The 72089-nt window shown below is 38.1% G+C and overlaps 5 protein-coding genes and 1 long non-coding RNA gene across 7 annotated transcripts in view; 3 read left to right on the top strand and 3 right to left on the bottom strand.

Moving 5' to 3' along the window:
- The window catches only part of LOC149906195 (ubiquitin-conjugating enzyme E2 S), an 8151-nt gene extending 1226 nt beyond the window's left edge, over positions 1–6925 (top strand). Inside the window, exons 2-3 of the mRNA XM_090105179.1 lie at positions 1436–1791; positions 6691–6925. Of these exons, the coding sequence (XP_089961305.1) occupies positions 1436–1791; positions 6691–6807 (473 nt within the window). The 3' untranslated portion in view covers positions 6808–6925. The remainder of the gene's footprint in view (positions 1–1435; positions 1792–6690) is intronic.
- Positions 6926–7309: 384 nt separating this feature from the next.
- On the bottom strand, positions 7310–10787 carry LOC149906194 (lens fiber major intrinsic protein-like). The gene is made up of 4 exons (XM_090105856.1): positions 10662–10787; positions 9085–9620; positions 8644–8724; positions 7310–7807 (listed from the first exon to the last, which is right to left on the bottom strand). Exons 1-4 carry the CDS (start codon positions 10672–10674, stop codon positions 7676–7678), a joined length of 762 nt encoding a protein of 253 aa, XP_089961982.1. The 5' UTR covers positions 10675–10787; the 3' UTR covers positions 7310–7675.
- Positions 10788–23555: 12768 nt separating this feature from the next.
- On the bottom strand, positions 23556–29838 carry LOC149906193 (aquaporin-like). The gene is made up of 6 exons (XM_090105390.1): positions 29518–29838; positions 28915–29114; positions 25926–26132; positions 25038–25394; positions 24608–24688; positions 23556–23884 (listed from the first exon to the last, which is right to left on the bottom strand). Exons 1-6 carry the CDS (start codon positions 29555–29557, stop codon positions 23717–23719), a joined length of 1053 nt encoding a protein of 350 aa, XP_089961516.1. The 5' UTR covers positions 29558–29838; the 3' UTR covers positions 23556–23716.
- A 701-nt stretch (positions 29839–30539) lies between these two features.
- Bap60 (Brahma-associated protein 60) lies at positions 30540–38126 on the bottom strand. The gene is made up of 7 exons (XM_090105154.1): positions 37748–38126; positions 36598–36833; positions 35959–36209; positions 35303–35385; positions 33918–34517; positions 32827–32937; positions 30540–30956 (listed from the first exon to the last, which is right to left on the bottom strand). The coding sequence occupies exons 1-7, from the start codon at positions 37886–37888 to the stop codon at positions 30801–30803; spliced, it is 1578 nt and encodes a 525-aa protein (XP_089961280.1). The 5' UTR covers positions 37889–38126; the 3' UTR covers positions 30540–30800.
- A 10644-nt stretch (positions 38127–48770) lies between these two features.
- Positions 48771–49933, top strand: LOC149906191 (uncharacterized). Its single transcript, XR_016457082.1, has 2 exons — positions 48771–49078; positions 49649–49933. It is a non-coding gene; the product is annotated as an uncharacterized LOC149906191 (long non-coding RNA).
- A 1225-nt stretch (positions 49934–51158) lies between these two features.
- Positions 51159–66895, top strand: LOC149906190 (uncharacterized). Of its 2 annotated transcripts, XR_016457053.1 has the most exons (3): positions 51159–52416; positions 62373–62616; positions 63306–66895. XR_016457053.1 is itself a non-coding variant. In XM_090105155.1 (2 exons), the coding sequence occupies exons 1-2, from the start codon at positions 51934–51936 to the stop codon at positions 62415–62417; spliced, it is 528 nt and encodes a 175-aa protein (XP_089961281.1). In that variant the 5' UTR covers positions 51159–51933; the 3' UTR covers positions 62418–66895. The 2 variants fall into 2 exon arrangements, 1 of the variants encoding a protein (XP_089961281.1); XM_090105155.1 differs by having other exon boundaries at positions 62373–66895.
- Positions 66896–72089: the final 5194 nt, after the last annotated feature.

Below are 72089 nucleotides of genomic sequence, written 5' to 3'. Positions count from 1 at the left end.
GGGCATTGAATCAACTAATTTTGTACAAGTTTCATTAGTAATTTGGTTCCTTTATTCGGTAAATGCTTCCCAAAATTGGTTAACATTTTGTCCACTTTGCCGCCCCTTTTTTATTCACCTGATACCATAAGTGTTTTGTGGGATTTAGATCTGGACTATAGGGGCCAATCCAAAACAGATTGGTTCCTTAACGAGCCTTTTATTACTTTTGCTGTGAGCTTCGGATCATTATTCTGTTGAAAAGTCCAAACAATAGGTAAATTTTCCTCCCCAGCATGGATTGGTCTAAAATATTCTGGTACTGCGTGCTATGACTGAGGCCTATGTCCAGCAGTGGACAAACATGGGCTGGTAATGATGATGATGATAATGATTCTGGTACTTGAATTTATCCATGTTCTATCATTTTGACAGGTCCAATGCCAAGTCCAGAAAAACAGCCCCACACTTTGATATTTCCACCCCCACGTTTAGTCAAACGTGAAAGTAGTCACTTTCTTGGTGTATCTTGGATGCATTTCCTTATTGGGAGGGCTCTTAGGGTATCAAGCTGTAAAGTGTGTGTCACTACTATGTTATTATAAGCCCAAATTGGAACATGAACCTCTTTTCCTTGACATACACAATCAGTATAAAAACAATACCCGCCAAAATAAGTCAATGAGAAATATTTTGTTTGTTTTTATATAAAAATGGTGAAATGTGCGGTGCTATGTTGTAAAAATGATTCCCGTTACCAAAGTTGAAAAAAAAAGTAACATTACTTTTTGTTGGTACAGCTACAAGTACTTAAACAAAGTTTGTATTAAATTCCCACAGAGAGCAAGTGTAGAACTTAACAAGGAATATAACTTATTTTTGTCCCTCGTTTTAAAGTACACATTGTTTTGTATGATTTTATAAAAATAATACTAGATTAAATATCTTTTTCAGATAATTTTAGTTCCTAATGGCTAATGTAAATCTTTTGTGGTCAATTAGGAGGTGTCTTTAATTATGTGACTGCTTCTCTATATGTATATAAATCATATTATTATGTTTGTTAGTCAGCTGAAACGCAAGAATGTCTGAGCCGATCTAAATTTTTATTGAACTACACTATGTGAATCAACTTTGAATAGCTTTGTAAAAATGATATTTTGTTCTGCATCACTCTCAAAGTTCAATACCAATGCGCGTAAGGTGTGAAATGTGCATACAATAAATAAATAGGTGCACAATACTTTGTTTAATAATTTTTGTTCATTTTCTTGTTATTTTTTAATTAAACCAAATGAAAACTATTATAGATCAAAAAGTTGTCAGTAGTCACATTTTTGTATAAGTGTGGAAATCTTGCATGTAATACAGTAATCACTGATAATTTGACTCAAATAGAAGAATACGCAAGAAATAACTCAACAAGTGAACCAAAAAGATAACGTGACGGTTTCAGCGGACACCCCGTACGCGGGCGGCGTGTTCCGCGTGCGGCTGTCGCTGGGCCGCGAGTTCCCGCAGGCGCCGCCGCGCGCGCACTTCCTCACGCGCATCTTCCACCCCAACGTGTCGGCGGCGGGCGAGGTGTGCGTCAACACGCTGAAGCGCGACTGGCGGCCCGAGCTGGGGCTGGAGCACGCGCTGCTGGCCGTCAAGTGCCTGCTCATCGCGCCCAACCCCGACTCGGCGCTCAACGCGGACGCGGCGGCGCTGCTGCGCGACCGCTACGCCGACTACTTCGCGCGCGCCAAGCTCTACACCGACATCCACGCGCGCGCGCCGCCCGACCGCCGCGCACAGGTACTCGCTTGTGTTCTCGTTGATAGCCGTTACACTCGGCGCTCAACGCGGACGCGGCGGCGCTGCTGCGCGACCGCTACGCCGACTACTTCGCGCGCGCCAAGCTCTACACCGACATCCACGCGCGCGCGCCGCCCGACCGCCGCGCACAGGTACTCGCTTCTGTGTTCTCGTTGATAGCCGTTACACTCGGCGCTCAACGCGGACGCGGCGGCGCTGCTGCGCGACCGCTACGCCGACTACTTCGCGCGCGCCAAGCTCTACACCGACATCCACGCGCGCGCGCCGCCCGACCGCCGCGCACAGGTACTCGCTTGTGTTCTCGTTGATAGCCGTTACACTCGGCGCTCAACGCGGACGCGGCGGCGCTGCTGCGCGACCGCTACGCCGACTACTTCGCGCGCGCCAAGCTCTACACCGACATCCACGCGCGCGCGCCGCCCGACCGCCGCGCACAGGTACTCACTTGTGTTCTCGTTGATAGCCGTTACACTCGGCGCTCAACGCGGACGCGGCGGCGCTGCTGCGCGACCGCTACGCCGACTACTTCGCGCGCGCCAAGCTCTACACCGACATCCACGCGCGCGCGCCGCCCGACCGCCGCGCACAGGTACTCACTTCTGTATCCTCGTTGATAGCCGTTAAACGAATTTGAATTGAAAGCCGTTTTCTAATTACCGCCCAATATCTGTGCTTTCAGCTATTTCTAAAATCTTCGAAAAAGTGCTAAATAATAGGCTCCTTACTTTTCTGAACTCTAATAATGTACTTTCAAAAAACCAATTCGGTTTTAGACGTGGCCTATCCACAGAAGATGCATTGTTATCTTTGACTAATAGCATTATTAATAATTTTGAACAAAAAATGAAATCTGTTACTCTTTTTTTGGACCTTTCTAAAGCATTTGACACTGTCTCTATCTCTATTCTTTTATCTAAATTGGAACGCTGTGGTATTCGAGGCTCTGTTCTGGATATTTTTACAAGTTATCTTTCTGAACGTACGCAGTGTGTGAGTTATTAATGATATTCTTAGTGAGCTTGCACCAGTTACTTTTGGCGTACCACAGGGTAGCGTTTTAGGACCTACACTGTTTCTCATCTACATAAATGATCTATGTAACATGTCTCTCAACAACTGTCAAATAATTTCGTATGCCGATGATACTGCTTTGATTATCCATGCCCGAACTTGGGAGGAGGTTCGTAGTGTCGCTGAAAATGCCCTAAATATTATTCAAGAGTGGCTCCGACAAAACCTTCTTACTCTAAATATTGTTAAAAGTAAATACATAACTTTTGCCCCCAAACTTTCTTCTTTGCCCCCCTCAAGTTACAACATATCCGCCCACGATTGTCTCAAGACCGACCCTTGTGTTCAATGCAATTGTATGAGTCTTGAAAGGGCCACTAGCTGGAGATATCTGGGTGTCACAATTGACCAAACGTTCTCGTGGAAGCAACAGATTGATACTGTATGCTCTAAAATCAGAAAACTAGCATATGTGTTTAAACGCCTCAGAGGAGTCCTAGATTTGTGTTACTTAAAAAATGTTTACTATGCATTGATTCAGTCGGTTTCCTCTTATTGCATAACATCCTGGGGAGGTTGTGTCAAATCGTTGATGATACGACTGGAACGAGCCCAACGGGCTATCCTCAAAGCTCCCGTTAACAAACCTCTCCGCTATCCAACCACCGAATTATATGCCCTTTGCCAAGTTCTAACCGTAAGAAAATTGTTTATTCTCAAAGTTGTTTTGAGGAAGCACTCAGATACCGTGTATGACTCAGACTTCATAAATTCTAGGCGCAGAAACGACAGGGTTTGTGTTATTAAATTTCGAAGAACAGCAGTAGCTAGTCGCCACTATCCTTTCATTAGTTCTTGTATCTATACTAATATTATAAAGAGGAAAAGTTTGTAATTATGTAAGTATGTATGTATGTATGTATGGTTTTCACGCATAAACTACTGGACCGATTTCAAAAATTCTTTCACCATTAGAAAGCTGCATCTTCACTGAGCAACATAGGCTATATTGCATTTTCAAAAAAAAATAGAGATCCTTAATAATAAAAATTCTTTCACCATTAGAAAGCTGCATCTTCACTGAGCAACATAGGCTATATTGCATTTTCAAAAAAAAACCCCATCGCCCACGGTTGGAATATCTATTGTCTACGTGACAATAGATATTCCACCCGTGCAATCAGTCAACCCGCAGGACACCTTGTGGCGGGGTGTCGGGGAGTAGCGACCCCGCGGGAACCGAGTGCTCCCGGGGGAGGCCCCTGTCTTCATCTCCGGCTCGCCTTCACCGGCCGGTCGGAGTGAAGCCTGACGAGGACAGGACCCCCACCTCTGGCTTGCCTTAACCGGCCGGCCAGAGTGGAGTCGCGAGAGCTTTTAGCTCGAAGGGTGGATGCGAAGCGTAAGTGGCGAGTGGGCGCGTGATGCTGGACCCTCAGGGAGCGCGTGATCGTAGTTTAAAGTCCAGGGACGCCTCTCCACCCTTAGCTGCTCACAATATGTTGCCCCCTTGTCGCACTTTTGCAGCGACTTATTTCGGGGGCCCATACAGTGAGAGGGCGAGTCACCACCTGCCAACATATTTTTACTTTATTTTAGTAGAAAGGCAGGTGCCATAGTTTCCCATAGTCCTCAGTACCAGTCCATTTAGCATCCCAATCCATAGCCCAATCATTAAATTTCCATACCCTGCAATAGTCCTACATCGGCCGCGGACTGCCCAGGGCTGTATCTCTATAGTGCAGTCATGGGCAGGCTGCGGCTGGTGTCCCACAACACATTAAAATTCTCGAAAGGGCCTCTGCGTGTTGGATCCGTGTCCCCACGTAAGCCTTCCAAAGATCCGGGTACTGTCCTTCTGGTGGTACCCGAGTATTATGGAAATGAGAAACATAATAATAATAATTAATTTATTTGCAGGAATTGTGGTTAATACAAGGTTTTACAAATAATAATACCTTTGTATACATTACAATAAAGTCCGCACAACTCGCCAGCAAACTGGCATACAAATATTTATGTGTATTTAACTCACTAAAATACAATATTATTAGATTAATTTTAACATTTTAGATTACAGTTATTATTATTATCTATCTTTAGTGTTTACAAGCAAAGAACTCATTTATATTATAAAAGCAATGAAACACCTTACCAAAAATGCAATAATGTAACCCAAGGTGTAAAAAATTCCTTAATAAAAATGCTGTCATCGCGTGCGCTGTGGAATCTATTGAAGATAGAACAAAAAATGTTCTACGGTATTATAGAATGGATCAATATCTACAAGAAAGTCCGCGATACCATATGTCCATCTTCAGTAGTTATGTTACTACAACAACTTTTTTACGTTTTCAAAGTAAATAGAAGTGCCTTCAGTAAGTAATCAAACCATGTTATCCATACACATATATTAATCCTTATCCCATTAAATGATGTTTTATTATAGACTGTTTCAATACCAGCAAAATACTTTTTAAATTTAAAAAATTGGATATTCCATTCAAAAGATATAACGAATTTTTAAAAGTGTCAATCTACAGAAAATAGTAGGTATACTGTTTAATACAATGAGCAGGCGTAGTGCGGGACGCGACGGGGTGAAGGTGATTTTCATGTGATTAAAAATTAAACCTATAGTCCGACCTATAGTAGACTTTTCACTGTCACGATATCGCTATCTATGCGGGTGAAACCGCAGGGCATTGCTAGTCTACAATAAAATTAATCGGGTCCTTAATATTTACCCACTTTGTCACCATAAGCTAATGGTCTAAGATCCGAATATAAGTCGAAATGCAACGGCGTGATAATAGAATGAGACCAATTTTATAATAAATTTAGTGTATTAAAAAATGTATTAAAAATGGGTTGACTGGGAAAATCCTGGACAGGACATTTTTGAAGAATTAAAAAAAACATTTTTTTTTAATTAATTGCAGAACGGAAGCCGTACTTAGTCAAATGACCCCCTGGAGTGGGGAAAGAGAGGGGATTACAACTCTCGATTTTTTCCCCTTGTCCCCATGATTTTTGTACGGCGTTGCGGAATAATGGATTAAAAGCAGTATAGCAATAGTATGACACAGATGCCGTACATGGTCAAATGACCAAATTTACCCCCGGTAACTCTCGGAAATTAAATAAAAATTCCGACTTGGTGGACCCACATTTTTGTACGGCACTGAGCGGTTTCTTATTATTTTTAATGGATCTATCGATGGTTAAGAATGCCGTACAAAAATATATGACCAAAATTTACCGAGTCTACCTGTACTTTTCAATTCTCATCTGCACTCAGTTGGACAGCTTACAAGTGACGGCATAGTGATGAAGTTTATTATTTTTTGCTCTTCTTTCGTACTAGATATGTCCCGTGGTGGTTCATTTGACCCATATTTTTTTCATATGCGGGCTTGTAGTCTATAAGGAAAAACGGCAATATTTATAAACAAAAATACTTGCCGGTGAAATGTTATTCCTTTATTAGTATAATTACAATTTATGGAAGAATTTCCGCACTGGGAAATGCTGCAACACTCCATGTTTACTCACGCACGTGTCAGGAACAACTGAACAAGCGACGAACAGACTTGTGGCATGGTAACCACCTGAGCGGCGACAATGTCACGCGCGCTTACGACTTCTAATGCCTTGTTATTTAGATTTCTATGACAAGTATACATAAAATCAATATATTAAAATATTAAACCTAAGCGTATAATAGACTTATACAAATAATATTATGTGGTCGGCACACAGGAGGCGGAGAGCGCGGGGCCGGCGACGGGCGGCGCGGGGGAGGCGGAGGGCGCGGGGGAGGCGGGCGGTGCGGGGGGCGAGGGGGGAGCGGCGGGCGAGGGGGGAGCGGCGGGCGAGGGGGGAGCGGCGGGCGAGGGGGGAGCGGCGGGCGAGGGGCCCCGCGCCAAGCGGGAGCGCCGCGCCGCCGCCGCGCCGCTTGCTCGCGACAAGCGCCGCATCCTCAAGAGATTATGAACGCCTTGCGCCGGCCGAGCGACTACACCCTACCTTTTATTTTAACTTTAATGTAATTAGGATTGTAAAAATATTTCATTTAGATTTATTTAATTGATAATAAAATTATTACAAATTATTACAACGTTTCATTTCTCCTGTGATTGTTACCGTCCATTTTTCCTTTTTACTGCTGATGATAATTATAATAATATTGTCCTTTGTGCACAGTCAAAATTATCGGCCTTTGGGAAAAATTAAGGCGTAGTCGAATGATGCACGGTGGGACTTTAGGGTGATGATATAATATATAGCCCATAACCTCGGTAAATGGGCTATCTAACACTGAAAGAATTTTTCAAATCGGACCAGTAGTTCCTGAGATTAGCGCGTTCAAACAAACAAACTCTTCAGCTTTATTATATTAGTATAGATATATATTGAATTGAATTTTAGAATACTACGTACTATGCAGGATATTTACCAAAATGTTTGAAAAATATTATTTATGGAAAGCAAAAAATAAATAAAAACAATATCTTTATTTTAATATATTAGAAGGTTATGTACAAAATTTTACAAAAAGACTTAATTACGCATCGTGAACAATAATTTAAACAAGATCGTATAAAAACATTGAATCTTCAATGTAATTAACTAAGTATTTCACTAACTTTTTATTTTTAATGATATCGAATTAAATGTTAAAGGTCCACATAATATCAAATCGTCTGCAACAATGTTATCAATCGGGACTCGTCTCATATACCAATATTACAATTACAATATATCAAGGTCATATTCGCTCAATCTTGCATATTCAAACCCGATTCACTAGGTCGAGAAGGGTAATGTGAAGTGTAAAGGGAGCGGGCGGTGGTCGCTGCGCTCAGCAGTCGGGCTTGTCGTGCAGCGGCAGGGTCTCGGGCCGCGCGCGCGGCGCGGCGCGCGGCGGCCGCAGCGCGAAGCGGTGCAGCAGCGTGGCCAGCGCCGCGCCGCCCAGCGGGCCCACCCAGTACACCTGGCCGTAGCGAATCATTATTATAGTCATAAAGCTACAAACGAGCTATCGGACGCGGCTGACTTATAGGATCTTGATAATAATATTGTACACTAGCTTCCGCCCGCGACTCCGGTCCGCGCGGAAAAATTAAGATTTATTTTTTTCTACGTATTTTTCCGTGATAAAAAGTATCCTATTTTATGCCCAGGATAATAAGGTATAATCATACCAAGTTTCATCGAAATCGAACCGTTAGTTTTTACGTGATGCCTTCACATACAGACAGACAGACAAAAAATTTTTTAATCACATATTTGGGTTTGATATCGATCCAGTAACACCCACTGCTATTTATTTTTTCAATATTTTCAATGTACAGAATTGACCCTTCTACAGATTTATTATATGTATAGATTGAGGTGTGTAAACTATAAGACGAAAGTCGCGGACGAGTGCATGGGCTGAACTTGAGCGTTCGGATGTCCAATTGTCCAACGCGAATCCGGTGCGCTGGATGTTTGTTTTTTATAAGTCGCGGCTGTACCTAAGCCGCGTCTTATAAAAAAATACTGACGTTTGAGAATACTGACACAAACTGCAAATGCCTAAAATCTCATGTTCATGGCAACATAAGGGCAACATATTATTATATTATCATTTCTATATATTTAAAGGTTTAAACGAATTTACTGAATTATATTCTTTCTGTATATATCTTAATAGAAAAAGGAATCATTGAGAACATTCTGTAGTCAGAAGGTACCTATAGTATAGAAATTAGTTGAATATTATAATTATAATGCTCCTGTTTTGAATGTTTCTTTGAACATAAATAAAACGTGAATAAAACTCACCCAGTGGTCGGCTGTGAAGTGCTGCAGTAGGGCGGGCGCGAAGCTACGCGCAGGGTTGAGGCTGGCGCCGGTCAGCGGACCCTGTAAATAAAAAAAAACTTCCGAAGTTTTTTTGATAACGTTGGTTCGTAAATCCTACCGGTTTTTATAGGATCTCTTTTCTGAATGACTCCTTAATTCATAAAACAGATCCTTCAGAAGGGAAAAAAACGCGCGTGGCACAAGTCCATCACGCTGAAAAGAACGTATCACTAACATAACGCATTAAAATCTACACTAGCTTTCCGCCAGCTTCTTCGTCCGCGTTTTAAAGGAACGATATTAACGGCAACTTGTATCAAATTTCATCCAAATCGGTTCAGTGGTTTAGGCGTGACAAAGAGGCAGTCATCAGGCATCTCAATTCACAGAAAAAAAAACATTTAAAGAGAACGTGCTCACCCCCGCATAAATGAGACCCGCAATCGTGAGGCCGAACTTGATGGAGACGGTCGGGTCCTGCTTGCCTTCCTCTTCAGCGGTCCAGAGGCCGCAGCAGAGCAGCGCCAGCAGGCCCGTGAGCAGCGCCTCCACGGCGGCGGCGGCCAGCGGGCCCACCGCGGTCGGCGCCGTGCCGCCCACCACCACGCTCGCGTCGGCGAACGAGCCCGGCGCCAGCGCCATGAGCGCCGCGAAGCCGAGCACGGCGCCCAGCAGCTGCGCCAGCGCGTAGGCGAGCGCGGCGGGCGCGGGCAGGCGGCCCGCCAGCGCGGCGGCCAGCGTGACGGCCGGGTTCATGTGCGCGCCCGACGCCGGCCCGAACGCCTCGATGTTGGCGAGCACGACGAAGCCGAACGCGAGCGCGGGGTGCGTGAGCGGCGCGCCCGGCGCCAGCATGGTGGCCACGCCCAGCAGCACCAGCAGCGCCGTGGCGACCAGCTCGGCCAGCAGCGCGCGCCACCAGCGCGCCGCCCAGCCCGCCGCGCCGCGCCCTGCGTCTGCAACGCGCCACGAGCCTCGTTTAGCCGATATTGCGGATGGAAATGCATAGCAGCAAAATTTTAATTATCTTCAATATTTTTTATCGGTCACGGTTTGGTTATGAAGAGGTTACCGTTTCGAAATCGGTGTAACGTGGAATACCAAAAATGCTTAATTTAAATAATGAATATGATTAACATTTAAACGTCGGATATTGTCGCCCGTACAAGGTAAACCTAAGCACACGTGCCTCGAGGCGACGCCACTCTCAGCCTTCGTAGTTACCTAAACGTTCGTTAACATTGGATAAGTGGATATAATCCTCCTTGCCAGGGGATAATTAAAATGATGTTTGAATATTGGTACGACATTGATATATGTAAAGCATGTGTACCTTTTCAACTTCAATTTGACATTTACGAGCGATTTTAAATTTTCTTTATTAAATAACTACGATCTATAAATTAATAAATTGGAATAAAAATTAAGATTTATTTTAAGGACACTCCTTCATTTAAAGGTAGATAGAGCTTTTATCGTTTAAGATTTTAAATGGGAGAGTCAATATAGAAGAACTTTTCATATCCACTCCACAGTTAATAATATTATGTAGCTTAATTCTCACCATAATAGTAATTAAATGTATACCGTAATTTATTGGGGCGTTGTAGAATGTAAATGCCCGATCATATTAACACAATGAGTGGAGTTTACTCATTAAATATTAATTTTGCTTCTGTGGCTTTATGTAGATACATGGAATTCGCGATTTTGTGTGTATTCACATTTTTAATGAATGTTTCAATAAATTATGGGACTCCAAATATAAATAGATAGCGGATGTATTTTTCGTTCGCGGTAAGAAAATAAGAATATCATCACAACACACGCCGGCGACCGCGCTAACGCGAAAATACATTTTCGTTTCCAGTATATTATTTATTTACACTGAGCTTTTAAGTTTCACATCACGGAAAACGTCACGGGTACTCGAGTATTTACATCGTGTGAGCCGTCTACTCTAGATTTACAAGGCGAATAGGATCAAGGGTACTGACCGTCGGTCGGCATCTGTAGTTGTCAAATTGGTGGGATATAAAAAATACGAGTTCAATAAGCGCGGGGCGCGAACTCACTGGCGCTCGCGACGAGTTGCGCTTGGCTCGGCTCGGGCAGCGCCGACCGCCCCGCGACCGCGCGCCGCGCACCGCTCCGCTCAACACTCTTCAGCGGCGATCCCGGCGGCGCGCTGACCGCGTCTCTCCTACACCCACTTACCATGCCGTTACTTCATTGTAGGCTAAGATTGTAGGCATGCTATATTTTTTTACAAATTAATTTAGGCTATTAACAAACACGCTATTGCCTTTAAGCCTGAAACCATGAATATCTTACTTACCTACTGTGTGTGTATCATCACTACATAGTATAAAACAAAGTCGCTTTCTCTGTCCCTATGTCCCTTTGTACGCTTAAATCTTTGAAACTACGCAACGGATTTTGATGCGGTTTTTTAATTGATAGAGTGATTCAAGAGGAAGGTTTATATGTATAATAACACCCATCAAATAGTGGAGAAGTACTGTTATTTTTGAGGTTTCTAATGTGATGTCGTAAAAAATTACATTTTTTCCGCTTACATTGCAAACGCAGGCCGAACCCTACAAGTTTTATCAAAATAATGTACTAAGTATTATACACATTGAAAAGGTCTACAGAAAAGTCCGCGGTGGTATATGTATATGTCTATCTCTTATGGATAACCCACAATAACTTTTTTTTGTCATTTACTTTTTACGACAAATAATGGCTAATTTTCGAAGCGATTTTAACCAATACAGCATTAATACTTAACCAATTCTTGAATACATTGTTCATTTAATATAGATCTATATGGCCCATTACACCGTATGAATATTTTCGAAGATATTACAGATTAAAAAATTGCAGGAGGTAGCGTTTGCGGCGGCACCGGCCGGCCGCCCGGCTATATATTTTACTAGCTGCTCCCCGCGGTTTCACCCCCGTGGCTCCGATCCTGTTGGTCGTAGCGTGATGATATATAGCCTATAACCTTCCTCGATAAATGAGCTTTCTAACACCGAAATAATTTTTTAAATCGGACCAGTAGTTCCCGAGATTAGCGCGTTCAAACAAACAAACAAACAACCAAACAAACAAACTCTTCAGCTTTATAATATTAGTATAGATAGTATAGATACCCGTGCGAAGCCGGAGCGGGCCGCTATGTTTTTATATACAACGTTCACAGTATTTCTGTTGTGTATTTAGTATCATCATTGCACCCGTGCGAAGCCGGGGCGGGTCGCTAGTAATTTATATTATGAAAAATAACAGGACAATATTCCTGTCAGGCTTACTGTCAGGTGAACGGAGCCGAGCGTAGATATTTTTTTTATTTAAATGTAACGTTGCAATTGCATATTTTTAAATATTTTTTGACGTTGTAGAGTCGGATAGGTCAGGGCCACAGTCAGGGCTTATTTGAGGTGACTTTTTAATTGTGAAACTACGTTTATATAGTATACACTATACAGTCACATTCATATGGTACCTACTGCCATTCTGACTTTGTTGATCGTAGAGCTGTGCTATTTACGGTTTTAAATCTTTTGGATGCAGCCGGTCACCCGTCACCGAGTCAGCAGCAACTCTATATTTTCATTTTTCAGCGGGAGTAAACCAATTCACATTGATGCGTGTTCAGCTTACCAGCATAATTTTGTTATTATTGTTGGGTGCTGGAGCGCCGACACGACAAGCGACAAGCGGCAAGCTTTCTGACGGCCTTGTCCTCGGCTGTTTTAATTATCTCCCGTCTCGTTATTTGTTGATGTCAGTTACACCGTACTTTTGTTTGGTAGCTTGTCGTATCCTTCGCGATAATATTGCTATGTTAAATATTAGATTCTTAGATTTCACTCGAGTAAGTATACTTACTTATTTGTTGATCTGACTTGATATAATATGTACTTACATAATTTCTAGTACAACGTTCGGTTGTTATAATAATAATAATGTTAAATTATTATTAATGAGATTGTTTTTATGAATGTACCTATCCAATCATTAAATTAAATACATAATATTCTCTAATCTCTACACACAGACATTTAAATCGGACATTAAACAGTAAAGACGTATAATATAAATTACTTATTTACATAGGTACACCAGTGAAATAATTGTTATGAATTCGATTTTCCTCTTATTCAATACAAATATTGAAGTATTGATAGGTATACACAATGACTCTATTATACTATATCATAGGGTATACACTATAGTTGCTGTAGTTTCCGATTGATAAAACTAATTAAGTTTTAGTATAATATTTTGTTTTAGATAACCGATAAAATAACAAAATATAATATACATTATTAGTTATGTATATTATTATATTATATAGTATTATTAATTATATGTACTTAGTTACTTATATAATAATAATCAGTACCTAATATTATATACATAATATTTACTTACCACCGAGTATACAGACAGGGTGTGCACAGGCGAGGTAAAATGACAATAATAACTATAAATTAAACGAGAAATATCCAAAATCATACACAATATTTTGTATGAAAAACAGATGTTCAAAGTTACGTCCTCGCTGTGCAATTCAATGGTGAGCTCTATTTACAGATTCTAAATGAACTTTCCTTAATATTTGCGGAGTAATTACAGCAAAAATAAAAAGAACTAAAACTATGCATATTGTATGGGATACTAGCTTTCCGCCCGCGGCTTCGCCTGCGTTTTCAAAGAAAAAACCCGCATAGTTCCCGTTCCCGTGGGATTTCCTTGATAAAACCTATCCTATGTGTTAATCCAAGTTACCATCTACACGTGTAGGTATTAGATTTATTTGTAATCAGTAGTATTTGCGTGAAACAGTAATAAACATACATCCATCTTCACAAACTTTCACATTTTTAATATTAGTAGTATAGGAGAGTATAGATTCATATCTCATACTAAATGTATGGGAGTGTTAACTGTTAAGTAACTAGTTAAATGTAAAATTTTTGGATATAATTAATTATCGTTTTATTTTTAAAAAGTTTTATTTGTTATTTTATTCATAAGGTACCTAGGTAGGGTATAAATAATAGATACTTTCGATACCAGTTGAATTTTTATTCATATATCTCTCTTTTCTAACCCAGGGTGTATTTGTATACTAAGAAAAGAGATCGGATTCAATGTAAATAAGAAACGTATTTTGTAATTTAAACAAAAGGTGGTGATACGTCCATTGAAATATCTATTTTGATTCTAGATAAGTGATAACACAAGAAAATACAGATTCTGTTTCCTAAATTCTACTGGGTTTTCAGGATTTATAATCTCTTTAATGTAAATTGTGATTTATAATCCTAACCGTTATATAAGTTTAGATTTATGTTATTATCAAGAAATCCGTTAAATAATAATATGTATGGTCTACTTATATCAAAATATGTTATCGCTTGTCAAAGGGCGAAGGGCACCGGGCTATCCGCGCAGGCGCATCACAGATCACAAAATAATAGATATTGACACTTAATATTAATAACTAGCTGCGCTTCGCGGTTTCACCCGCGTGGCTCCGCTCCTGTTGGTTTTAGCCTATAGGCCCTATAGCCTTCCTCGATAAATAGGCTGTATTTTTCAAATCGGTTTTCTGAGATTAGCGCGTGCAAACAAACAAACAAACAAAAAAAGTATAGATTTAATACAATAATACCTACTGTACTGCTTGCAGAAGTCTGCAGTGTACGGGCGTGTGGCTTCAGTGAGCCACGAGGCGCGATTCTGTGGCGCAGTCCCTGGCGGCTAGCACCCCGAAGCTGAAGGTATAGGCGAACACCTGTGTACGCGGCGCCTTGTGAGCGCGCGAGCGTTTGCATTAAAGCCACAACACGAAGCTCGCCTTTTCTCGTAACCAGACCACAACGCTTTGTGAACAATGTTTCGTATGTTTGAGCGTAACATATCACATTAAGGGGAAATTTTAATAGGTACTTACGTAAATTTATAATTTCGTAGTTACCCATCTATTAGGTAGGTACATTACCTTTTTCTCCAGATAGATTAAACGGCGCGGTGGTTGGCATCACTTGCAGTGCTGATACTAGCGACTAGTAAAAGTGGTAATGAGAATAGTTTATATTTGTTTAAGAGGCCAGTCTCCCTCCCGTCACTTGTGCAGAACAAATTGCGGCGACGAATACACGGAAGCTGCTAATTAAGGTATTTGGTGCGGGACATTACGAGCGTATCCGTAATTAATGAAAAATAGACAACGCTTGAGTAAGTTCACACCTATTTCTGAATAATGAGATCTAAATATATCCGCGACCTGTTTACGTTAATTCTATTTCATTTCTTACATCTTTTGAGGAGACCAACACTCGCTCACTCGAAATCGCAGGTCAATTTGATGATATCCCAATAAACATTTCCGTGATGCGTCTAAGTAAACACAATAAATATATGTGTACCGAAATTAAAAATAAAGGTACCGTACCTACCTAGCAAGATACAATCTCAATGGATGATGTCGGAAAGCTGTATACAGGGTGAAATCGTTAAGTGTGCACAGGCGATTATTCCGTAACTATCGCAGATATCAAAAAACTTTATACTGATATCGAAAGCCCTTTACGTCCTAATGAGTAAAATGACAATAATAACTTTTAAAAAATAAAACGGGAAATATCCAAAAAAGTTACATTAAACACCAAAATTTTTCATATTACATGTTTAGGATAGTCATATCCTTAGATATTACTTATCTCATACTAAATGTATAGGAGTGTTTGGTGTAAAATTTTTGGATATTTCCCGTTTTATTTTTATAAAGTTATAGCTGTCATTTTACTCATTAGGTGACTATTGCTGGTATCAAAAATCTTCTAACTGATATCGAAAGTACTTTATCTAATGAGTAAAATGACAATAATAACTTTTTATTAGTCCGGTCAATTGCTTAGTGCTTGGCATCGACTTCAAAAAAAAACACTACTAGGCCTACCCGAATCAAATTTTTATGGTACCAATTCGAAACCATTCCGCATCAAACAAAAATGAATCACGTAAATCGGTTCAGAAACCTCGGCGTAATCGGTGTAAGTATACCTATACATAAAAATATTAAAAAACATACCGGCCGAATTGACAACCTCCTTCTTTTTTGAAGTCGGTTAAAAAGTAAGTAGTTAGTTAAGTGAACGAATTTTTTTCGAAACAAATCAAAACTATTTAATTAAAAATACTAGCGGACAAATTTTGATAGGCTACCTGGTAGAAATCTATTCTCCTAATTATAAGTATACCCAAACAATTGGATTTTAGCAAAAATCCGATGAATGCACTAATCCTGCAGTTGGATCGAGATCCGTACTAAAAGTCCTCATGCCATTTCAGACTACAAAAACTTCATCCAGATCAGATCAACCGTTAATTTATTTGCTCTGTAATTTACTGAGCTAAAGTTATCCTAGTTTAATAGATAGATATATGTATATCAGTCGTGGCCATATCGTAGATTTGCTTATTTCATGAAATGGCCAATTTAGTTTGGCCAGATCGTTAAATCGTCAACGTTTCACGATTTGGTCATCCACGTTTGGCCAGATCGTATAAAATATCTTAGAGAGTCCATAAAACATTCAAAAATACAGAATATTTTAAGAACTTGTTTATTGTCATTTAAGTTAGTGCCGTGGTAGCGCCGGCGAATACCAGAAGCGAATGGTTTTTTCAATAGTAAACAGTTAGGTTAGGTTAGGTTAGACTTTAATAAACAACGCCAGAAGCGAATCGCTTTTTAAAAAAGAAACAAAAATGGTCGCATTTCGCCAGATCGTCCGCGTCGATCTGGCCAAACGTGGATGACCAAATCGTGAAACGTTGACGATTTAACAATCTGGCCAAACTAAATTGGCCATTCCACGAAATGAGCAAATCTACGATATGGCCACGACATATATATATATATATATATATATATATATATATATATATATATATATACAGTTGAACCTCGATAACTTAAACCTCGGTAACATAAAAACCTCTGTAACTTCAAAAAATTATGTGTTCCCTTCCCATCAGAGCCCAAAACCTCTTTAACTTAAAATACGCAACCTCTATAACTTAAATAAATAATCTCTGTATTGGCCCTCAGTAACTTCAAGAAATGTGGTGGCGGTGGTGTCACTTCACTAATGAAGTGACACCACCGCCACCAGGCGCCAAGCAGGTGGATCACCTAAGTGATCCACCTGCTCAGTTACCTGCTCTTACATAAAAAAAAAAAAAAAAAAAAATGTTTCCACAACCTCTATAACATAAAATTGTTTGTCAATAAGTCATTTTGAAAGAGTGTCAAAACAAAAGGTTTCGGTATTTATTGCTTGCACGTGTTTACTATGTATTGTTAACGTAAAAAATACACCTATTGTTTGCTTTATCGAAATTCTTCAAAGCTTTGCGGCGGTTAGCTTTATGACAACGACTTACTTGCATCATAAGTTTTTGATTGTTGTCCTGGAAACATCATTTTACTTACTGTGTGATAAAACTGGCTTAAAATGAGTCCAAAAAGAAAACTAACAACCCTCACCTACGCTGATAAATTAAAAGCTATAGAAGCAGTGAAAAATGGATAGACCCTTGATAACTTAAAACCTCTATAACTTAAAATATTTTGTGTTTCCCTTGGACTTTAACTTATCGAGGTTCTACTGTATATATATACTAGCGGTCCGCCCCGGCTTCGCCCGTGGTACATATGAAAAATAGATGTTGGCCGATTCTCAGACTTACCCGATATGCACAGAAAATTTCATGAGAATCGGTCCACCCGTTTCGGAGGAGTATGCAGACTAACATTGTGACACGAGAATTTTATATATAAGATTTGTGGAAAATGCTGTTCTTCACGATTAGGTACTTACTAAAAACCGCAAGCATGCACACTGAAATTTTGTAGATAGGTGGTATAATTTGTTTTATGTGTCTTGGAGGCGCGACAATGACAACCTTGAACTAGGTGTACCTGTATCATGAAGAAGTGATTTACATATAATATAATATGACGTGTGAACGAAATCGATTTGAATTGTTATATTGTTCGGAGTAGGTTAGGTAGGTTGTTGTTTTTCCGACATTCCTCTAGTGTCAGTTGTTTGCGCATTAAAATATTATTATCTTGTAGTCACAGAACCAGTTTGTGGGAGCGGCTGCCTACTGGCGAGGCGCCTAAATCGGCGTCCGACGGTCCGCGTCACTATGATCTGCCTGTGCCTGCTAACTACTTATCTATTCATTGACGCAAACGATTACTTTTCTAATATTAGAATAGAAATTTCGCAAGTACCTATATATTATATGTACTAATATTTTACATAGGTAGCCTATGTGGAGATTTCATCAAACTTGAAATGTGAGAACCAAAGTAATTATCATAAAAAGCTAGGTAATTTATAGCCTAGTATCTAATCTATGCCTTAGCCTTCACCTCACACCTGTGATGTCGAAGATACTAATTTATAGGTATACCTATTAACTACCTATAAATAAAAGTAATCGCTTATCGCACTGAATATTTCTCATGCTCATGATGGAAGATCAGCTTGTCGCGCCAATTTGTCTCCGCCCCTTTGATCATTTTTTCATTAAAATTATAAATTGATGTATTAAATTGGTAACGAATACTACTTATTACTAATTAAATAGAATGTTAGTACTGTATTGGTGACAAATATCAAATAAAAAGGGGTAGCAGTCAGGGATCGATAATCGATTTATTTGGTGACAGATCTACCATTCTGAGCACAGAGCAAAACTGTTATTATAAGAACGAGAATGTTACTACTGTATTGGTGACAAAATCCATACTAATTTTATAAATGCGAAAGTAACTCCGTCTGTCTGTCTGTTACTCAATCACGCCTAAACTACTGAACCAATTTGCATGAAATTTGGTATGGAGATATTTTGATACCCGAGAAAGGACATAGGCTACCTTTTATTGCGAAATATGTACCACTGGCGAAGCCGGGGCGGACCTCTAGTATCAAATAAAAAGGAGTCGCAGTCAGGGATCGATAATCGATTTATTTGGTGACAGATCTACCATTCTGAGCACATACCTATTATTTAAGTAACAAAACTGTTATTATAAGAACGAAGTTTATATTCATGTAATGCAATATCCTACTTAGGTAATATTATTGGTTATCGATATATATACCTGGGAAGTGGGAACAATTTTTGTTTATCTGAGAACGAAAATATTTCGTGGTGATAGATCTATTTATTAGGTGATACAACTTAATGAAAAATATAAATTTTGGTGATAGAAAATATAGTTCCCATTTTTTTTTGTCAGAAAGAATTGTTGTCATTTGGTCCCATTTTTAATGTAGAGCATTCCTCCCATAGAAAACTTCGTCGAAAGTCGGTTTACTGACGACAGTAATTGAACGTGACAACTTCCGATTGTGCTTCTTTGTCGCTCGTTCCGCGCTCTCGCTTGCACTTCAAGCACGTGGAACGCCTCAGAGCGAGGTAACGCCGTATGAGTCATGCTTTTTCGTGCGTGCAGCCGGCTGTATCGAATTATAAGACGTTGTCACGTCAAAAAAAATAATCATTAAGGCTGCAGTCTAGCAAAATTGCGTTTTCAACAAGTTATTTGACAATTTTTTCCCGGCTAATGAAATGATAAACTGAATTTTTTTTTCTTGTTTATCAATTAGTGTTATATACGCAATGCGCGTGAATTTTTTCACATTTGTAAAGTTACTTTATGTTACCTTAATCAGGCCTTCAAGATAAGTCTCTTTCCCCCAAAATCATTTCGAGCTAAGTTTGTGCACTCACTACGTTGCAACCGATTACAATTTACACAATCTGATCAGCACATTATTATCCTTATATAGTCGTTATTAAAAACTGCTGAATACAATTGCCGAAAAACTTATGATTTTCTTAATTAGAACGTTATAAATTCATTAAATTTCCCATTTTTTGCCTTACAAAATCTATTGATAAATACTGCTAAAACTTATTTTTTCCATTAATTTATTCGAGTTGGTTGAAGAGCAATGAGTATTAATCCTTTAAAAAAATTTTTTTTTGAATTTTGATAATTTTTTAAATATTAAAAAAATATTTAAAATAATTAGGAAAAATCCTAGCGAATTTCTTTAGTCGCGCTCCTTGGGCCGGAGCGTTCTGACGTGTGCTCTACGCTCGATTTTCCTTCATACCGAAGTGAAAGTTGCTCTACTTCATTAAATTTAATATTTTTGTTAATTGATTTTTTTTATCTTAGTTTTGTGCAAATATTCGTATTTTTAAACATTTGATTTCGATATGGAAAATAAACGAAAAAAATACGCGTGTAACTACATACTAGAAAAAAAATTATCTTCGAACATAAAGTTAATGAAACCAAATAGATTGCAAAGGTAACAATTTTTTGGCAACAATTTCTTTATTTTACGGGGTGTCAGTAAAGGGATGTATATTTCTTTAAAACTAAAGTAAGCTCATAAATTTTCTTATAATATAATTTTTTTGAAGTTCCAAAAATGTTTATTTTTCGTTTGAGAAATACGAAATATAATATAAACTTGTATTGAGAACTTGAACTTCCCAAGTTCATGCGAGGAAATCACCATACGGGGAAAATGATTTGTTTACTCCAAAATTGATCCGAGGTTTTTTAATTTTTTCTTCTAGTCATTTTCAACGTAGCGGCATGTTGTTTGATTATTAATTTTGTTACTTAAATACAGGATGTTGGTTTTATATTCTGATCTTACAGACGCGCTGACAAATTTAGTCCGCCATTTCTAGTTTAGTCTACCAACTCTAAGTACCAATATTAAAACGAATGGATTATCATCACATCATCAAAACTCAGATGTAATGGAAGATCACAATAACATAGAAAATTCAGTGGGTGTTGAGAACTAAACAAACAGAAGTAACAGAGACGCGAAGAATAAAAAAAGAGGACGAAAACGATAATTCGTTGATGCTTTCCCTTTTCGACGTATTGTTAGGGTACATCACCAATCTGCAAAAAACAAAACTGATGATTCCCAATTGCTGATTAAAAATGAAAAACAAATAATCGACAACAGTGGTGAAAATTTGCTGATCACAATGAAACATCCTTCAGTAGTAGCAGATTTACTCATTTAAAATGTATCGGTGAACAGCGTAAAGGAGAGGAGGACAGGAAAACATTATGAATGAGGATGGTGGATTGTATACAGGGTGTAATCGATAAGTATGTGCAGGCGATTATGACGTTTTTATTGCAGGTATCAAAAAACTTAAAACTGATATCGAAATTACTTTACCTAATGAGCAAAATGACAATAATAACTTTTTAAAAGTATAACGAGAAATATCTAAAAAATTTACTTTATACACTCCCATATCAAAAAGGGAAAATGGGACTAGTAGAAGTTAAATGTCTAATTCCGGCAAAAGACATGAATGCGGAAGATGCGGTTAAAAAAAAATTTAATATTTGAAATACAATGCAAAAAATAACACTTTTGTCATAGATAAGAATCATTACTATTTTTTCCAAATTCAGGGACAACTAAACGTTGCAGAAGCAGAAGTCTGCTCATTTGCTGTTTGGACTGGAGTGAATCATTCGTTAAAAATAGAATATATAAAAAAGTATGTAACGTTTAGGCAAAATAAAATGATGGGCCATTATCAAGATTTTACATAAATTGCCTACTGTCAGAATTGATTGATTCGAGACTTCAGCATTCGATGCCCATCAAGGACCCATCCTATATCATTCAAGCGATTGAAAAAAAAGAGATAAATCCAGTGGAACCGATAAAGCATCAGAATGCTAGCAAAAGATTTATTAGGTTTATCAATATAAATCTATATTATATTATACATAATATAATAAATCTGTAGAAGACGTGAAGACTGACATCCGCGCGGACGGAGTCGCGGGCGGAAGCTAGTCAGAAATAAATATCTTTTGTTTTCATTTGCGTATTTTTCTATTTTATAATTTTTTAACACAAACATTACATTTTTTTTATTATATACAAAATTTGTTTATCCGCTTTATTAGTTAAACTGAACAACTTTCACTAAGAAACTTAGGTCGAAAAAAATGTATAGAGTTATGCATTTTGTATGAAAAGCTTATTTTTTTTATATTTCGTCCAAATTTCTTTGTAAAAGTTGATCAGTTATATAAACATGAAGTTGAAGATATCAATAGAAAGTATTCGCAAATTTTGTGTACTGATAGAAAAAATCACCCGGTGTAATTTTCACGAAAATTGTTTCAAATTGTCATTTTTGGTACTTATTACGAATATTAAATTATACGAATGATTTAATTTTTAAAAATTAAGTGGAGCAACTTTCCCTTAGTACATTTGTATTATTTATATATAGGATGACAGGATGCATTTGTTTGCACTACTAGACCAAGCCCTTAAGAACGATTGAGGTATGTACCTACTGTTGGTTGAAAAGTTGCAATTATTCATTGAGTAGACGTACTTAACTAATAAAATTATTCTAGGTCTATAAATTCATGTTCCATACACATTCACACAATAGATTTATCGATAAGCACGTTAGTTTAGCATCACAATAAATTACAGGTTTTAAATATTCCAACTACCTATCATCTTCATCATCAACCTGGTCTATTGACTAAATATGGATGGAGATAAATAATTATCGTTATGTTATTGTCACAGTTTATCAAAATAGTACAGGTTTTTTTTTCTTGAACTGGTTAGAGATAGCACCCACAGACCCCTGTATGGTGGGATTTTATTTAAATTATTATGAAATTAAAAATTTGTAACGCCTCTCATATTTCAATGAGCAATACGCAAGCATGCAAAAACGCAGAGGCCTCAAACATTCAAATATTGTATCTTGCAGTACAATGACGGATTAGTAGGTGTTCCATATTTGCATTTCGATTTTTTTGTGAATTCACTTGACCCTTTGTACGTTAAGTAATCGTACAGACAATGAGGCTTTGCGGAATACGATCCACTGATGTCGCACTTTTGCACGCCTCATAAGCGAAGCGTTGAGGTGGGTACTACTGTCACTTCGCGCAAAACATCTGATTTTTCAAACTTAAAATGTCTTTATGTATCATACATTGCACTTGTAAGATAATACATACACACACATATTAAGAAAAAACACTATTTTTAACGTTCATGATATTTTTGATGTCATTTTTGTTATTTAAACTAGTTAAAAAACAGTTTAAAAAAGTTCTGTCTTGGACGTCCGTGTGTCTGTATGTGCGGATCCTTTTTCTTGTTAACACGATAGCGACCGAAATACTTTACTAATCGAGTCTTTTTTTTTTCTCTTACGCTTGAGTATGCTCAGGAATAGAACCCTTTCATTTTTCAGGGTCTGATTCGATGTGGTTTAATTGTTATTAAATAAACAAAAATAATAATTAATAAATATTTATTAAAAAAAAAATTATGAGGCGTGCACTTTTGGATTTTCCAAATTATTTATAATTTTGAATTATTTTAACTTTATTTTAATATATTAAAATCAGTTCGCGTCTTGTCTGACAATGTCTTGACAAAACAATTGATCCAAAATACCAAATATATAATTTTAATAATTGGTGCGCGGGTTCGACTCGCACTTGGCCGGTTTATTTTATAATTGAATAGTGAGCACTTAGAAAATATTGGACGTGTTACCAATATCTTCTCAAAAATGATCTCCGGTAGCATCTTTGTCACTTTATGAGATTGGATCATAACGAACTTATCATTTTATTTATCTAAATCTAAAATTACAACATGAAGATTCTTATCACTTCGATAAGATTAACAATTAAATAAAACACCTCTCTCGCATACAATAGTATATTATAGTATTAAATATTTATATATGCTTACAATATTTTACAATTCTGTAGGTAATTTTCAATAAATTGATATCTATAATTAAAGGAAATAGACGTATAAGTAGGGACAGGCGTCGACACCTAGTGTCTAATTGTACAAATGGATAATGGGAACGAGGTGTCGTCGCTTCAGCTATAGTGTGTCGTATTCGGGTTGATCTGGTCACGAGGTCGCGTGCAGCTGAGCGCGCTCCGCTCGCACCCGCACGGGGCGAGCTCGCACGGGGCCGCGCGCCACACGCACCGGTACAGCGCCGTGCACACGCACGACCCGCTCAGCGGCCCCACCCAGTACACCTGCGCACACACGACATACAACTGTTATTTACACCCGGCTCTACTGGCACGATTTCACGAATAACACGATCTAGATATAGGGAATCAGGGAGAGACGTAAGGCCCGCGATAGCCGTAAATTCGGTATCCTGCCTTTTCGCAGAAAATTGTTCGGCAGATCGGCTTTTTATACATTGATGTTATGATAAAAAATTAAACTGTAGGTACTTATATCGCATGCGTATCTTTTGGCGCAAGCCTGTTTTTTTTAAAGGTGACAACAGAAGTCTTAGGTAGGTGACGAAGCCAGAAGCGAATCGCTTAAATTGTAAAAGGACACAGTTAGGTTAGGTCACATTAAAGATATTACATAATTATTTAACGAAATCCAACTAGATTTGGTAAACCATATACAACTAAATGCATATTACGCAAACCCAAACCTGTGCCCAAACATTCTGTTACTTAAAAGTTGGCAGTATAAAAAGTGTCATTATGTAAAGCAGACCAAACGTACAGTTGGTAACTGTATGTGGTTGGGAAATAAAACAAACTTATATGATAAGTTAGCAAAAGAATATTCGGCGAAATAAAATTCAGCGAAGTAAAATTGGCAAGTGAATCTGGCACACAATTTTCGGCGAAAAGGCAGAGATTTCCGTAACTTCGTATACGTGGTGGTGGACCGTGGAAGTGATATTATGAGTAATTTGTTTTCTCTCGGTTAGACAATAATTTGGTCACCCATTGGTGTTCCCAGCGCGCGGCGAGCAGCGCGGGCGCGAAGCTGCGAACCGGGTTCATACTGGCGCCCGATATCTCGCCCTGCAATTTTACACGCTTATTTGTGTGAAACAGAACTGTTACAATAGAAATTAGGAGTCTTAGTATTCGTCAGTTCCTCGTGTACGTACGCGCAAAATAATTATTTTAATCATAAATTATTTTCTTAAACTTCAATAAAATAAGTTAATGTCGGTCCACAATGGATTAGAAATATTAATAATTTAAAATAAAATTTCAAATCGTCAACGTAATCAACCGTCGACATAAGAATGAGATTATTATTATCTAAATTAAAATACTAGGCTACACACTTTCACATCGTTTGAAGTGTTTGGACAGGTGCGTGAGAGACTAGTGTTCAAGTGTTCACCGCAAACAGTGTACTTACGGCGGCGAAGGTGAGCGCGGCGACGGCGAGGCCGATGCGCAGCGGCCACGAGTCGCGCAGGCGCCGCGTGCGCGGGTCCCAGGCCGCCAGGTTGGCGAGCGCCAGGCAGCCGCCCAGCGCCGCCTCCGCCGCCGCCGCCTGCCGACACACCGCACCTGCCAGCGTTGCTTGCGCAGCGCCCGCGTCCGATAACAAACGTCCGTGTCGGTCGGCCGATTCATAACTCATGGGCTTGGTCACGATTAAAATAGGTAGAAGTAGAGATAGAAAAAAGATGCTTATCACCGACAAATAAGTTATTCGTTTTGTTAACCGTATGTCTGTCAAGACCCTTTTTCCTAGGAACGCGTGGAGATATCAAGCTGAATGGAATCAAAACCGTGTACACAAAAATGGAAATTTGGTAAAAACTAAAAAGCAATAACTTAATGACATAGTATTACTTACTTAGGAATAATTACGAAAAACATGATTTTTTTAGAAAAGTTCCGCCGTTTTTTGACAATAACGCGAATAATATTTTTTGCGGAATCACTGTAGTTTTTATTTTAATGAAAGTATTTTTCTTTACTTTTCCCCATCTTTCAATATGTGTATCATTAGGATTCTAATATTCTATATTTGAAGAACTCCCGATATTCTGAGGCTATTCACGAATGTACCTATTTTTTGATATTTTCATAAGTTGTGACCCGCTGCGCTGCAGCGCTGCCCCAACAGAACATAATATGAAAATGACTGAAACACATGAATGTCTAGTGAACACAGCGGGAGGGGTAGAACTTACCAATGAATAGAATTTAAAAACTAAAATTTAAAGCCGGTTTGTTTTTTTCCACACTAATTATTGATATAATGTAATGATAACATATTATAAGAGAGCGTCACCTGGTAGGGCGGCACGCGGTCGGCGGGGCGCGTGAGGCAGGCGGCGGGCGCGGCGCCGAGCGCGGCGGCGGCGGCGGCGCCGAGCAGCGCGCCCGCCAGCTGCGCGCCCGCCAGCGCCAGCGCCCGCGCCGCGCTCTCGTGCCCGCCCAGCGCGCGCGCCAGCGTCACCGCCGGGTTCAGCTGCGCGCCCGAGATGTGGTCGAAGCACTGCAACAAGTGCGTTCAAAAGATAGTTAACACCCTGAAAAGACTAAGTTAGTGGTAGACCATATGGACTAAGCGGCCTTAAAAAAATCGTTCATACGACGATAAATACCTACTATAATAAATCCATACTTAATATTATAAATGCGAAAGTAACTCTGTCTGTCTGTCTGTTACTCAATCACGCCTAAACTACTGAACCAATTTGCATGAAATTTGGTATGGAGATATTTTGATACCCGAGAAAGGACATAGGCCATAATAAAAGGTATTTTATTGCGAAATATGTACCTACCACGGGTGAAGCCGGGGCGGACCTCTAATAATATTATAAATGCGAAAGTGTGTTTATTCGTATTAATGTGACATGGCCATGGGTAACTTTTGACAGCGGTGAAACGACTCATACATTTGTACATTAGTACGAATTTAACATCAGGGGAAAAGAAAAATATATGAATATTGTTTTCAATAAAAATGATGATGATGATAGTGTTCACGAAATTAATAATAATTCCATTATTCCAGGGCCCTGGTGAAAGCGCCCAACGACCGGGCGAGTCTATACGTTCGCTAGCTATGCAGATACTGAGTCATTCTGCGCACGCGCGGCCTGTGGATAGAGAGCATAGCGTACGGGATGTGGGTGGGAATAGATGGGTGGTTTACTTTAATCAGTCGTAAAAATTTCCAATTTTAGGAAGATTAGAAAAATGATTTTAACAATAGTTAGGGAAATTTCGATTGACAGAAAAATTACGATAAGTCAGGAAAAATTTCCATAAGTCGGGAAAATTTCTATAAGCTAGAAAATTTCTATACTTCGGGAAAATTTGTATAAGTCAGGAAAAATTATATTCGCCAGGAAAAATTCTATAAGCCAGGAAAATTTCTATACGTAAGGAAAATTTTTATACGCCAGGAAAATTTGTATAAGTCAGGAAAAATTATATTCGCCAGAAAAAATTCTATAAGCCAGGAAAATTTCTATACGTCAGGAAAATTTCTATACGCCAGGAAAATTTGTATAAGTCAGGAAAAATTATATTCGCCAGGAAAAATTCTATAAGACAGGAAAATTTCCATAAGAAAGGAAAATTTCTATAAGCTGGAAAATTTCCATAAGTCCGGAAAATTTCTATACGTCAGAAAAATTTCTATACGCCAGGTAAATTTCTATAAGACAGGAAAATTTCCATAAGAAAGGAAAATTTCTATAAGCTGGAAAATTTCCATAAGTCCGGAAAATTTCTATAAGACAGGAAAATTTCCATAAGAAAGGAAAATTTCTATAAGCTGGAAAATTTCCATAAGTCCGGAAAATTTCTATACGCCAAGAAAATTTATATACGTCGGGAAATTTTCTATACGCCAGGAAAATTTATATACGTCGGGAAAATTTCTATACGTCAGGAAAATTTCTATAAGCCAGCATTTTTATAAGCCAGCAAAATTTCTATAAGCCAGGAAATTTTCTATACGTCAGGAAAATTTGTATAAGTCAGGAAAAATTATATACGCCAGGAAAAATTTTATAAGCCAGGAAAATTTCTATACGTGAGGAAAATTTCTCTTTGCCGCAAAAATTTCTATAAGTTAGGAAAAATCCATAAGTCGGGAAAATTTCGATAAGACAGGAGAATTTCTATACGTCAGGAAAATTTCGATAAGTCAATAAAAAATAATATTATATGTAGATAAATTATGATAAAATACGTATTTAAGGCGATAGAAACGATTCAACTATTAATTTATATTTAAACATGGTATGCATAATAAATAACCTTATATTTCGTGTTTCTTAGAAATAATTCGGAAGAGAACTTAATACAACGGTTCCGTGAGATGGGAGAGGATACGGAAGATTGCTCTAAACCGTTTTTAGGCAATTGTGAAGGTAATATTATTATTTATTTAATTAAGTATTTAATTTGATAGATAAATTAAAAATTTAATCAGAGAGATAATGTAAAAAGTAGTTTTAATCCTACTAATATTATAAATGCGAAAGATTGTGAGGATATTGTGTGGGTGTGTGTTTGTTACTCTTTCACGCAAATACTATTGAACCGATTACAATGAAATTTAGCACACATATAGTACTAACTACATATGGTAACTTGGATTAACACATAGGGTAGGTTTTATCCCGGAATTCCCACGGGAACCGGAACTATGCGGGTTTTCCTTTGAAAACGCGGGCGAAGCCGCCGGCGGAAATCTAGTAATATATAAATACTGATATCTTCTTATATATAAAAATGAATCGCAAAATGTTTTGGTAAGCGCATAACTAGAGAACGGCTGAACCGATTTCGATAATTCTTTTTTTATTATATTCCTTGAAGTACGAGGATGGTTCTTATGTAGAGAAAACGTAAATATTATGTACCACGGGCGAAGCCGGGGCGGACCGCTAGTTATATATAACAATGAATCGCAAAATGTGTTGGTAAGCGCATAACTCGAGAACGGCTGAACCGATTTCGATAATTCTTTTTTTATTATATTCCTTGAAGTACAAGGATGTTTCTTATGTAGAGAAAATGTAAGCATGTACCACGGGCGAAGCCGCGGCCGGGGCGGACCGCTAGTTAGAAATAAATAAAATTATAAATAATTACATGTAAGTACTTACTCATTTTATTTACAATTAAAAATAAGTACCCCGTGAGCGGGGGGACAGTTATTTCGATCCCTGTTTACTTTTTTTAATTGACTTTACCACGAAGACTTTTAAAATAAAATATAATAATATCGTCGGTGGTGTCGAGGCGCGACGTACCTGCACGACGAGCGCCACGGTGAGGCCGGCGGCGAGCGCGCGGTGCGCGGGCGGCGGGCGCGGGGCCAGCGCGTCGCGCGCGGGCAGGCACGTGAGCAGCAGCAGCAGCGCCGCGCCCGCCAGCTCGCCCGCCGCCTGCCGCCACAGCGCCGCCCGCCCCTCCCTCCTCTTGTCCTTCACGCAGATCTCATACTCGCGCGCTGTATAGCATGTAGGTACGATATAGAAGACGTACATTTAGTACGAATATCGCGCTACCTTCGATTTTATTTATAGAAGGTTCGGTAGTAGATATAAGTTTTCTTCTATAAATAAGACAGGCTGACGTAAAAATCTACCACTCTATGAACGGTTGACTTTATAATTTCTTCAATATAATGCGTTAAAACTTAAAACTAATTCAACGTCAAGCCGGAGGAAATTACTTTGTTTTACGTACTTTGAAAGTCGTTTGAACCACGAGATACATTCAGTGAAATGAAGGAAAATCTACAATGTTTTTACGAAAATCACCCTTGGGGTGGTATAGTGGTTCCGTGAATAATATTATCAAAAGATTTTTCCGAATATGTACAGTTTTAATAATTACGTGAAAGTACTCACAGTCTGTCATCACGCAGGTCGGCCCGTCGTCGTGTACCATTGCTGGAGATCACAACACATTTACCCAGTGCTCTGCTCGGATCGCTCTATAAACATTGATATCACCGCTGGAGCTGTGTAATCTAATGTAATTTTACGACGTTATTATTGAGATTAAGGATTTCAATTCCTCGTCTTCTTATCAACGTCGTACAAAACCATCTGAAATACTTCGAATGAAAAATAAGGCAAATTTTGATAGTTTTTGAGCTATCCAAACGCAACAACACGTCATTTATTATGGCATGTTTGCTCTCGCTGGCGTACACACTACGCAGTCTCTTAGCTCTTTATCTTATGAAACAATATCGTCTAATATTTGCCGAGCGCCTCATCGAGTCGTTGCGCTAAACATCACCTGTCGATAATGTTTACTCGGCTGAGACACCAATGCGGTCACCTTCACATCCTCATTAGGAAGTGTCACCGATGTGCTATCAGCTTACTACCGGCACTAATGTTTCTGTGATTGTTGATAGCAAATAAATTATTTCCCGAATGATTATAAGCACATAACGAAAATTTTATTTTTTTGGAAAAATTAATTAGGATGAGAATAATGTTTTCTGATTAGAATTTATACTACGATTAGAAGCTATAATTTGATACAACTCAAAAATGCATGTTGTATTTGCTATGCATGCTAATTTATGTCACATACTCAAAATATATTATTATAAATATAAGATGTACATATGTTGGCAAATCAAATAAATAAATAAATTATATTACATTGACTATTGGATAGAAGTTAGAAAAGCCTCACTTATGACTTAACACACATTATAGCGCAGTTACACGTACCCTTGGCTATTTTAGTTGTTATATGACACTGTTACACTTTATTGCTTATTTCATTGCTTTATGAGTTTTCTCGATAAGATGAGAGAATTTTACTCTTTTCGATGAACTATCTATGTATATTGGGTAAATTTATTTCGACACGTTTATTGTTTGGGTAAAGTGAATAAAAACACATAAAATTATTATTAAACGTTTATTGATTATCTCTTATTTAAGAACTTATCCGCTACAAAATACAAAGTCATAATATTTAATAAAGATTCAAATAAACTCGTAGAGAATACGCAGCGTCGAGCAGAGGTCGGGAGCGCAGATTCAGCGGAGAGGGGTCAGGTGAGCGCGCGTTCTGCAAAGAGGGGTCAGACGCGCGGGTTTGGCGGAGGGGTCAGACGCGCGGGTTTAACGGAAAGGGGTCGGCCGCGCGGGTTGAAGAGAGACGTCTAGACGCGCGGCGGCAGCGCGGCGTCGAGGTCGCGGCGGCGCGCGGCGAGGCGCTGGTGCAGGTAGCGCGCCACGCCCTCGCCGCACCAGCCCTGCGCGTAGAACGCCGAGCGCCGCTCCTCCTCCGGGTTGCCGTTCGCGTTGCCGCTCATCGTCTGCAAACACGCGCCGGTCAACCACACGTAAAGGCGACGATATAGGGTCGCAAGACGTTATGCTACAGACTAGACTGTGCACCGTGGCGCAAATAACGGGCCGAGTGGGAGCGTTAGTTATAATTTTCATTCGTAGCTAATTAATACAATTTTTATCGCAGTGTTATCTCTTACGTGCTCGTGGATTTCAGTCTTAAATTTAAATATTTTTTACCGATATTTCGTGAGATGGTGCTAAGTCATAAAAAATTCACGGTCACCCTGACTACCATTTCTACAAACGACGATGATTAACCGATCAAAAAAGTTGTCAAAACATTAAGAAAAGGACCGATTCCTTTTGAAATACCTCTCGCTCGGACTGTTTTTGGTTAGCTTCCGCTTACAAGGAAAAAGCAAACTTAAGTGTTAAGTAATAGATCATATTTTATCAAAACAAATATTTTTGGTGCACAGTCTAGTTAACAGTATATACTATATACATATATGTATAGTCTTTAAGATGACGGCAATGAATAAGGCTCGGGTTAGAGAGAGATGGATCATAGCAATCTTATAGACCAGTACAGAGCGTTCTGAATTGTTTAAATATAAAAGTAACAGAAATAAAATAGAAATGCGTGCTTTCCGTAACAAATTACTTCATGGGTCTGTGGCGACCGCCGACCGGTTTTGCACATTGGTGTAAAAACAAGATTTTGTTTATTATTTTCATCCCTCGATTTTTTTTATACCTAATATCCTGAAAACTTGACTTGTATGTCTTAACCAGTTTACTTTTTTCATGTTATATCAAAAGTCTCCAAATTTTCAATTAAAAAATCTCACGTTAAAATATCAGATTGATATTTCAAGTTGGTGGCTTTTGTATTCGTTGAAATGTATCTCCATAGAAATTTTTCAGAAAATGGAGAATTTAAGATTGAATAATAGGGTGATGTTTTGATATTGAATCAAAATAAAGAGAACTTATTTATTCCACGATGTTTGGTGAGAATTTACATTTTTAGGTCTCAAACATTAAATATTTAACACCTTTTTTTTTCAAATATTTTTTATGGTTCCGTACCCAGAGGATAAGGACTCTATTACTAAGCCTCCGCTGTCTGTCTGTCTGTCTCCAGGCTGTATTTCATAAACCGTGATAGCTAGTAAGCTGAAATTTTAATTAATGATGTATTTCCGTTGCTGCTATAACAACAAATATTAAAAAGTAAAAAAAAAACTATACTAATGGAGGTCCCTATACAATAAAACATGTTTTTTTTTTCGTATTTTGCTCAATATGCTTAACAACAAACATTATTTTCTATTATATGTAGATGATAGTGCGGTACCCTTCGTGAGCGAGTCCGACTCGAACTTGGCCAGTTTTTTCCCTTTTTTTTGACTCAATATCGTAAAAGCACCTAAATTTTTCTTTTCGTACCGAACAACCCTATCTGCACCAGTGAATTAGTTGTTATCTATGCGGTAACACAACTGAGAATGTTGTTTTTCTTATAATATACAGGCTGTTCTGTTAGTGTAAAAACCGTTTGCCTTGAAACCAGTGGTTTGGTTTCACTGATATAACGAAAACACAATGAATTTTTTCTTCTTTTTTAAAAGTAAAGTCCAATTTATACAAGTGCAGGCAACGAGACGGAGCGCGGGAAACATCGCACACCGCTCGCCGCTATAAATTTACGGATATTATGGATGGATAATATCGATGAATGTAAGAACGGACAGAAGTATATTCATTTTTGAAAGAAAATAACGTTTATTTTTAAATTCAGATAAACATTTTTGTAATTAAGTCAACTATGTTTTTAGTGGCAACGGTGTTTATCCTCACAGTCTGTAAATAAACGGAAAGGCGGGTCACCTTGAGGTCTCGCGCTTGGCTGAGCAGCCACTTCTGCGTGAACTGCTGCGGGTCCTTGCTGAAGCTCAGGAAGAACTCGCGGTTCGTCTTCAGCTGGTTGATCGTGTCCACCTGGCGAACAGTTATATATGCAGCAATGAAATCGTTTTAGTTTTATCGACTTCATTGCTTGATTGCATCCTACTGAGTCTACTGTATTTCTAGGGTTAACATTGGACGAGAAACTACAGTGGGGAGCCCATGTCAACACCGCTGCAGGTAAGCTCAGTTCTGCTGCATATGCAGTCCGAAAGGTAAGGCATCTCACCGATGAAGATACGGCTAGATTGGTTTATTTCAGCTACTTTCATAGCATTATGTCCTATGGAATTCTACTGTGGGGCAGGGCTGCAGATATATAAATTATATTTATCTTACAGAAAAGAGCCATTCGCTCTATATATAATTTACGTGCTCGGGACTCACTAAGAGATCATTTTAAGAATACTGGTATCCTTACTGTACCATCACAGTATATATTTAATAATATTTTGCATGTACACAAAAGCTCTGACTTACACAAAAGAGTAGGAGATAGACACGATTATGGTACAAGGAACAGGAATAGAATTGAAATGCCATTTTTCCGATTAGCCAAAGTTAAAAATTCATTTATGGGTCAAGGTATACGCTTATACAATAGAATTCCTCATAATATTAAAGAGTTTAGTAGTTCTAAATTTAAAACTTACATAAAAAATGTACTAGTTCAGAGAGCGTACTACAGTATTCAGGAATATATGGACGATAAAGACCCATGGAGGGTTGTCGCGTAAAAACCACAGGACAGTTCTTTGGCATATTATGTAGTTAGATATAAGTTACATATTATGTAAATTTATTGACATTATTTTAAAAAAGCAACTATGGAGTTTCTTGCCGATTCTTCTCCATAGATACTGCTTTCCGAATCGGTGGTAAATGTTAAAAATACTATGTAATGACGATTCGAAAGTGCTACTAAATAGTAGTCTAATTGAATAAATGAATGTTTGAGTTTGAGTTTGACTAGCTAGTGAACCGAAGCGTATAGACATCGAACGGGGACTCACGGTCTCGTGTATCTTGGCGTCGAGCCCCTGGATCTCGTGCTGGTTGGCGGTGCTGAGCAGGAAGCTGTTCATCTGCGCCTTGAGCGAGTCGTCCACCTCGACGTCGATGTCGTAGCAGGCGGTCTGCTTGGCGTCGTGCGGCGGCTCCACCGAGATGAGGTGGTTGATGACGATGGGGTCGGGCGCGTGCAGCAGCGGCGCCAGGCGCGCCGGCACCTCGGCCAGCTTGAGGCGCGCCGTGCCGAAGATCTGCTCCAGGTACTTGTCGCACAGCACGACCTCGCGCTCGTGCGGGTCCTGCAGGCGGTGCGTGCGCACGTACTGCCACAGCGCGTTGACGATGACGGGCCGCGCCTGCGTGTGCACGCCCAGCAGGCGCGCCAGGCGCCCGTCCAGCTTGAACTGCAGCGGCTGGTAGTCCAGCAGCAGCAGGATGGTGCAGCGCACGTTCTTGTAGCCGGGCCGCTTCACCTGGAAGCCGTCCGTCTCCTGCGTGGTGAGCGTGCGGTGCCACTCCACCAGGTGGTTGTCGGGCCCGTACAGCTCCTTGTCCAGCTCGATCACCAGCGACTTGAAGAACGACGAGAACTTGCGCTTCACCTGCGACGGTGCATACGCGTGTTTCCTCATCCGAAAGAGCACATGTGTCGTGGCCGTATCGTACATTTGAGCATTTCACGAAATGATCGATCGTTTCGTGAAATGGTCGCATTTCATGAAATGGTTGAATGTCTATTGGCCACATTATGATGTGGCTCGAGCAGATCAATAATAAAAAATCGTTTCTCGATCTCGATTTTTCATGAAATGATCAAAGTGATTTGATCATATCGTAAAATAGTTGCATTTATTATTGGTAGAGGCGCTGCAAGCGCTGTGTTTATGTGATAAGATGGCGGCCGCTGGCAAAAATTTAACTATTCGCAGTTAAAAACTTCATAATTCGTTTAATTACAATATGAAGAATGTCATAACAAAGAATTTACGACGAAGAGGTTCGAGTACTATGGAAAATGCGGATAAACTCAAACTCTTCTGGCACTCGCCGGCCGCTGCCGCTGCTCGCTCGGCTCGTGCGTTGTTTACTAAAGTCTCACCTAACCTAACTGTTTTATACTCTAGTAGTAGTATTCTAGTATTCTAGACTCACTATATTTTATACGATCTAGCCAAATGTGAAACTTTAACGATTTAACGATCTGATCAAACTATGTTGAAATTTTATGAAATGCGACCATTTCATGAAATGTTCAATCATATGGCCACGACACATATACCAGAAAAAACTGAAATCATACAGTTAATACAGTACAAACTGTTCAGTTATAGGACAGCACATGCAATACACATGTTACGATAACAATAACATTTTAAACTAAGATAACCTTATTTGGATCATTTTTTGAGTCATCCAACAGGCGCCCTTCGACTCTTAACTCCCAAGAGGCTACTGCATTGTCGCCTTGACCTGTAATATAATCGACATACATCAAATCAAATTATAATAAATCTGCTTTTAGTACAGTATGTGGCACACAACCACGACTAAAAATATCTTTCATACTTTTTAGAGTGTGTTTTAGTATTCGGGTTTTACTTTTTTAACTTTATTTTTATTTTACTTATTTTATAGTTATGTACTGATGCGCATCCATGTTAAATGATTACATATTTGAAATGTCCTAAGAAAGCCCTTTCATTTGTTACCCCAACAACATTTATATTTAAATTATTTACTTCAAGTCCCCTAGAGGGCGCTATAGTCAATTGCACGTAAAATCATGCAATCTTTAACCAGCTGCAGCGGCTTCTAGCGACACCTATCGATTTGTCTAATTATGCTAATAGTTGAGATGTTATGAGGGAACAGATGAACATCCATACACACATACATACAGGTCAATATCATAACTCTTCTTTTGCTTCACCATAGTCGGTAAAAAGTAGTACAAGAAGGTTTAATTTATTAAATTCAAACTAAAGGAGCAAATTCGTGGGGGGGGGGCTACTTTTTACTATAACAACAAAAAGGAAAACACACCCGGGTAGAATGTGTTGGAGATGAAGATGCGCAGCTTCCTCTTCTGCTTCATGGGCCGCTTGAGCGCCTCCTGTATGTCGAGGCGCTTGCGCATGATGGTGGCGTCCAGCTTGCGCTCGAAGGTGAGCAGGTCCATGTAGGCCTGCGACTCGGGCACCAGGTCGCGCACCTTCTGCGGCAGGATCTTGTCCGCGAGCCGCTTCTTGCGCTTGCCGCCCGCCCCGCCCGCCCCGCCCGCGCCGTAGCCCTCGCTGCATCAGTGCACATTACTGTTCTTAGGTATGCGCATCATATAATATCAGCATCATGGTTTTTAGCATTAAGACGTTGTGCTGAGCCAAGACCTTTTCATGGAACATTGTTTTATGCTTCTTTTTCAGTTTTACCAAATTTAAATGTAAATAGCCAGCGAGAACTCAAACATAGATAAAAAAACTAAAATGTATTTAGTGGAGTGCCTGGGGGTCTTCACCTCGGATTAGAGTTATAGTGAATGAATTATTATGATCGATGTGGGTTATTGTTTTTTAAACTATAAACTGCAATGTTTACCCAACATTTTTTTGTGCACTCCATTGTTTTTTTAATTGTATACATGAGAGCTTTTCATTAATTATATTATGTGACGTGGACGCTTACCCGGTGTAGTGCTGCGGGCGCTGCTGAGGCGGCAACGGCGGTCGCGCGTCGGCGGGTCGTTTGGCGGGCTGCGGCGGCGGCGCGGCGGGCCGTGGCGCGGCGGCGTAGGGAGCGGGCGGCGGGCCGGCGGGCGCACCCGCCGCGCCCGGGCCTGCCGCGCCGCCGTACGCGGGGCCCGCGCGCACGCCGCCCGCCCCTGGGCCGCCCGCCGGGGGCGGCGTGAACCCACTGCGCTGCTGCAATCACGAGACACGATTATGTTATGACTAGATTTCCACCCGCGGCTTCGCCCGCGTTTTCAAAGGAAAACCTGCATAGTTCCCGTTCCCGTGGGATTTCCGGATAAATTTTATACAAAATAATTATTATGACTACTAGGACTACTATTGCATGTATCAAAGGAATTTTCTATACCATAATATTATGAATGTAGTAATGTAGCATTTTTTATTTTACTAACACAGGGAGTATTAATTGTAAACTTTCTTCCGTCTTTAGTGAAATCAAAAAACCTTCCATTGTAAATAATTGTCATGCTAAATAATGACATAGGTATTTTGAAAATATAATTCTTTAGCACATTGTAAGGTGCTTTCCTAAGAGCACACCGCATGATACCTAATCTAATGTAACTCGGATAAAATCATGCTCCAAACATTATTACTATAGAATTCTCCTAAATTGGTTCCGAGTAAAAAAAAATTGTTTTTGAGTAAAATAAATCGAATGCTATCCCCATTGGGTTGCATCTCTAGTTTCAAACTCTTATGTCTTTACTGCAAACAATCCAATATGACCAAACACAAACATTTTAAACATAAGTTAATAATTTTAATTTGTGATACTTAATTCATCAAATTTTACTTTTAAGTTTTATTTTCTTCATAGCCATTCATTCTTATAATAATTGTGAAAAACAAAGAGCTACTTGTTATATTTGGAAATTTAGTTTTATAGAAACAAATCTACCAAAATTACAAAATGCCTGTATTGCTGGCACAGCACTTTACATAATTTTTTATTCTTTGTATGTATAGTGTATGGTTTTTCTGCATATGTAAGTTATTTGGTTTGTTTCTTACTTACAGAGTTGTAAAAGTACCTATTTTTAATAGATAATAAAATTGCATTACTCTACCATCATACTCACTGGGAAGTTAGGGCCCGCGTAGGGCCTTGGGGGCATGGGAGAGCCTTGGGGCTGCGCCGGGCCCGGGTAGCGCTGCTGTGGAGGCATCGGGCTCGAGGGCGGTGCGGGACTCGGCCCACCCGTAGGAAATCTTTGTGCCATGTTGTGAGAGCACTAATAAACTTATTTCATACTTCAAACACGCGAATAGTAGGTAGGTATTATGTTGTCACTGAGTTTGTCCTATATTATACCGTACAAATAGCATCAAAAAGAGTTATTACAATAAGCAGTTTAGAAATTATCAAAGTCTTAATAACTCCGATAATTATTTGACCGCATTAGTAGACAATTTACATTTACAAATATAAATTAATTTTCACTCGTATGTTGTCAAGTTATTGACCAAAGAATATATTATTGACATTTAGTTGACAGTTATCGTAGGGGACGCGGACGCCATTTCTATTTTTTAACGTAGTAATGGATGATGGTCTTTTGGCCATTCTGTAATCACAGTTTCTAGTTATAAATTATTGTAATAAATAGTAGTTCAGGATCCATCACCCATTTATGCACTTGATTAATATCAAGCTAATTTTCCGTTAGTAGCTTTATTTTGATGAGACGCTCAATAATTTCTGGTACGAAACTCAGTGGCGGCGCTAGGCGTCGGCGACGTCGGCGACCGCTGACGGCCTCGCACCTGAGGGGCCTCGCAAAAGTTTTACAAATTATTTAAAATTTATTTATTTTTTCTTATTTATTTTTATACACTTGCGTGAGTGAAGTGTGTGAGTAGTACTTTAGGGGTATTATCCAGAGTCATCTTATTATTTATTTATTTTCTTTATTGGAAAACATACAGAGACAAAGACAGAGATATATAAAACAAAAAAAATCTTATTAACTAAAGATACATGAAAATGCCTCCTTATAGTGTTTTCACTGGGAACATATGTTATTATTTTTGCCAACACTCAGCAGTAAGAGCGACAAGAAAAAATAATCGATAAGTAATATTTATCATGCGTACATAAAAACGGAGGTAAACAAGTATTTGCAAAATCTTTACACATTAACATTCTTACATGTTCAATAGCAATTTTTTTACATTCATTTTGTAAGACGAAGAGGAACAAGAAAACATATCAAGATCATTCATATAGGTATTATAAAAACTGGACATTCTGTGAAGAGGCACACGAAGACCCGTATTGGTTCTGGCGGTCGGTATATGAAATAAGTCTTTTGAGCGTGTTGATCTGGATGGGATGCGATAATTTATTAAGCTAAGAAGTTCTGAACAGGCTATTTCTCCTACGCAGATTTTTCTTAACGTGAGAGAATCGATTAAATTTCGGCGCTGACTTAACGAAAGAAAATTGTAACGACGCAAAAGATCCTCGTAATGTTGCCGACCACCACTTAGGCGGAAATTTAGGATGCGTAGAAATTTCTTTTGAACCATCTCCAATTTATTTATGTAAATATTGTAAAACGGATTCCAGATGGGACAGGCATACTCCAATTGAGATTGCACAAGAGTTTTATAGAGACATACAAATGCGTCTCCGTCCTTGAAAGCCTTAGTAACGCGTGTAATAAAGCCCAGCATGCGGTAAGACTTACTGAGTATGTGGTCTATATGTTGATCGAGTATTAAACATTCATCGAAGTAGACACCGAGATCACGAATGCAGGAAACCGAATCCAGTTGGTGACCTCCCAGATTAAATACTGTTGGAATTTTGTTGTTCTTTTTAGAGTAAGTAATATGTTTACATTTATTATAAGCCAAAAATAATTTATTGCGTTTACAATAATCATCCAATCTATTTAGGTCATCTTGAATATGAAGTATATCCTTGGTATCAACAACATTAGAGTACAACTTTAGGTCGTCTGCATACAACAAGAATTTACATTTTTCAAAACATTGTGAAATATCATTAATAAATAAGTCAAAAAGCAGGGGCCCGAGGATCGAGCCCTGCGGGACGCCCGAGGAAGCAGTAACTTGAGTGGAAGTGTAACCGTTAATAACAACTGATTGTACTCGATTGCTTAAATAAGCAGCAAACCAGCGTAGCAGATTTCCCTTAATTCCATTAAATGATAATTTTTGTAGTAAGAGTAAGTGATCTACCTTGTCGAATGCCTTTTTAAAGTCAGTATATATCGTTTCTATTTGTTGTTTATGATCCAGTGCATTGAATAAGTAATTGGAAAAGACAAGAAGATTCGATACGGTTGACCTACCAGCGACAAATCCATGCTGTTGGTCTAAGATGAGATGTTTTAAACTCGAATAGATGTGCCGGTGTATTAAAGTTTCAAATACTTTGGGAATGGCCGAAAGTATCGAAATGGGGCGGTAATTCTCTACATCATTTCTCTCACCAGATTTAAAGATAGGTGTTATGTAATATGCTTGCTTCCATATATTTGGGAAGGAACCAGAACTCAAGCATTTATTAAAGATAATCTCCAAAGGGGTACAGAGTGTTTTACTGGTTTGTTTAAGAAAAACTGGGTTTATTTTATCCGGTCCTGGACCCTTGTTCTGATCGATGTTTTGCAAGGCAGCGCGTATATCGGATTTAGTAAGACGAATGCAATTTATATTTATGTGCGTGTTATCATAATGACTGTCTGTGAGAATATTATCCACATTGTATGCTGCAGCGGATGTTGGCTCGAACACTGACTGAAAATATTTTGAAAACATTTCAACTATAACATTTGGATCGTCAGATTTAGAATTCGCCAACTTCATGACACGTGGGTACCCCGACTTAGAATTTTTTAGAGAAGACGTGTATTTCCAAAAGTACTTAATATTTTCTTTAAGAGACTTTTCAATGTTAGCCGTGTAATTATTGTAGCATGTAGTAAGAAGCTGTTTCACTCGCGTTCGTAACAGGGAAAACTCTTGATAATCTCTTAGAGAACCGTAAGTCTTCCATCGCGTCCAAAGTTTACGCTTACGCCTTAAGGCTTGAATTAAACATTTAGAAAACCAGACTGGGTATTTTGTGGACTTTACTTTAACCAAAGGAATGTGTGTGTTAATAATGTTGTAAATATTTTCGTAGAAAATATCAATTGCTTTGTCCGATGGAAGAGGTGTCAGTAGAGTGAACCAGTCTATATTATTTATTTCAAAATTAATTTGGTCATAATTACCTTTAAAAAAGTTCCTTTTAGCTAATAAGTTCACAGGCATCACGTTAGAAACAGATATCGAGCATACTATGTCTAAGGCCGGGTGATGAGGGACAACATTCAATAAGGGATCAGCAGAAGATTGAACACGATTGGGTATATTAGATAGTACTAAATCAAGCAGTTTCGCATTTTCGTTATAAATACTATTTGATTGCTTTAGGTTCATAAATGACATGGTATACATCAGAGATTTTGATGTTTCAGTGTGCACGGTTCCAAGAAAGGCGTCTGAGTTATCAAAAGACCATTTTATATATGGCAGGTTGAAATCGCCGATGATTAGAAAATTACTAAAACGTGAACTAGAATATACGTCACAGAGTTTTCGAAAATATGTATCATATAAGATGTTACTTAAAGCCGGTGGAATATAACATACGTTTAGCAACAGCCCCGAATTAGACGGAAAGTATAAAAATATTTCTTCTATTTCAAGTGTTTCGAGTTCGGAAGTTCTCACAGCGTTTAATTCTTTTTTGACAAATACTAACACTCCCCCTCCCCCTTTCTTACCTGAAATTGTGAGATTTCTATCGCGGCGAAAAATAACGTAACCATCTGCTAGAAGCTCCGCGTCCAAAATAGATGATGTCAACCAGGTTTCTACCAATATTATTAAATCATAATTACTCGAAAGAATATTTAATTTTAGTTCAGTGAGTTTAGTTTTTATGCCTCCACAGTTCTGATAAAATATATTCAAAGTTTTAGAATGCATTGTACTTTAGAATAGTATTATAATTATATAAGATAGAAATAAGATATAATTATTCCTTTTAACAATAAAACGACTGTAGAGTTAGTAATAGTGTTCGTGTTCCTCTCCGCATCAAATACAAAATTAAAATAAGACATTGAATAGTTAATATAATTATTAAACAGAGGTACGTAAAGCTGGCGATGAAAAATTAGCGAAATTAAAAAAAAACAACACCAGAATTTGTTGCTTATTTGTTGCTAATTAGTTGCTATAATGACGATTTTGTTGCTCAACCCGTTCGCTGAAAATCAGCAACAGTTCTAGCTTAACGTTAAGGTAGCGTGCAGAAATCGGAAAAAGGGATGGATCGTTGCAAAAATGCAGATGAATTTGTTGCTAATTTGTTGCTGCATAAAAACAGTGAAAATTTTGAATTTTTTTCATTGGCGCCAAAAATAACACTGGCCACGTCAACTTAATTGTCGATTTTCGGTAGTGAAACATAAAAAAAAATTTGTTGCTCCTCACATTGTTCACTAGCAAAGTGTACAGAGCCAGCAACAAAATAGAAACCGGAAGTAGAGTTAATTTTGAAACCGGTTTGCTAGAAAATCGTCCACGCCAGCTTAACTGTCGATTTTCGGTAGTGAAACATAAAAAAAAATTTGTTGCTCCTCACATCGTTCACCGGCACAGTGTACAGAGCCAGCAACAAAATAGAAACCGGAAGTAGAGTTAATTTTGAAACCGGTTTGCTAGAAAATCGTCCACGCCAGCTTAACTGTCGATTTTCGGTAGTGAAACATAAAAAAAAATTTGTTGCTCCTCACATCGTTCACCGGCACAGTGTACAGAGCCAGCAACAAAATAGAAACCGGAAGTAGAGTTAATTTTGATACCGGTTTGCTATAAAATCGTCCACGCCAGCTTAACTGTCGATTTTCGGTAGTGAAACATAAAAAAAAATTTGTTGCTCCTCACATCGTTCACTGGCACAGTGTACAGAGCCAGCAACAAAATAGAAACCGGAGGTAGAGTTAATTTTGAAACCGTTTTGCTAGAAAATCGTCCACGCCAGCAGTAAATAATATTTATTTTATTTTATTGCATCAAATTCCTTTAACAACTGTTTATACTAAAAATACGTGAGAAAATCTAAGGTGCCCGTTTTTCTTGCAAAGAAGTGTATACGTGCTTGAGGAGACGATAACACAATAATTATTCTTATTAATCTTCATGTACTTTGGTACACTCACCACTTCACCGTCCGAGGGTACTACAATGACAAATCGACAGTTAAGCTGGCGTGGACGGTTTTTTAGCAAACCGGTTTCAAAATTAACTCTTCCTCCGGTTTCTATTTTGTTGCTGGCTCTGTACACTGTGCCGGTGAACGATGTGAGGAGCAACAAATTTTTTTTTTATGTTTCACTACCGAAAATCGACAGTTAAGCTTGCGTGGACGGTTTTTTAGCAAACCGGTTTCAAAATTAACTCTACCTCCGGTTTCTATTTTGTTGCTGGCTCTGTACACTGTGCCGGTGAACGATGTGAGGAGCAACAAATTTTTTTTTTATGTTTCACTACCGAAAATCGACAGTTAAGCTGGCGTGGACGATTTTCTAGCAAACCGGTTTCAAAATTAACTCTACTTCCGGTTTCTATTTTGTTGCTGGCTCTGTACACTGTGCCGGTGAACGATGTGAGGAGCAACAAATTTTTTTTTATGTTTCACTACCGAAAATCGACAGTTAAGCTGGCGTGGACGATTTTCTAGCAAACCGGTTTCAAAATTAACTCTACTTCCGGTTTCTATTTTGTTGCTGGCTCTGTACACTGTGCCGGTGAACGATGTGAGGAGCAACAAATTTTTTTTTATGTTTCACTACCGAAAATCGACAGTTAAGCTGGCGTGGACGATTTTCTAGCAAACCGGTTTCAAAATTAACTCTACTTCCGGTTTCTATTTTGTTGCTGGCTCTGTACACTTTGCCAGTAAACGATGTGAGGAGCAACAAATTTTTTTTTTATGTTTCACTACCGAAAATCGACAGTTAAGCTGGCGTGGACGATTTTCTAGCAAACCGGTTTCAAAATTAACTCTACCTCCGGTTTCTATTTTGTTGCTGGCTCTGTACACTGTGTCAGTGAACGATGTGAGGAGCAACAAATTTTTTTTTATGTTTCACTACCGAAAATCGACAGTTAAGCTGGCGTGGACGATTTTCTAGCAAACCGGTTTCAAAATTAACTCTACTTCCGGTTTCTATTTTGTTGCTGACTCTGTACACTGTGCCGGTGAACGATGTGAGGAGCAAAAAATTTTTTTTTTATGTTTCACTACCGAAAATCGATAGTTAAGCTGGCGTGGACGATTTTCTAGCAAACCGGTTTCAAAATTAACTCTACTTCCGGTTTCTATTTTGTTGCTGGCTCTGTACACTGTGCCGGTGAACGATGTGAGGAGCAACAAATTTTTTTTTTATGTTTCACTACCGAAAATCGACAGTTAAGCTGGCGTGGACGATTTTCTAGCAAACCGGTTTCAAAATTAACTCTACTTCCGGTTTCTATTTTGTTGCTGGCTCTGTACACTGTGCCGGTGAACGATGTGAGGAGCAACAAATTTTTTTTTATGTTTCACTACCGAAAATCGACAGTTAAGCTGGCGTGGACGATTTTCTAGCAAACCGGTTTCAAAATTAACTCTACTTCCGGTTTCTATTTTGTTGCTGGCTCTGTACACTTTGCTAGTGAACAATGTGAGGAGCAACAAATTTTTTTTTATGTTTCACTACCGAAAATCGACAATTAAGTTGACGTGGCCAGTGTTATTTTTGGCGCCAATGAAAAAAATTCAAAATTTTCACTGTTTTTATGCAGCAACAAATTAGCAACAAATTCATCTGCATTTTTGCAACGATCCATCCCTTTTTCCGATTTCTGCACGCTACCTTAACGTTAAGCTAGAACTGTTGCTGATTTTCAGCGAACGGGTTGAGCAACAAAATCGTCATTATAGCAACTAATTAGCAACAAATAAGCAACAAATTCTGGTGTTGTTTTTTTTTAATTTCGCTAATTTTTCATCGCCAGCTTTACGTACCTATTAAACAGGGAATAAACGTGTTTAAACGACGACAATTTAGCATGCTTTATAAATAAGTTTTTTATGATTAGTGTAAAGTTAACAGCTAGTCATATGATTTTAATCAAGTCATCAGTACATCGCACATGAATGACCTTGGAATCATCTGTTTTGCGCAACAAAATACAGCTATTTTTCACCCAAGTGTATTTATAATTTTTTTCTTTGGCTAGAATACGAGATTTACTAAAAAGAATTTTATTTTTAAGTGTAAGGTGTTCGTTTATAAAGAAGCGCGTATTTTTTGTTGCATCCGCGGCGTTTGTAGGCGCACCAAAAAGTTAAGCAGTGGTGAGGGAGCGCCGCGCGCGCGCGCCGGCGATCAGGTCGTCGCGTTGCCGGCGGGCGGCGAGTTGTGAGTTGCAATATGATATTTTTTGGGCAACACTATGAAAGTTAAACAATTTCGCGCGCGAGTCTCGGGACGGGGAATCCCCGTGTCGTATATTTGTATTTCATTTTTCTGTGAGCGTAACGTAAACATTAAACAATCATTCCTTCCAGGACTAAAAGTACTATACGTAGGTACATTCCTTCTGTGAATAGAACTATAGAAGTTTCTTTTTAGTTTTTACTTTTTATTGTGTTGTAAAGTCATTATCATCACCCCACGTCAGAATTTTCGATTGAAAATTATTATTAGGTTGCTTTTTTTGGTATTAAGTTGAAATAAGGCGAAAAAATAAATATTTTCAATCTAATAAATTACAGTGTATTTGGGACATAATAAGGTAAGTTTTCACCAAATTTCGTAGAAAAAAAATTTGAAAAAATCGAAAACTTGAGATTGAGATTATGTGAAAAAAATGCAAATACTAAAGTTGTAGAACTTTTTATTACCTACAACTTTGCCATTGAACTTTTTTCATACATAGGACTTGTAGTTTTGTCGGAAATCAAGAGAAACCATTTTTTAGCCTTAGAAGCTCCCCCCCTCCCTCTTCCCGAACTCGGATTGTCTGTAATTTATTTTTCCTTTAATTTTTATCACATTCCCCTCCTTTTCTATTAATGGGTTTCATCCTACTGTGATTTTTTTTGTTTCAAAAATTATCGACACTGGTCTATTCATGTAATCTAACGTTTTCTTTTTGACTGTGAAATAAAAAAGGCCTCGCGTACCTAACGTCGCCGACGCGACGTCCAAGTGTGGTCTAGCGCCGCCACTGACGAAACTCTTGATTGTGGTAGCTTACAGAGGAAACAAGGGTAAAATATTTTGTTTTGATGGTTCTCAAATATTTAAATAATCATAGTACTGACTACTGAGTACTATGACATTTCAAAACATTTAAAGACATCATAGCCCATAGGCTCTATGTATTTTTTTTAATTACGTAGAGTAGGTACCTGTGTACGAAGTTCGATCAGATTCGGTACAATAATGGAACCCAGCTAGAAGGATTGCTTCATGATGTAAGTGATAAAAATTTTTATTAATCTAAATAAACGGTAAGTTTGCTTCATTTTTACCGTAGACCCATCTTCTGCTTTCTTCCGTCTTCATGATAGTGACTTTTATTATTTATTTTTTTTTATTTTGAAGAGATTTGTGAAGACAAAGTCTTTTGTTTTAGTTTTTACATATTTAATGATTTACGATTTTCCAGGATATAAACAACTTTGTTTTATTGGGCACACTCAATCGGCCAAAATCGATAGCTTCGAATAAAAAAACGTGACCAGACTTAAAAAAAATTATGACTGATTTGTTTTACTGTTGGATGGTCAATCATGAATGCTTTAAGCAACCTCGTTAGCTTGAATTGGATCACGGAGAGATTAAAAGATGGTGTTGAGCGTTTAATACTCTGAAATGACTCCTGCAGAGCTCTGCTTACTCTGGCCCACAACCATACGTATTCCCGAGGAGAAATTAACAGATTTAAAAAGTATTATGCATCTCATTCCAAGCAACGCTCAAAATTTTTACAAAAAAATAAAATAAAAATGAAGACCAAAGATATTATAGAAGATGATATCAATGGCTTTTCTGTGACTCCCGATTTTGAAGTAATAGATGTTTACTGTAGATACATTTTTTTTGTAAAATTGTAGTATATCAATTTGAGAATTCTTATTTAGTGCTTTTTATAATAAAAACATGATAAAAGTTAAATAAATAGAACATATAAATGAAATTCTACATAGAACCAAGCCATTTGCTAACTTATAGACCGAGAAATTTCATTATGCAAACAAGAACCAAAGTCTGTTGGTTCTGGTTGCTTTGAAAAGTAATGAAGCTTTTTGTGATTAAATAGAACCAACCAACTTTGGTTCCAGCTTGCATAATGAAAGTTGGCGAAATGGGGTTGGTTCCGCAACCAACATGTAAAAAGTGGTACTTACAGTCTGTAGTCAAAAATCTACCAAATTTTTTGGGAAGGTAGATAACGTTTTATAGAAATAGAAATAGAAATAGAAAGCGTTTTATTTGCCACCATGTAACTCTTAGTAATTAATACACAAAACAGAAAAAAAAGATAGTAATGGAGGCAAAAAGGACTCCCCGTCAGCAAAGCAGCAACCATTACTTAAAATGTATTGCTGCACTGATTTTCAGAGGAGACCACGTGACTGTACAGATGCAATGATTCAGTATTAAAATATGATACATAATATAATTATGAAAGTGTGTTTATGTAGCATAGGTAGAGAAAAAATATAATGTGCACCTTAATTTTATTTTGCGAACAGTGGGAGAGTGTTAGATATATAAAATACCTTAAAATGATCAATGGCTCAAATACGCGGCGACGGGCCGAACTCCTATCGGTAATTGCTTCTGATGCTGGAGCAACAAAAACCTCAGACGTTTTTTAAAACATGGCACTGAAGAAAGATTTCATAAAGGGGGAGGTAAATTATTCCAGCACTTTGAAGCAGCATACAGTTTTAACACTAACTGTGTACTTAAGTACACAGTTAGTGTTAAAACTATTGTTATTGAGTTAACTCAATTTCACAAAAAATATGGGTTGGTCCCTGTTTGCATAAATAGGTCCTATTATAAATGCGAAAGTTTGTGAGGATGTGTGTGTGTGTGTGTGTGTGTTTGTTACTCTTTCACGCAAATACTACTGAATCGATTACAATGAAATTTAGCACACATATTAAAGAAGGTAACTTGGATTAACACAAAGGGTAGATAGGTTTTATCCCGGAATTCCGACGGGAACGGGATCTATGCGGGTTTTCCTTCGAAAACGTGGGCGAAGCCGCGGGCGGAAATCTAGTAGGTATATTATTATAAAGCTGAAGAGTTTGTTTGTTTGTTTGTTTGTTTGAACGCGCTAATCTCGGGAACTACTGGTCCGATTTGAAAAATTCTGTGTTAGATAGACCATTTATCGAGGAAGGCTATAGGCTATATCATCACGCTAAGACCAATAGGAGCTGAGCACTGCGGGTAAAACCGCGGAGCACAGCTAGTAATTTATAATAAATAATATTATGTATGTTTAAATGTGGTACGGTTATATAAAATAGAACAGATTACTAAATACCTACAAAATATTATTCCGCCAAGCCGGATCAACGACGGGGCCACGGGTATGGTAGAATTCCTCCGTGACCCCATCAGCGGCAGCCGGCAGCCCGTCACCAGACACCAGTACAAACAATACAAACGTAGGTGAGTCGTTTTCAAAATAATTGTACATTACTACAAAATGTTTGTCCCCCTAAAAAACCTTCGAAAAAAATATGGTTACGACTGAAATAAATCATTGTTAACGTTTTACAGACTAAACTTAAGCATACTGCATATCATTTCTGATAAAAAGCAATGAATTGCGATTCAAATTCTTACATAAATTTAATGTGAAAATAAAGTAACAAAAAAAGCTCCATACATTTTTTTATTGTCCCCTATGTGGACGACAGTGAAAACCAATATTTTTATCAGAATTTTTGTATGAAACTTCCTATTTTTTTGTATCATAATTAAAAACCAATGTTTGAAGTGTTATATCTGATAGATTAAACTATTTAAATTACCTTAAATAAACGAAGAATTACATATTATAAAAATGTCCCTATCAATCGTTACAATTTCGTGACACTGATTTATTGACATAATTAACCAACTTCTTGTATCACAAAGAAGAGGAATCTAACTCTAATCATTGGCAACACTGGTCATGTCACGAAAAGTAAGGTCACATTAACGCGCCGCCATTTTGTTCGTCGTCCAGACATGGAAGAAGTCCAGTAGTGTGCTGTGCAAAAAATTTAGTTACAATTTCCTAACGACGTATTCTCAACAAAAGTACTTACATTTTGAAGAATTCACCTACCGCAATTGTAATATACTTAAATTATGACTAGAGTAATAGATTACACTTTCAATCAAATGGTAAATGTGATTATGTTTTGTGTAAAAGTATTTCTTAGGTTATTTTTTACATGTTACTGACGAACAATTTCTTGACATTTACTGACGGCAGTAAATTGTAGACGGTAAAGCTGCGGTCTCATGTGTAAAGTATGAAAATAAGATATTAAAATGTGTGTTAAATTAATGTAACGAATAATAATAAAGGAGAAAACAATAAATCTCTCAAGATTATTTTTTTGTAACTACAGGCCATACTTTTTTAAACCATGATGTAGGGTTAGTAAAGTCGGGCTTAGGGACTTGACTTTTCCTGGGATCTGATAACTTTTTTATAGTGAAAGCGGATCAGTGAGTCTTGGCCTCCAATTTTACAAGTGGTTTCTGATGGGATAACGCTTGCCTTATTGCATTTAGTGTTGATCGCTTTTCCACCCACACGAGTGATGCTTACTTTTGTTTTTATTTTTATTCAAAATACATATATCCAACAGCTTTTTTTAGTTTCAGAATGCCGCTAACCGGTGCCGAACGGCAAAAAAATACATTGAAAAACTAAAAAAGCAAAACCCTGAAAAATATGAAAAGAAAAGGAAAAAACACCTCGAGAAAGTGAAACAAAGACAAAGAAAAATATCAGATCTTAATGACAGTGAAAAAGAAGCTCGAAGACAAAAATGGAAAGAAGCTAATGATAGAAGAAAAGAAAAGGAAAAGCAAACAGAGAATTATAAAAATTGATTGTTTGTTGATTATTTTGTAACTAAAAATATATATTTTTTTAACTAGTGATTTCTTACTTTTTTATATGTAATATTACCTTATTCTGAATACAGCCTTACTTTTACAACTTCCTGACATTTCCTAACGAAACAGTTTACTGACAATTTCGTGACGTACAAATATTTTGAAAATGACCCAGGTACCTAATAATTATGTAAAGCGGGATTGGTATCATTTATATTTAGTCAAAGATTTAGTCCAGGTCTGACGCTGACCATTTGATGGCGGTTTGGTTTTTTTTATAATAAAATATTGTAAAAATCTAGTTCTCCACGTGATTTCAGCTTATTGTTAAATTTAGCATTTTTTTTAATGTATGCGGTCAGTTATGGCAAAATATGTATTTCTGCAGTACATTTTTGTTAAGAAATAATATAGACTGATCTATGTAATTTTGTAATATTTTATGATGTTAATCTATTCTAATGCAGGTACCATCTTTGGTGAAAGACGAAGATTCAAATATTTATAAGGTGATTTATCGCAGAAGAACGATGCGGATTGGAATCCTGCCCCACATCGATATTCGATTTTATTCATTTACGCAGCACCTACGCGCAATTAGTTACTATTAATTTGTTACGAGTAAATAAAAAAAAAAACTGTTTCTTATATCTGTTATAGTTTTTGTAGATATACTAATCAAGTGTATCACTGATTACCTATATGTACCTGAACTAATAAAGAATACGGAATACGACTCTTCGGGTTTATCTAACTTCATATGCAAATTAACAACATTAAGAAATTAAGCAATTAAATAAAATTATATATCGCAAAGTTAAGTTAACTTTATATAGAACTACGGTCTCTATACGGACCCCTGTGGAACTACGGTCTCTATACGGACCCCTGTGGAATTCCGTATAAATCTACCTATAAACCTACAGTTATTTTCAACCGATCATTTTCGACACAGAAGTATTGAATTCCATGTTTTCCTATTGAAAAGCAAGTTTTACGATTTCATTCATTTTCAGTAGTAGGTCTTTAATTTCTAAAGGTACCATATAGTTTTGTTAACCATGATATCTAATATTATGATTCATATTATAAAATGTTTTACTAAGTCAGGATATTGTAGGTAGAGAACAAAGTCGAGTTCGAGAAGTTTAGAGCTCCTGCAATGGAATTCTACAATAGGGTTGCGAGCACGATGTGTGTAGATGCAGTGATCAGAGATTGCGGCCCGCTGACCCGAAGCACCCCGGGGCGGTGCGGGGCGCGGGGCGGCGCTATCGGCGGCAGATCGCCGGGTCACCGCTTATCACCCGTTATCTATCGCCATTCGGCACCCAGTGACAAGCTATTGTCAATTAATTATTATTATTGCTATTGGCAAGGGTTATGTAATTTATAATTTTAGTGTAAAAAATAAAAATGCCCTCTATCTTTATACTTGAGAAGGAACTAGTGCATGTTTTGACACACACAAAATATCTACTTAATTTTTTTCTATGGTCCTTCACCTACACTTAGATAGATACTTTATTTTGAGTTTAGCAGTTTTTAGTTACCTTTATTCTGAAAAGTCCGTCGCTAGTAGGTACTAGGTACCTAACGATTTTGGTATTTTTGAATCTTTCCAAATAAGCTTCACTTCTGACACGTGTGCACGGCATAAGCGCTCTCTTATTATTAGAAAGTAAATCTTCCTTATTTTGAAGATGTTAATAATAATTAATATCACACCGATATAAAGCTATATAATACACACCGATATGAAGCTGTTCGCTGTGATGCCATTTTTAAAGTACTAGAAAACTTTGAATGGAATAATAAAGATGCCTACGTCATCAGATTGCAACGGAAAATAGGTAGTAGATATGATTAGAGCATTTGAGCAGGTCACTCCCCAGTCCCCACTCTTAATATAATTATTTGTTTTTATAATTGTTCATTAACTTTTTAGTACTTATCCTGATTATTGTGATCTAGGTAGATAGATAGAGATATGAGTAGCGGTTGCAGAAAGTAAACCTTCTAGCACTAAACAAATATTTCAAATGTTCAACGAATTCAGTGGTCGACGAGGAAGGTTTTGGCTAGGTAGCGTTCGTCGACAATGGGCGCGAAAGGCGAGGATAGTGTCCTTCAATGGTGAAGTCAAGAAATGGTCAGTAGGTCGCATGCGGAGGGCCGCAGAGGGCGTGGGGCGGGCCGGCGCCGCCTCCGAGCCTCCGCGACTCGCGCGCTGCCGTCGGGCCTCAGTCCTCCTCGCACCGTCGCTGTGTTCGCATGTACCGCGCGTCTCGCGTCCTGTGTCGACTGTCAAGCCACCGGAGTCGCGGTTCGCATCTTACCGGGCAGCATTAGAGTCGTGCTATTTTCTAATACTGTCAGGTAAAGATGTCGTCCGCACTCCACGTTCGACGCTGCCGCTCCAGGAATTCGCCAGTGAAACCGGTCCAACGGTTATATTTACCGCGCGACCGCGTGGTGTTGGTGACGGATGCCGCGTGGTGGCCGAGCTCGGGCTGCTCAGCGAGGTAGGTTCTGGAGCCCGCGGGCGCGCCGGAGCGCCGCCGACCGCAGCAGTCCGACCGCCGCACGCGCCGCACTACAGACCGACATTCCGACTGCGCTTGTAGTATGTTCTTTTCGCTTGCCACGTAATAATATGTCATTCCTCTCGATCACTCTCTGTGACGATTTCGCATAGATATTTGAAAATATTAATTATATTTCACTTTGTAGCTCGTAAAATAGTTGGAAAATAATGATATTATTACTAATATCGTAAATTCAATAGACTGTATCATAATAATAGGTATAATATAATATAGTTAATATAAGTAAATAATATAGTGAATGTATGTATACCTACCGATGATTTATTATTTCATGGTGTAATTATAAGGATTTCATTTATAAATTCATATCATTGTGCTAGTAATAGATTAACATTATTAAATTATAAGCATGTTTAATCGTCATAAATACGTTAATTAATCATGTTGATGGAAATGCGTGGCGTGTGAAGTGCGGAAGACGGCCGAGGGGTGCGGGGGGTACGCAAGTGGTGCAGGGGGGGGGAGTGAGCACGAGGGCGAAGGCCCCGTATTGGCGCCGCAACCCGACGATGCTCGTACACTTAGCTAATTAAAATAACGCAAATTACAATACATATACGTTTTATAGTAGTAAAAAACTGAGACCCCTTAATGATCCATTCGAATTTAGAACTGAGGAATATCTACCTATACCATTTAAGTAAATTATTCGCATAGACGTCCTGATTTACATCAATAATTATTAATTCATTCTCGAGGATAGCAAGTAGCAACACATAATTTCCTCAATTAGATTCCAAACGCCAGTCACTAAATGTGTTTAAAGTTCAGTCGGAACATACATTATCCTAATTACCCAATTGTGTGTTAATTTGGGTCACAGTTCAATATCGCAACACTGCCAGTACTTCCATTTACTGTTTTCGTTATATATGCGTATAAATGATGTGTCGAAGACGAACTCATTCGCGCCAGCCTCAGCCCTCAGGTCAGGCCATAAACGATCCATTATTTGGGAAGATGTGGAGAATTGTCGTATGAGAATACCGTAAGTTCCACAAACGATGTTTAATTCACGATGACCGCTGATTATAGCACTCAGATATGTTACATTATTCATTAGTAGATGGAAAGTTTTGTCTTTCCGAATATAAAGATGTGGGTCAAGGCCCGGCACTTCACCATTTTTTTTTGTAGAAGTTTTTTAGGACCATTCGGTTTAGCCATTACATTAGGCTTTTAATTTGTTACTGTTTCCGTTACAAGGAATAGGCAGTAATGATGACGGATCATTAAAACTTAACTAACAGATAGATAAAGAACGATCGCGAGGCGCTATCGGGCTACGTCGAAGGTCCAAGGTTCCCGAGTTACGAGTTACGACGTGGAGGATATTATCTGCTGCGCCTCCGCAAGCAGTAGACTGGCTCGCCTGGACGAGACCGGCCAGAGGGGCCAGTGAAAGCTGTATAAAATTAATCGTTCAGGTGGATTCCGCTTTCGAATCGAATTCTTATCGATACGGACTACGGAGTGTCGCCGGCCGACCGGTTCTTAATTTCCTATAGGTACACACGTTATGCATCTATTTCGGGAGTCGTTGACCGCGGGTTTGGCACTGCGGCCGGTTTTATTCTGTTCGTGTCGGAGCATCGTTCCGGGAGCGGCGACGCGTGCCCCGCGCTGACCGCGCGTGTATTTCAGGCCGTGACGCAACGTCCCCAGGCGCCGAAGGGACACGTCTAATCGAACATAATGTTATTAATATTTGGAGGGCGGGTCAGGGCTCGCCCTCGTAAAGTTCGCTGGTCGGCCGTCTCGCTGCAAGCGAGCGCCGCTAGAACATGATACCCGCGTGGCGCCGCGCTGCGCATTGTTGCCAGCTATTTTTATCGGCCGCTAAAAGAGCTCGCCCACAGCTCGCCTGCGACGAGACAATGTTGCTAACCGTCACAGACAAATATTTGAAAAATGTCCAAAAACATCACGTAGTGGTTTATTTGTTTGTTGTTAAATAAGTGTTCAAACTCCATATCTGATTGTAACCGACGGACGTCTAATGATGTAAACAGCGTTAACAAGTTGGCGCGAATCTGATAAATGACCCTCGCGTTAGGGTCAATCGGATTGACACAGATAATAAACTCGTGTGCGCCTTATTATTTCTGACAAGGCGCGTCTATTTTTGCTTACTCATTACAAATAAAGTAATACCGTTCAGATCGCAGCAACAGGAAAAGTTTCTGATGTCAAATATAAAAAAAATAATAATTCATATGCTTTTACGAATATTTTCCGTTCCAGGACGTTCACTGCAGGACATAGGCCTCACCCAAAGATTTCCATAACGATCGATCACCAGCGGCCTGACTCCAGCCAATACGAATTACGAATATTGGCAAGATTTAATAAATACCTTCACATACACAAACTGTTCACAAAATTAAAATTTTTGTTAAACAAAATAGTCACGTATGTGGATTTAATAAGTCCAAAACGTTTTAAAAGTGGCTGGTAACCGGTCTTATCGCGGTCATAGGAAGTGCTGGGCACGGGAGCGCGGGCGCGGGGTGCGGGGCGGGCGGCGGCTGACCCGCTGTCTCTCGATGGTCAGCAAAAACCGAGCGCTTACCACGCAACAGGTTGATTGACGCAAGCTTTCTCCTGTCGTGCAAAAACTGCTACACGAAGAACTCTTCATAAAACTCGTCAATATTAACGTTAAAACTTTAAAATCAATTGAGTGAAGAACATTATTTGGCAACATAATATATTTGCGCTGCGACAAGTTTCTTATCTTTAAATTCGCTCTAGAAACTGGTAGCTTCGGAATTTTTATGATAACGAAAACCGAATTATTGAAATCGCTGCCGCACATTGTATAGCAGAATCCTCACCATTTAACCACATTCCTACTGTCAGATTATAATACCAAAATTATAATATTGAACACGTAGAAGGATATAGAGAACGAATAATTATTATGTCAAATTAATTATGACTGGATTAATGTCAATGACATGAGAATTAACAGAATGAATGGAGACGGGCACATCGCATGACGAAATATTAAATATTGGATGCAATTTATAATTAAAATAAAGAATTTCAATTTGAACGATCAGAAACAACGCGAACATTGTCTGTACAGCAGTTGATAGCCCGTTATCACGGCGAGTGTGGTGCGAGTGTGAGCGTGTGCGACACACATGGACACACGCACACACACAGACACATACTGTGACACGAAAATTAGTCATCTGCAAACTCGTTAGCAGAATGCTGCCGCTAATAATGCAGAATGTTATTAAAATAACGATGCTAGAAATATTCTTCAGTGTAAAAATATAATTATTGTCAATTTCATGCGGGATGGCCATTAGTTATATCTTTATTACATAGTAGGTGCCGACTGCTGAGTACGGGAGTACCGCAGGGTCCGCAGGCTGCACGACGAGTCCTTAGCGATCGTTTATAAAGCCATGTCTTAATTTGCAACATAAATGAACCGTGCTAAATATAGCTCGAAGTGAGTTTCCAGTACATGGGCAATAGCAGCATGAAATACTATTACACGTCGATTAACGTGCCTACAATTAATCCCGATTCACTCGATTTGATATTCTGTATAATGTCGTAATGCTACCGGTTTCGAGACGTAACTGCTACGCACTGCGCGGCCCGATATCGCCGAACGGTGATTCTCTTGGGTTAATACTTATTGTCCCATATTCTTTTGATTATGGTTAAATTATATAATACTAGTGGTCCGCCCCGGCTTCGCCCGTGGTACATATTTCGCAATAAAAGGTAGCCTATGTCCTTTCTCGGGTATCAAAATATCTCCATACCAAATTTCATGCAAATTGGTTCAGTAGTTTAGGCGTGATTGAGTAACAGACAGACAGACAGAGTTACTTTCGCATTTATAATATTAGTATGGATGATTAAAAATCAATATCAAGATCATGACTCATATTTAATATTCAAGCGTTTATCGTCGGGCAATGATATTAAAACAATGTCTGTAATGATGTATGATTAAAATAGAAATTAGGCTTTAGGAGGTAAACACATGTGCAAGGTACACACGGTCTACATCAGTGTAGACCACCACGAAAAACAACACGGCGTAGGTATATTATTTTCCGTGCTGGCCACCGCTCGCGCTGTAGCGGGCAGCGAGTGCGGCGCAAGCGGCGACCCGTCGGACCTGTCCCCAATCATCGCCGGCTCCAATACATCTATTTACATTTTAAAACCCGCGCGACCAGTTGCGAGAAACCTCGTCAAATTGCTGCGAGTGACACTACGCGTTCCACAGTCCGCAACCTGCAGCCCGCTGGCCGCTGCTCGAACGATCGGACATTCTTCCAGTAACGGCTCTGTAACGGACATTTATACTTACGTGCTGTTTAATTATATACATTCACGATACTTCAATCAAAAATCGGCTTTGATACTAATTCAACGAAATAATCCTATAGAAATGTAGGGATTTAGCTTGAAGAAATATACTGTCGTTTATAAAAAAAGGATATTCTACCTCTATATTATATAAGACTTTGCGGTATATAGTACTATTATATATTCTGTGCTTTGAGTAAGAAGTTATAAATAAGTCTAATTCAAATACAATCCAATCCAATCATTCCAGACCAATTGAGAGGTTTCAAGGATTCGTAAAAAGATGCGAAAAATATCCTTTACAATATTCACGAGCACATGCTACTTCAGTTATAGGTACAATAATTAATTAATAACATTTGCGAATGACTGGATGTCACATACGATTCGAAAAAAACAAACTTCCCATTAGCATGAGTTACAACTTACAACACTTTAGAATTAAACGTTTTATCTTATTATTGAAATACATATTATCTTCCAATCTATTGAGTACAAATAAATAAGTTTTAGATATTCTTCTATACATACTAAGAGTAGGTAGCTCTTTATTATTTGTTATAATTTTGAAGAGAAAATCATTATCGTAAATTATGTAACGCCTACTTTCCACAAACTAATTTACATAATGTCCATATTCTTTTTACCATATTAAACTATACAAGAGAAAGGATCTTTAACGGTTTTATGTTATAGTAAAGATATTTATGATACTCGTAGTATTTAGCTAAGCGAAGTTAAATATGGCGTGTGTCACGTTCCTGGGGCCAGCGGATAAAGCTATCAGCCGGGAGCAGCTGATAACGAGCGACTCCATTGCCATTCGCCATCCCAATCCTTGCTCACTTTTTAATCCGTAATCAGAATTTATATTACCCAGTATTATGTTGATCGCATCGATTTTTATATTTGAAACGATATAGCTATTTATAGTTTAGGCCTTAGGGTAACATAGTCTCAATTGTATATTGCATTTTATTAATTTGATGACTCTTCCTTTTGAAGGATATTATTCTTTTGATATGAATGAAGTTAGAGACTTCAAATTATTGAAATTAACGTTGTTTTTAAAGAAAAGTTTTTGCACACATGACATTATAGTTCTATTATCTGATTATTGTATTAATATATTATGATACGAAATCTAAAGAACTTCGTTATTTTATCAATAGATAAACAGTATAAAAAATATTGCTTAATTAAATTAAAAAATATACATAATATGTTACCTTCATTTTTGAAATGTAATTACTATAAGTAAAACATGAAGACGTGGCGTGCTATTTTAACGTCATCGTTTTATAGGGAGTAGGTGGTTTGATATTATGAATAGCTATGAAAGAGTAAATAAACAAATACATATATATGATTTTCTCGATGCGTGTAAGCAATATATTGGCGGGCAGCGCGCGCGCTCTCGGCCAGCTAGCGGCAGTTACGTGACATCCCATATATCTGAAGCAGTCGCATATCTTATATGCAAATGTACGTTTTATTACAATTTATAAAATAAAAATAACTCCCACGGAGCTCGTTCGTCGACCCCGAGTTAGCAATAAAGTGCTCTGTGGAAATACCACTGCGGAGCGGCGCCGCGGCGGACCGGCAGCGGCCTACGGGTTTCTCTCTGCCGGACAAAGCTTGTGTTTGTCGTTACACACCTCCTCTGTCAATGTTAGCGTGACACGTGAACGCTGTGAAAAAATTGTCCTCATAAACCGCCGAATTACTAAATATTACTTAGTTATCAAAATGTATATGTGCTTTATCAGTGATCATTAATTATGATTATTGAATATCTTCATGGGTACACAAGAAGTGTAAGAAATGAGATAACCGTACATATATCGTATGTATGGAGAGTTTTAAGGCCACGAAATTATTTCAAATATTGTATTTTATTGACCTGAAGATTAGTGTATAACGAGGAACATGTTATAAACATTACATGATTACATCACTGAGCGTACACGGGCTTGTGATTCATGAGAGGCTATTAAATATATTGGCTCGTAAAAATTGAGAGAAATAAAGTCTTAAATAGATAATATGAGCCATCTCAGGCTTATCAGCGAAGCTGTATCGCCTTCAAAAGACATCAACGACCACGCGCCTCCACACCAATAAAACCTCTAATATATGACTCTTATTTATTTCATACAAAGTTGTAGAGCGCGTTTGTAGAGCCATCGAGTTTCCTTATATTGTACAAGAAAGCGACATCAATTTAGTTCCATAAAAATATAAAATGTAGGTTACGTTTATTCCAGCCGTTTTTACCTATTTGTGTTAATTTAATATATGACGCCTTATACGTAGCTATGTATGTCTTTAATTTATATGGCGATTATAACGGACAAAGTAATATACGATTACATGGTTTTAATTTTATTCCTATCTTTTACTTGAAGTAGATGATGAAACGACTTTACGTTAAGTAATGAAATCATAATTCAAAACAAAAACAATATTTATTTGTAAAGCAAACATGAAAATTTGATCTTTCATCTTTTTTTAAAATATAATGGATTCGAAATGTTAGGGCTCAAGAGATGAAATTTTTTAATTCATAATAGACAAGTATAATGTGTATGTAGCTCCCAGGTGCGCGTACTGTGTGCCGGTGTGCGTGTAGCAGCGGCCGCGGGGGGAGGCGCCTAGCAGGAGGGAGGGGGGGGGGGGAGGGCGACAACGTAACGCGGACGGCATATAAAAACTATTTTGAAAGACAATTTGCAATTTAATTAGTCCGTTTTATATAATGGCTAGGATCGCGTGCGCTCAACCATTCGGCGAGCGCTAAATGGCAACGTACGGGTGAAGCCGGGTGATCGGGCGAGTAAATATAATTCATGTTTGCGTTGCTCGTGTTCGTGAAAATTAGTTTTTAATTAATGCTTGTGCGGTTGCCGGCGAGGTGCGGCCGCTCGACTCGGCGTAGGTGCCCACTGCCTGCGTAACTCTCCGTGTGCTTCCAAGTTCCAACTGATTATTTAAATTTTAAATCTGATTATATTATTAATTATTATATTATATTTTTAACAAGTATGTAATATCAGAAAATACCCTTTATGATTGAGTTTAAAAGATTAGTTCATAGAGCGGAACATTTAGACTGCTTTGAGACAGTATCTTCAGTGGAAGATCGAACACAGTCTAATGACTAATCCCTGACACAAAGTGAACGGATTTTGAGCATGAGAAACAAATAATTAAATTAAATGAAATATAAACTTTTATTTGACAAGCTATTTGAAAACAAGATGTTTATAGATTGATTTTACTCCTTTTGAATTTATTTTAGTGCGTAAAAGATTCAAATATTATTCAATACAGAACCTTTTCGTTTTTCAGATGCTTAGCTTTGATCGCTTATTACAATGATAAGTATAAGTGATTTCAAGTTCGGAAAACAAATAGAGATGCATTAGGTGCGAGCTCTAGGCGCTACTATTGTCTGTAGCCGCGCGAGTGTCTAGTGTGAGCCGCGATGTTTGAACAAGTGCACACACACACAAGCGCTAACGTGTGTACACGAGCGCACGCACACACGCTCAGCGGTCGTTAGCGCCGCGCGTGTGTGCGTGCGGCGCCTGCAATCAACAAGTCCAGAAGTCCTCATATTATATTCGCGACACTTGTTCAAGCTACTTCACATATTATTTTTTTTATCGATTTGAGTTAACATCAAGGACCGACTTTAATTATTATTAACGCTTTCTATTTATGTTTTATCAATGAAGAAATATGGTTAATTTCATCATTTAAAATAATAAAATTTATCAAATTCTCAAAGATAGCTCTTTAAGTGCTACAAAGTGACTTGATATTTATTAAATACAATTGTACTTCGTGTCATTATCTCGCTGTCATTAAACGGTCACTTATTGTAAATAGAATTGCTAACAATTTAGTATTTATGATAGTAGCGTTAAATATATCTTAGCATGTCTAGGTGTCGGCGCTGTTTACCGAGCGCCAGTGCCCGCGACGGCGGCACGCTCGCGGCCATCTTATCTTATTTGTCTACTTCTGTATTTAGTGCAGAGTTGACAAAAGTCAATGCAGTATTGTTTTATTTTGGTTTGAGTAGTTGTTGACAACTTAATGCATAGAGATAAAGATCCGTTTCAAATATAAGTTGTATATATTCAATATTTTATCTATAATAACATAATTTTTAGCACAGATAATATACAGACAGATACTATTAACTATACATCGAAAAGAAATGCATAAATGACAATTTTATGGTAAAATATCTAACAGAAAACAAGAAAGCACTAATATAAACTGTCGCCTAAACTCTCAAGCATTAAAAAAAAATGTATTTCAAATTCATAACAAATTAATATACCGGTAAAGGTGATCGAACTGTATAGTCGAACGGTGCGTAGCTGCCACCAAACGAGCGAGAAGCTAGCGCTTGAGCGGTGAGCGTGCGCTTGAGCGTGAGCGGGAGCGGAGAGCGCATGTATTTCAGTGGTGCGACCGTGCGGTGGTGTGCGTCGCGTCGAGCTAAATATAATATCGGCTGCGTGTCGCATCGTTTCGTACACTCGCCTGTGACATGTACACGCTTTATTGTGATCACCTATTTAAAGTCCAATTTCATTACCATCGGATATTAATATTGCCCACACAGAGTTCCCTTTCAACTAGTATATAGATAGAGTTTATGGCTTTAAGAGCGTTTGCATTTATCTATTTATTGATTCGAAATGTTATTTATTCATCTATTGGCTAATTTGAAAAGCTTTCAGTCGAATCGGCAAGAAAATTGATTACCTCTTTAGAAAATGTCTACAGCCAGGGTCAATATGTTTCGTTTTCTATTCATAGAATGTACATCGTCATGTATATAAAACTTAACGTAACTTTATCTCCAAGTACTTAAAGGATCACATTCAAAGGTTATATCGTACACGGGTATAAATCGAATTTAAATGCCGACAGTATAATTTGCCATTCAGTCGGGGTAGAGAGTGAGGAGACGCAACAAGAGGTCTGACGGGTAGCAGTGTATGTAGTACACATGATGTACACTGTACACAGCACAGTGCACACACCACACAGTCATGTCTGCACGATAGACTGCCACTAATTGTCGATCACATAACGTCGCACTTTCACTGCTGACACGAAGCGTAGGTTCAGAGAGCAACAACAAATACATTGCGTTTTAATGATACAGGGCACGCGCACGAAATCATATTTTACGTAATTTTTGAATAGTTTTGAATACTAAACTTGTTAAATACTTAAATGTTGGACGTAGGACGAACAGTTAACATTGCGAACGTAGGATCACATTATCTTATTAGTTTTATGTATTGTTTGTAAATTGACTCTAGGAAAACATAATGTCTGTAATATTATTTTGTATTTTTGATGAAAATGTAATGAAATGGATAAGATTAAATGTTTGAATAATTGTACTAAAAAATTGAACACATGAAAATGTTATTAATTGAAACACGAGCTAATTGAAGATGTAATTAAACGATTGATATAAGTAACTATAGTTGCAGATCTGTAAACAAAGAAGAAAAAAGAAATATTTCAGTTAACGGTGAAGTGCACCTCGGGCAGTCATAAATGTCACGAGCGCAGTTATCGTTGGGTCGTAAAGGTCGCCCGCGCAGCTGCCCGCTCCCGGCCCGCCGCCCGCACCCGGCCCGTCGCCTGCCGCCCGCCGCCTGCACCCAGCCCGCCGCGACCTCTCGCTGGACTACGGGCTACGGCCCTACCTACGGCTCTATCAAACAGGTTCATTACCTTATTTGGTAGTTAAAAATAACTTTCAATATACCGGTATGTGTAACCTTATAACGGTTGGCATTCATAAGGTTGTCTAGATTTTATACTTTAGAAAATAAAAAAGGTTAGTGTTGTGACCTAAAGGTTATGTTACTTAAAGACATGATAATATGACTGTACATATTTTGTAGACTTGACATATTATATGGAGTTGTTTGATACTGCATAAGGCAAAACTTAGGTAATGATGCATTAATCACATAGAGTTATACTACTATTTTACATGCCAATCATCATCATCATCATATTATACTTTCCCACTGGCCAAGTGGCCAGGTGTGGCCACGCTCGGCAAGTGGGGTCACTGTCACTTTTGATTCTTCGATAATATGTCGGTTTCCTCACAATATTTTTCTTCACCGTCCGAGCAATGGTGATGTTATATGACAAGTAACTATTTAATCGAACTGACGTTAAGTCGTTTCATACTGTTATTTATCGTGGTTATACAATTATTATTGTATTTTAAGTATTTTAACGTGTACATACTACATAGATGGATAAATTTAAACGGACTCAAAATATAATTTCCTTTCCCAATTTAATTGTTGATGTAATTTAAGAAATATTGCATAATACAAAAATCAGTTTCAGTCACACCAATATTGATGTGACTGGCTACATGTGTTTCATTTCAGGGACATTTTTTAAGTCAAATGTTACCAGTGATCCCGTCCGCGTCGTTATCAGCGCGTTAGGCTGGGAGATAGCATTGTGTGTCGTCCCTCGCTATCGCCCATCGGCTGTATCGCCTCTTATCGCCAGTATAGATTTGGAGAAGTGCCCACAGCTTATGTTCAAGATATTGACGACAAGAATTTAAAGAGGGAAACTCATGTTGTATCAATTATGTAAATTATAGAGATATATCGTGCTTAGGTACGTGTTCAGTATGAATGAATTTTAGGTATGTATATCGCATTTTGTAGATTGGTAGAGTCTTGTCTCTACTTAAGATGTTTGTATCTTAGTAGTATTTTCATATAAGACTCATAAGAATGGTTAATTATAGTGTTAGAGAAGTGAAACGAAAAGGCACTATCGTTGATACGTATCATTTAATTCAGTGTACTTTAGCGTGAAATGTTGTGAGAGCAGAGTCATAACTTGCAATCAAGTGCTCTTAACTCGATAAAGCGACAGGCTCGGCGTAATCCTCGAACACGCTGCAGATGCAGTCCCGTTTCCATTACCGGCTACTGTTTTCTAATTACGATAAATATCGTCGATATGATAAGTCAGTGATGAGCCGATTTCCGGCGGAGCGCCCCTCGCCCTTCATCCCTCGCCCCTCGCGCCGACCGCCACTCCTCAGATTGATAGATAACGTCAAGATACTATCAGGGACATATTTAACAGGCGGTCGCCTTGCAGGAATCCAATTATTTGTTTAATTTTTTAAACCAATGCTCTTTATTAAGGCGTGAATGTTGGGAGATATTTCTATACATATGTATATTATAGGTTGTACCTACAGCAGATGTGAATTGTATCGGAACAACTATCTTGACGACAGCCAGGACGGTTGCGAGACAACTTGTTAGAATTTTATTAGAACCATAAACAAGTCTGTAGTTGGCAAAGGGCTGTTACAACAAATAACAAATTTAAGCGTTGAAAAAATCAACGTATTTAATCAAATAGAGAAGGTGGCTTCATTTGGTGTTTTGATGGTAGTCGGCTTAATTAAACGCGAAACTGTCGGTGTGGGCGTCTCTGCAGGTTTTAAAACGAGAGATTATCGTGATCTGTAATGTTGTAACGGTATGTGGTCGAGGGTGTGCGAGGGCGCGGGTGTGCGGGGGCGGGGGACGCGGGGCGCGGGGTCGCCGACCCTCGGACGACACTCGGACGCCACGAGTTGTCACATACTCACTAAATTATCAACAATTTGATATGTTTAATCATGTTATTGAATATTCAAATCGAGTGGCCACTTCAAGGTGAGGTGGGTTAGGAACAATAATAAAGTAAGACTCTGAGAAAATGGTACATGAGCGCACAGAAATATGTCTCCTATTAATTTTACTGAAACAAAACACGTTATGGAATGTAGAGCTCCGCCGGAAACGCACTTAGAATAACGTTATTACAAGCGTTCTGGTTAAAAGATTTACAAGCATGCAGCTATGAAATTATATTTAAAAGATAACCAGGTAATAAATAACAGAGGCGAATGTCAGTGAAACAGCAGGATAGATAATTTCCAAGTTGTCAAGGCGAGTCCTGTTGCTACTTGCTAGGTGCGCGCGCGCCGCGTGACTCGTGAGAGACCGCGCTCAGACCGCGCTTGCAGCGCATTTTATTCACTTTTTTCAATTCTCGTACGATATACGAGGAAGTGCACGTTGCATTAGTTATAACTATAATTACTGACATGGTACATACAATTTAACAGGTTTCGTATTTTGATTTATGTTCATTACCTTGCCTTGCCACATAGGTGGAATAATGAATACTTAAAACAATTAAGCCGTATACAATAATGAAGATTGTAATAAATAAAATTTTAGGAATTAAGTTTTGAAAATTACACGTAAGTACCAACTTAAATTTTTAAATTTAAGTAATTTTCGTCATGTAGGTAGTAGGTACACGAATCGAAAGTTTTTTTTTTATGATCTGTACACCTAAAATTAAATAGTTGTCTCTTTATTATATATTTCTGTCATGCTGAAGGGGATTAACACAATAGTAAACATTTCATTGATTATTTTTTACATTGAGAAAAATAACGTCGTAGCGCGGTGGATCACAGCTCGGGCGTGTGCAAAAGTTCAAGGATGACGAGATCTATACAGCCTGTTATGTTTTCCACCACACTATAGTGGCTCTTACGTAAAGCCTTCAAAATTACTCGCGACATATTTTACTTTTGACAAAAAATTGTAACATTTCATCTTAATAATAGATGTAGAGATTACGAGAATGCTTTGGTTATGCTACGAGTTAATATAAATGATCCTTCAAAGGGGTACTAGAGGTCATTTGCAACAAATTAAGTCCAGTTAACCAGGGGTCAAAAATGGATGGTTATTGAGCTATGACGGATTTTGATATGAAAATTTTCTGCCTTTTTACCAAAAACAATTAATTATGAAAAAACTACTACACTGTTAACATTAAATTGATATTTTTTTGAAAGCCGAAGAATGAGCGATCAGTTTAAAAAAAAAACTTGCCCAAAACTTGCATCACCTCAAAAAGAAAAGGGTCATAGCTCAATAACCATCCATTTTTGACCCCTGGTTAGCTGGACTTAATTTGTTTGCAAATGACCTCTAGTATAACCCCTTTGAAGGATCACGTCGAATTACCAGTCACCCTGTATTTATAACTCCGTATTAAAGAAATATTGTTTGTGTCTTCTTTTATTATGTAAACGTTTTTGTAAACAATGGCATTAAAGTTGGTGTAAATAAACAATAAATAAGACGGTAATTACATAGTAGCGACGCGCTAGGGCGCGGGCGCAAGCGCCGGGCGGCGTGGCGTACACCGGTAGCGGACGGCCGCGGCGGGTAGAGTTGTTAGAACACTCGCTCTTGTGTATAATTGTATACATGTTTATAATGTCACGTTTACAATAATTAATTGTGTACGTGTTATCATTGTTGATGAACAATTGTTTAACGTAAATTGTAAAAGATCTAAAATATTGCAATGTAACTGACTCTACATAATATTATAATCATGTCCAATAAAATTATATTTTTTTTATTATTGATTTTTCTGTAACACATACGACACTGCATATTTTACGGATAATATAAATATATGAAATACTTATCAGTTGTTAAGTAACGAGTGTAAGTGTCGAACGGTATAGCCCAATTTAGAAAGCGTACCTTCAGCAGTAACCAATAAGTGGCACGCAATATAATATTTTTATCGTAACATACATTTTATCGACAGATTAGCAGTCCATTGATATGCGCGTAGTACTATCATTGAGGTTAATATCTCGATATCTGGTGCTCGCCCAAATATTTATGTTAATTATGGTTTAATTGTGACGCGCTTCACACGGATTAGCGTGCTCTCAATATATTTTGTATAATGTAATTTGTTAAAACAAGTGCTGTCGATTTTAGTGACAGTTTTATATTTATTTAATTTTAATTATCAATATCAATATAGTGATTTTATATAGTATTTTTATGTCTATGATACTTTCTAATGTTTATAAGAATTTGTACGTTTGTTTGTAATAAATTACATTATTAATGCAAAAGTTTGTTTTATTTAATTTATCCCGTCCTGTCTTGAATAATTTAATTAAGTTTTGCCTTGAATACAAAACAACGGTTAAAATTTTATCTACAAATGGACTCTCTGTAATAAATTATCATAGTAGTCATAATAGTACCCTAGTAAATTTTGAAGTTCGATATAACCATAAAGATGCAGAAATATTAAGTATTACGTTAGTCTGTATTCATAAACTTTTGCTAGTCGATTCCATCCCAATGCTGCTGTTGCGGGCGATGTATTGAGTGCACGAGCCGACAGCCTCTTACGGCTTACCTGCCGCTCGGTGTTGCGGCGACCCAGTATGCGAACAAGCGATTGCGTTATCAGGCCAAAAGTTCAAAACGAGTTTATGTGACTTGTGCTATTTTTGTCTTCCGTTCATTACGTATTAGTTATTTGCTAAAGATACTATGGTAATGTGTGAACAAATAGTACATTAGTAATTAGTAAAGTTAAAAAAATATGACCTCAGCGCTCATTAGGCGCGCAAATATTTATTATGATGTTCGTAATGAATATAGAGTTAAAGTAGAAGTTTAATTACGTAGTTGAAAGACGTGTTAAAGTAGATAATAATAAATCACGTCACGTCGTGATAGTTTGTGTGATTTCATGAATGAAATGTTATGTAATTGAGCTGCAATCTGATCAAACGAGTCACGACTCGACTTGACCGCCCTTTCGGCGCATTGCCTAGAGTTATGTATTAATTAAGGAAAAATAAACAAGTCTAGCTGATATAGACGGTTGCTCAAAATTCAATTTGCACACAGTGACACATCATCTTTTTGTTATTTCGTATCAGAAATTTATTTTATTCTATTTTATTGAATTACCACAGGTATATTTTAATGCCAAGATCCTTAAACGATATGAAATTCAATAAAATTCGCTCGCATTCCTAGTTTTTTCCGCGTAGCGATTATAAAGCGTACAAAGAGTGTCCCTTCGTCCAGCATACTCACCACAACTCACCATGGAATCCTGATATTTCATGAATGTCAAAAAACTGTTCTGAAATAGTGCTAAATAGTGCCCAAAGGAAAAAAATAGTGCTCTTGTACTTGCGAAGTTATAGCCATAGTTCGATGAGTATGCTGGACGAAGGTTTCGCCCAGCATACTCACCTCCGTCCGGAGAATCTGTATACGCTTCAAACATAATTCATACTTCAAAAAATAGTTCCCAAATAGTGCCAAACGGTGCCCAAAAAGAAAAAACAGTGCTCGAATAACTTCGGAGTTATAGGCTTCGTTCAGTGAGTATGCTGGGCGTAGGTTCTACGCCCCGCATACTCACCTCAGTGCGCGAATATCGAACGAGCTATAGGTATAATTTACGTCTCAAAAAATTGTACTTGAAATAGTGCCCAATATCAGTCCAATTTTTGCTTGACTTTTGACTTAGAAAACCATTAAATTTTAATGTAAACTTCTACATACTAACGTAAAATGGGGTACAGTCGTCGACACATGTTTTTGGACAAAAATATTAAACTTTCTAATTGTAGACTTCATGTTATTGGAAATAATTATGGTATTTTCTCACATGTCAAAAACTTTCGATTAAATGCATTATTATATATTTTATAAATAATAATAAATGAATGAAACTTTAAGCGTAAATGAAGTCTATTACTTCAATGCATTGTGTGTTTGTCTGAATAAAAACAGTCATTTGCAGCCAATAAAATTAATATCTTGAAAAATTGTACAAAGGAAATTATACAGTTTCTTTTTGTATATATGTTGCAGGCAAAACTTATAACCAGTCAAAACTAGTACTGTGACATAGTTATACAAATTTTTAAAACTCTTTCCAATAGTTTCATCAATGAAAGGTTTAGCAATAAAAAACATTTTTAATTACTTACGTTATTTATTACTATTTAAAGGGCCAAAGTAATCAGAATTCTAGTTAACTAGTTCACAGCTTTTGTTAACATTCATAATATAATCAATGTAAATAGAAAAAATTGTAGTTTTAATATTGTATATAATATACATATAAAAAAATGTTTAGCGTCGCGGGCGCCGCGCGTCGTAAGCCCCATACCTATTGACCGTACGTGCATCCATTACTGCCACACTATATTGAACTTTATCACATGAGGAATACAGGTCAATTCCGTAAACGTTGTGGTACCGTCCTTGATCCGGAAAATGATTATTTTGAATAATTTTGTCAGTTGTAATGTAAGCATTAATAACAGCAACTTTATTTTTCATGCATGATTTACTTCATTTGATATCTTAATCCTTCAAGCGCCGTGATCTAGACAAATATATAAAATCATTGTTCCTAGCTACCGGGGTCCCATGCGACGCGCGAAGGCTTAATCATATTATTATAAAGTATTATTAAAATAATGTGTAATTAATAATATTGCGATTCTAAAGTAAATACTCCCTTACATAGACAATATAACAAAACAAATAATTTACACAAGACAAAAATTGTTAGAAAGAAAGTTAATAATATTGTATTCGACTGTACTCAATGTAATGTATGTAGAAGTTTACAATAAAATTTAATGGTTTTCTAGGTCAAATGTCAAGCAAAAATTGGACTGATATTGGGCACTATTTCAAGCACAATTTTTTGAGACGTAAATTGTTCCTATAGCTCGTTCGATATTCGCGCACTGAGGTGAGTATGCTGGGCGTAGAACCTACGCCCAGCATACTCACTGAACGAAGCCTGTAACTCCGAAGTTATTCGAGCACTGTTTTTTCTTATATGGGCACCGTTTGGCACTATTTGGGAACTATTTTTTGAAGTATGAATTATGTTTGAAGCGTATACAGATTCTCCGGACGGAGGTGAGTATGCTGGGCGAAACCTTCGTCCAGCATACTCATCGAACTATGGCTATAACTTCGCAAGTACAAGAGCACTATTTTTTTCCTTTGGGCACTATTTAGCACTATTTCAGAACAGTTTTTTGACATTCATGAAATATCAGGATTCCATGGTGAGTTGTGGTGAGTATGCTGGACGAAGGGACACTACAAAGAAACTTGTAAGCTCAAAACTGTGGAACGCACGCAGAATGTCTAATGCACATTTTACTTGCATGAGACAAGCGTTTGCTTCGCGGAAAGCCTCGCGGCGCCACGTCGCTCGGCGGAGTTATGCACTAGCGAGGAGCGAGTGCTGGTTGGAAATAACCGAAGGCTCGGCAAGTCGGCAGGTGCAGGCGCAGCCTTGAACCGGGTCGCGCCGGTGACACCACGCGCATACTACTGCGCTGTGTGCATCGCTCTATTCACTATACACTCGTATACTAGCACTGGACTACTAGAAACATGTGTGTTTAGACTTTAAGGTTATTAACTTATTAGCTTTGCCTATATAAATAAATAAAATAAAATAAAAATAAAAAAAAAATAAAAAATAAAAATAAAAAAGCCTTTTATTTCCTTCAGAAAATACACACTTACAGAATTAGTTGTTTTATAGTATCAAGAGTTTTAGTAACACAAATAAAAATTTAAATAGGTTGATAGTTCCAGGTTTTATATGCACGTTTTTTAATACGTAGTATTTATTATGTTTTATTATTCTGTAGGAACCCCTCTGCGGGTAAAGGCCTCCTCCAAACGTAGCCAGTTTTCTCTGGATTGCGCTATTTGTATCCAGTTTGGACCCGCTATGCGTTTTATTTCGTCCTCCCATCTGTTATAAGGTCTCCCTTTCTTTCTTTTGCCCACTGGCCCCCTCCATTCTGACACTTTTCTTGTCCACCTGTGATCTTGCAGACGCGCTATGTGTCCGGCCCACTTCCATTTTAACGCCAGAGCTTGTTCTAAACCGTCTGTTGCTTTTGTGATGTTGCGTATTTTTGTATGTCTAATTTTATTTATTCTCTTAATGTTAAGCATACTCCTCTCCATTCCTCGTTGGCACGTTATAATTTTTTCTTTGACGCTTTTGTTAAACTTCCATGTCTGACAAGCATAGGTTAGGCATGGTATAAGGCAGGAGTTCATGACCTTTGTCTTCAGTTTAATTGGCATGTTGCTCTTAAATATTTCTTTGAAGCTCCAGTACTTATTCCACGTCAGCTGAGCTCTGCGCTCAATTTCCTGGTAGTTGCTTAGCCTGTCGAAGCTTATTTGTTTGCCTAGGTATATGTATTTTTCCGTATATGGGAGAGGGATGTTGTCGACGTAAATTGGTACCTTGGTGTTATTGGTCATTACCATAGTTTTAGAGAGGTTCATTTCTAGCCCAGCGAGTTTGCTTGCTTGGTTTAGTGACTTTACCATGTGTTGTAGTTCTTTTCCTGTCTCTGATATCAGTACCAAGTCGTCGGCAAAACGTAGATGGTTTAAATACTCCGATTTTACTTTTATACCACATTTTTTCCAGTTAAGCTTACTTATTATCGATTCTAATGTGGCTATAAATAGTATAGGGGACAGTGGGTCACCCTGTCTCACGCCTCTCTTTATAGGAAACCAAGAGCCGGCTGTTTCCAGTTTAACTCTACTTTTGCTCTTCTCGTATATGCTTTTGATAACTCTTATATATTCATTTCATTTATTTACTTAGCTTTGCCTATATCTTATGATTATTGTATACAGATGTATGTAGTAAATAGCTTTGGATGTTTCGTTTTATTAAATGTGCCTGCAATATCATTAAGTATATGAACGCATATCAAAGAATAGCTGCCATATTACACACTTAAGAAACATACAGACATGTGAATCAATGAATGAGGAATGTAAAAGAGTAGGTAAGTACCTACCATACGCCAATCGTTATGTAACATTGATTAATAGAAAAATCACTTTAAATTTAAATACCACGATAAAGGATCAACATAACAATCAAGTATTCTATTTTACTATCGATGCTGCTGGACACAGCACACTTTGGAATTTTACATCGACAGTATAAACATAAACACACAATCTATTTTCATTTCGAAGTAAAATAGAAACCTATTACGGCGTTTCAATTCGAACACTGCAATTGCATTCTTTAATTGCATAACATAATATAATAAGACTCAATTAGATAAACACTTGATGCCTCGTGCGGTAATTACGATAATTACAGGTCTGCCGTTATTTGCTGCACTTGTTCTTCATAAGATAATCGTTGCAATGTAATACCAAGGTTGCACGTGGGCTAGAAATAAATAAATGTCCTCAAAC

Source organism: Colias eurytheme, chromosome 9 (assembly GCF_061535395.1).
Source record: "Colias eurytheme isolate Ceu_HAF_F1 chromosome 9, ilColEury1 Martin Lab GWU primary, whole genome shotgun sequence".
Taxonomy (NCBI): Eukaryota; Metazoa; Arthropoda; class Insecta; order Lepidoptera; family Pieridae; genus Colias; species Colias eurytheme.
Note: the sequence above shows the minus strand (reverse complement) of the source record. Positions and strands in the feature narration are given on the sequence as shown.

What these genes read in the sequence shown, in the direction of transcription:
- LOC149906194 (XM_090105856.1), bottom strand. An exon ending in CGGGTCTCATTTATGCGGGG is followed by an intron (nt 8,725 to 9,084) that starts GTGAGCACGTTC and finishes TTTTATTTACAG; the next exon opens with GGTCCGCTGACCGGCGCCAG. An exon ending in ACTTCACAGCCGACCACTGG is followed by an intron (nt 7,808 to 8,643) that starts GTGAGTTTTATT and finishes CGCTACGGCCAG; the next exon opens with GTGTACTGGGTGGGCCCGCT.
- LOC149906193 (XM_090105390.1), bottom strand. Translation starts at nt 29,557, where the DNA reads ATGGTACACGACGACGGGCCGACCTGCGTGATGACAGACT. An exon ending in CCGTGGCGCTCGTCGTGCAG is followed by an intron (nt 26,133 to 28,914) that starts GTACGTCGCGCC and finishes CACTTGTTGCAG; the next exon opens with TGCTTCGACCACATCTCGGG. An exon ending in CCGCGCTCACCTTCGCCGCC is followed by an intron (nt 24,689 to 25,037) that starts GTAAGTACACTG and finishes GTAAAATTGCAG; the next exon opens with GGCGAGATATCGGGCGCCAG.
- Bap60 (XM_090105154.1), bottom strand. Translation starts at nt 37,888, where the DNA reads ATGGCACAAAGATTTCCTACGGGTGGGCCGAGTCCCGCACCGCCCTCG. An exon ending in ACGCGGGCCCTAACTTCCCA is followed by an intron (nt 36,834 to 37,747) that starts GTGAGTATGATG and finishes TCGTGATTGCAG; the next exon opens with CAGCGCAGTGGGTTCACGCC. An exon ending in GCCAAGCGCGAGACCTCAAG is followed by an intron (nt 30,957 to 32,826) that starts GTGACCCGCCTT and finishes GCGTGTTTGCAG; the next exon opens with ACGATGAGCGGCAACGCGAA.
- LOC149906190 (XM_090105155.1), top strand. Translation starts at nt 51,934, where the DNA reads ATGTTCAACGAATTCAGTGGTCGACGAGGAAGGTTTTGGCTAGGTAGC. An exon ending in AGCTCGGGCTGCTCAGCGAG is followed by an intron (nt 52,417 to 62,372) that starts GTAGGTTCTGGA and finishes AAGTAACTATAG; the next exon opens with TTGCAGATCTGTAAACAAAG.